Below are 72,089 nucleotides of genomic sequence, written 5' to 3' on the forward strand. Positions count from 1 at the left end.
GAGACGGCTGCATTCACTCTAAATAGGACACCATCGAAATCCGTTGAGACGACGCCTTATGAACTATGGTTTGGCAAGAAACCAAAGTTGTCGTATCTTAAAGTTTGGGGTTGCGATGCTTATGTGAAGAAACTTCAACCTGATAAGCTCGAACCTAAATCAGAGAAATGTGTCTTCATAGGATACCCAAAGGAGACTGTTGGGTACACCTTCTATCACAGATCCGAAGGCAAGATATTTGTTGCTAAGAATGGATCCTTTCTAGAGAAGGAGTTTCTCTCGAAAGAAGTGAGTGGGAGGAAAGTAGAACTTGATGAGGTAACTGTACCTGCTCCCTTATTGGAAAGTAGATCATCACAGAAATCAGTTTCTGCGACACCTACACCAATTAGTGAGGAAGTTAATGATAATGATCATGAAACTTCAGATCAAGTTATTACTGAACCTCGTAGGTCAACTAGATCAAGATCCGCACCAGAGTGGTACGGTAATCCTGTTCTGGAGGTTATGTTACTGGACCATGACGAACCTACGAACTATGAAGAAGCGATGGTGAGCCCAGATTCCGCAAAATGGCTTGAAGCCATGAAATCCGAGATGGGATCCATGTATGAGAACAAAGTATGGACTTTGGTTGACTTGCCCGATGGTCGGCAAGCCATTGAAAATAAATGGATCTTCAAGAAGAAGACTGACGCTGATGGTAATGTTACTGTCTATAAAGCTCGACTTGTTGCGAAAGGTTTTCGCCAAGTTCAAGGGATTGACTACGATGAGACCTTCTCACCCGTAGCGATGCTTAAGTCTGTCCGAATCATGTTAGCAATTGCCGCATTTTATGATTATGAAATTTGGCAAATGGATGTCAAAACTGCATTCCTGAATGGATTTCTGGAAGAAGAGTTGTATATGATGCAACCGGAAGGTTTTGTCGATCCAAAGGGAGCTAACAAAGTGTGCAAGCTCCAGCGATCCATTTATGGACTGGTGCAAGCCTTTCAGAGTTGGAATAAACGCTTTGATAGTGTGATCAAAGCATTTGGTTTTATACAGACTTTTGGAGAAGCCTGTATTTACAAGAAAGTGAGTGGGAGCTCAGTAGCATTTCTGATATTATATGTGGATGACATATTGCTGATTGGAAATGATATAGAATTTCTGGATAGCATAAAGGGATACTTGAATAAGAGTTTTTCAATGAAAGACCTCGGTGAAGCTGCATATATATTAGGCATTAAGATCTATAGAGATAGATCAAGACGCTTAATTGGACTTTCACAAAGCACATACCTTGACAAAGTTTTGAAGAAGTTCAAAATGGATCAAGCAAAGAAAGGGTTCTTGCCTGTACTACAAGGTGTGAGATTGAGTAAGACTCAATGCCCGACCACTGCAGAAGATAGAGAGAAGATTAAAGATGTTCCCTATGCTTCAGCCATAGGCTCTATCATGTATGCAATGCTGTGTACCAGACCTGATGTGTGCCTTGCTATAAGTTTAGCAGGGAGGTACCAAAGTAATCCAGGAGTGGATCACTGGACAGTGGTCAAGAACATCTTGAAATACCTGAAAAGGACTAAGGATATGTTTCTCGTTTATGGAGGTGACAAAGAGCTCATCGTAAGTGGTTACGTTGATGCAAGCTTTGACACTGATCCGGACGATTCTAAATCGCAAACCGGATACGTATTTACATTGAACGGTGGAGCTGTCAGTTGGTGCAGTTCTAAGCAAAGTGTCGTGGCGGGATCTACGTGTGAAGCGGAGTACATAGCTGCTTCGGAAGCAGCAAATGAAGGAGTCTGGATGAAGGAGTTCATATCCGATCTAGGTGTCATACCTAGTGCATCGGGACCAATGAAAATCTTTTGTGACAATACTGGTGCAGTTGCCTTAGCAAAGGAATCCAGATTTCACAAGAGAACCAAGCACATCAAAAGACGCTTCAATTCCATCCGGGATTTAGTCCAGGTGGGAGACATAGAAATTTGCAAGATACATACGGATCTGAATGTTGCAGACCCGTTGACTAAGCCTCTTCCACGAGCAAAACATGATCAACACCAAGACTCCATGGGTGTAAGAATCATTACTGTGTAATCTAGATTATTGTCTCTAGTGCAAGTGGGAGACTGAAGGAAATATGACCTAGAGGCAATAATAAAGTATTATTTATTTCCTTATATCATGATAAATGTTTATTATTCATGTTAGAATTGTATTAACCGGAAACATAATACATGTGTAAATACATAGACAAACAGTGTGTCACTAGTATGCCTCTACTTGACTAGCTCATTAATCAGAGATGGTTATGTTTCCTAGCCATAGACATGAGTTGTCATTTGATTAACGGGATCACCTCATTAGGAGAATGACTTGATTGACTTGACCCATTCCGTTAGCTTAGCACTCGATCGTTTAGTATGTTGCTATTGCTTTCTTCGTGACATATACATGTTCCTATGACTATGAGATTATGCAACTCCCGTTTACCGGAGGAACACTTTGTGTGCTACCAAATGTCACAACATAACTGGGTGATTATAAAGGTGATCTACAGGTGTCTCCAAAGGTACTTGTTGGGTTGGCGTATTTCGAGATTAGGATTTGTCACTCCGATTGTCGGAGAGGTATCTCTAGGCCCACTCGGTAATGCACATCACTATAAGCCTTGCAAGCATTGTGACTAATGAGTTAGTTGCAGGATGATGTATTACGGAACGAGTAAAGAGACTTGCCGGTAACGAGATTGAACTAGGTATCGAGATACCGACGATCGAATCTCGGTCAAGTAACATACCGATGACAAAGGGAACAACATATGTTGTTATGCGGTCTGACCGATAAAGATCTTCGTAGAATATGTAGGAACCAATATGAGCATCCAGGTTCCGCTATTGGTTATTGACCGGAGAGGTGTCTCGGTCATGTCTACATAGTTCTCGAACCCGTAGGGTCCGCACGCTTAACGTTACGATGACAGTTATATTATGAGTTTATATGTTTTGATGTAACGATGGTTGTTCAGAGTCACGGATGTGATCACGGACATGACGAGGAGTCTCGAAATGGTCGAGACATAAAGATTGATATATTGGACGACTATATTCGGACACCGGAAGTGTTCCGGAGAAGTTTCGGATAAAACCGGAGTGCCGGAGGGGTTACCGGAACCCCCCGGGGAAGTATTGGGCCTTAGTGGGCCTGAGGGGAGAGAGAGGGCTGCAGCCCAGGAGGTGGCATGCCCCCTCCCATGAGTAGTCCGAATTGGACTAGGGGAGGGGGGCGCGGCCCCTCTTTCCCTCTCCCTCTCCCTCTCTTTCCTTCCCCCTTCTCTCTTCCTAGTTGGACTAGGAAAGGGGAGTCCTACTCCTACTAGTAGGAGGACTCCCCCCTCCTTGGCGCGCCCAAGGGCCAGCCGGCCTCCCCCCTTGCTCCTTTATATACGGGGGCAAGGGGGCACCTCTGAACACACAATTGATCTATGATTTTTTAGCCGTGTGCGGTGCCCCCTCCACCATATTACACCTCGATAATATCGTTGCGGAGCTTAGGCGAAGCCCTGCGTCGGTAGAACATCATCATCGTCACCACGCCGTCGTGCTGACGAAACTCTCCCTCAACACTCGGCTGGATCGGAGTTCGAGGGACGTCATCGAGCTGAACGTGTGCTGAACTCGGAGGTGCCGTGCGTTCGGTACTTGATCGGTCGGATCGTGAAGACGTGCGACTACATCAACCGCGTTGTGATAACGCTTCCGCTTTCGGTCTACGAGGGTACGTGGACAACACTCTCCCCTCTCGTTGCTATGCATCACCATGATCTTGCGTGTGCGTAGGAATTTTTTTGAAATTACTACGTTCCCGAACAAAGGTTTCATAATACAAAGACAGAAAGTAAAGAAGTGCAAGGATAGAACCAGTTGCTTGATTGAAGGTAAATGATTTGTTTGACTAGTTCCAGCTGCTATGACAACTGTATGTCTGGTTAGGGAGGTTGAGATTGAACCCAGAAGACCATGTCTTCACCTTATTCCCCTTGATCTAAAGTCACTTAGACCTTGCCCAATCACTTTGGTAAGTTCTCAAGGTAGACTTCCAAACCTTCACAAACTCGTTCACCAACAATCCACAGTGGCTCTTGGATGCTCAGAACATGAAGGCTAACCGTCTGGAAGATCACAATCTTCAAGTGGTAATAAGTCTTCAGTTCACTCAAAAAAGAATGTCTTCAGTGATGTGCAATCACTTTGGCTCTGGGTGTTTGAGTTTTTCCTCGCAGGATATTTCTCTCAAAGCCTTCAGATGTGGGTTGCTCTCAAACGACAAAAGTCGTACTCTAACTCTGAGTAGCCAACCAACTTATGGTGGAGGGGGTGTTTCGGGGATATACCCAGTGGTATGACCCGGCCGGAAGTATGACCCGACTGGACTTGGCGATTCACTAGTAATCCGGCCTAACTTGGCGACTCACGAAGTGACCCGCCCGGATCTCTCCACTCACTGATGACCCGGCTGGGCCTGGTGATTCATTGGTAACCCGGCAGGCGGGTCAGAGGAGCGACAAGACCCGGTGGACCAATGGGCGGTTCATGGAAGGCCGGCTCGTATTATGGTGGGCCGGCTTAGGAGAAAAGGCATAAGGAATATTCCCTTACAAAGGAAGCAAGACTAGGACTTCACTTGTAATAGATTAATCCTAATCCTACTAGGACTAGTCATGTAACCCGCCCCTTCAACATATATAAGGAGGGGCAGGGCACCCCAAGGGGGACAAGAAATAATCGTTAAGGCTAGACACAACTAGAGGAGAGCCGGTTTAGGTGACTCCCTCATGAGCATAATGAGACCTAGCCACAAACAGCATGTAGGGCTATTACCGGATGATGTTTCCCGGGGCCTGAAGCTGTCTAAACCCTTGTCTTGTGTTGCGTCTCTCGATTCCGATCAACCCCTCTCAAGCTATCACATAGATGCGTTGGTCTCACGACTAAGTCCTCACACTAGGACATCTGCCGTGACAATTCCACGACAGTTGGCGCCCACCGTGAGGCTCGCGCACGGTGGTGTTGAGTTCTTGGAGGGATCTTTCCTAGGGTTTGAGAAGTTCGCAATTTCCGGATAAAGAAGAACCGGGTTTGAAGGATCTACGTCGCCTCCGTAGCAAGTAGACAGAACGACTTATACGAGATAAAGATGAAGAGAAATTAGCACATTCGATCTGTACAGCAGCCAAAAGCCGAGACAAGCCCTGCGTGCAAGTCGCTGATGGTGGCGACTGCTCCTGAGAAGAAGAAAAATCATAGCAGCCCATGCGTGATTGATCTGCTGAGACCGATTTTTAGCCGGGCCTCACATCGACTCCGAGTTCATCAGATGAGATTGAAAAGAAGGAAAAATCCAGCGACAACAACAAGTTGTCTTTCCAAATTCGTCGCTTCAGATAGAAAAAATCTACGGAGAGACAAATCAGATCAGGGAAAAGTAATTTCATAGTCAAGACACGCGACCTAGGCAATCCAGGATGGGATCCGCTGTCGGTGCTGCTGCCACGTGTCGCTTAGTCCAACAGGAATTCAACTACAGCCGCCATATGCCACGCACGTCATACCAATCCGTGTCAACCCGCGCGTGAGTGGGCTGGAATCAAGTCCCGAGGGCATCAACTGGTAACTGCTGCTACTTTTTGCCGTAAAGCATCTGTGATCGGTCGCTACTATTTTCTATCATGAAGACTAGAACAAGTTGAGATAATCATCAAGTAGTACATCTATTACTACTGTAAGCCGGAGTACCCCTTCCAGCGAAGCTACCAAGTACTACTAGTTCTTTGCAAAACCAATCAGTGAGCAGTACGAAGTTGGATCAGAGAAGGTAATCAAAGAAAGGAAAATCCCGGACGAACGATTTGTCAAAAAAAAAGCAACCACGACCTGGATTGGATGGGTTTGTGGGCGTGGCCATCGCTGTACCTCGAGCCCGCTTCCGAGACGCCCTCTGCCGGCGCGGTGGCCATGGCCGCACCCCGGACCGGACGCGCCTGGCCGGCCTGCCTCTACTGCAAACCGCCTTAGTGGCTGGCTCTGCTTCTGACTCGTCCTCGCACCGCTCTGCCCGGGGTCAAGTTCCTCCGCTTGCTGCTCGCCTTCGCTTATATTATTGTGACCCGCCGAAGCGCACGCCCGTTCCTTGAGCCGGCCGCTCCATCTCCGCTGTGGGTGATCCGCCCCTCCCTCTGCGCACACTTATGCCAAAAAGACTGCAACTGGGGTGATGAGGGACAGTGGCTACAAACACTACTGTGGCTAGTGCGTTGCATAGTGCTATCAGTACTAATTCCTACGTGAAGATCCCGACGCCATCATCAACTTGGCGGCTGAGTATCATCCAAACGAATCAGGTGATATCTATCTAAGCTTGTTTCATCAACACTTATTATTTTTTGTTAAAGAACAATTACTTTGCCCTGTAATATTTTTACACAAGGTAAAATTTTTATGCCATCATACCGCGGATACGGAGTGCATGCACTAGCATTCGTCCATGCCACGCTGCTCGACAGACATGCGTGCAAGCCGCCGTTCCCGCGGTCCAGTCTGCATCAACTCGTCAGGACCGCGCGAATTGCCCAATAAGCGCGCACAAGCCGCCGTCCCCCGCAGTCCGGTCTACATCAACATACGGCTGACTCGCCCGTCCGTGCAGCTTACAACGCCGGTGCCGACTCTCCCCGTCCGCCGCCGGCTTACAACGCCGCAGCCGGTTCATTCGTCTACTCCTGCGGCCGACTCGCCCGTGGTGGTCATCAACTCCGCGGTGGATAATTTCTGGCCTAACATATCAAGGTGGAATCTGTCCAAGCAATTTTTATTGATACATTTTTTATTCTTTAAAAGAACAAATTACTCCGGCTTGCGATATTATTTATGCAGGAGCAATTGTTCATCGCAAAAGCTATGGCCGTGTCATGGATGTATAGCTTGCACCACCATTATAATGCGCTAGCATCTGACCACACCATCAAGCTCGGTGAATATTCTGCAAGCCACCATTCTGCAGACCAGTTTACATCAACATGATGTGGTTAACTCGCCCGTCGCACCGGCTTACAATGCCGCGGCCGACTCATCTGTCCGAGCCGCCTCTGATGCTGCGGTCGTCTTTATCGTCCGTCTCTCACGGCCTGGTCTACATTAACACACCGGGCCACCTGTCTGCATGAGCTTTTTATTGAGTATAAAGCCAGTCACTGCTCGGGTAGCCCGGTTTTCTTTCAAATTGGAGGCAAATTATCATCAACCGCCGTCTGCACTGGATGGCTCAATGGGCAGGCACGAAAGTCGCCACCACTACAGTTTGGTTAACTTCAAATAGCCAGTTGGAAGGAACTATTGGCCGAGTTGCTGAGACGGCTCATACAGATCATTTATAACCCGTCGCAGTCACCTCAACCTTCTGTGGGTTCACATCGCGCTATTAACACCAATGATATACACCTTCTGGTATGGTCAAATACGGTGAATCTCAAGACAACTCCTCGAGTCGTCTTAAGACTCGGGGGCTACGATGACATGACTCAGCAAATCTTGCCAGTTTCAGCAAATTTAAGAACCCCAGGACGATGGAGGGAAAGATAACCCGGTCCCGGAGGCTACTGCTATATTGATGAAAATTTAAAGGCCGTCAGAAAATTTTCGGCTTAAAAAGTATATGGCAATTACAAAATCCCGGCTCAATGAAGAAGTTTCCGGGTCATCAGAAAGGATTCCGGTTCAAAATCCGGTTCAAGAGACATCTCTCTCCCATAAAGCATTGAAGCTCTCGAATATCCGGTTTAAAATCCGGCTCAAGGGACGTTAGTCTTACTGAAGCTCTCAAATATCCGGTTTACAATCCGGTTCAAGGGAAATCTGTCTCCTACAAAGATCTGAAGCTCTCAAATATCCGGGTTAAAATTCCGGCTCAAGAAGAATATTATCTCTCGCAAAAGTTTGAGTTCTCAGAAAAATTAAAGGGACCAAAGAGAGTCTGTTGCAAAGGCACAATTCAAACATAGGTACCCGCTACGAACAACTCAAAAATATTGCTTGGGGGCTCTGTCGTGGTTTTGTCACGGCAGATGTCCTAATGAAAGGACTTAGTCGTGGAGCCATCGCGACGGGTTAGCTTAAAGGGGTTAAAGCAGAACAAAGGACACAAGGAGTTTATACTGGTTCGGCCCTTGCGGTGAAGGTAAAGGCCTAATCCAGTTGATGTGGAATTGCTAGGGTTTCGATGACCAGGGAGCGAATTCGCTATGCCTGGCTCACGAGTTGTTGTTTCTTGTCCCTAAACCGCCGCCGGGTCGTCCCTTTATATACATAGGTTGACGCCCGCCGGTTTACAGAATCCCGAGGCCGGCTCATAAACGTGTCCGGCTCGGTTTCCACCCTTTCCTATCATACAACACAAGTTACATATCAACGGCGATTTATGTCTACAGGCCTTAATCCGCCCTTGGGCCCTGGGCCTTCATGTTAAATCTCCTCCGTAAAGCACCATATTCCTTGTCTTCATGGGCTTCAATATGAATAACTCTTTATGGATATAACCCGGCCCCTCCTGGCCGGTTTATACTCAATAGTAATATCCCCAACATTAGGCCCTAGATTGATTTGAACCTGTTCATGTTAATCTTCAACACTTAGGAAAATTCCCCTTTTAGTGCCTTCCTATAACCTTGTAATCCGCCATGACGTCATCTTCCAAGATTGTAATAAACCGCCATGATGTCACCTGTTATTAAAAATTGTATATATCTCACCTTCATTAATGAGCCTCCGACAATCGAGGCAATAGCTCTGTCACATATCCAACTTTTGGGCTCCTCGATTTTCGCGCCTGTCACTTATCCCTTCGCCTTATAAATAAGACCGGGGGGTCCTTTTCATTCCCCCCCCCGTGCGTTCTCACTTCTTCTTCTTCCTTGTGCCGACCTAACCCTCACGTGCGGCCGCCGTCGTCAAGCTCCGCCCTCGACCTCAACTCCGCCCGCTGCATCAACCTGAACGCACCAGAGAAACGCGGCGCTCTCCCACTGTTCCGTCAGCATCAGTAAGTTTCCCTTTTCCTTGCCCTAGATCCGCCATTAGGGTTTTGGTGTTCATTGAAGCTCGAAGCTATTCTTCCCTATTCATATCTGCGCCACAGTTCTTGATCTAAACTTTGATGCTTATCTTGTATAAAGATGGCCATGATCCTTCATTTCCGCTAATGCATCTCTCTTTAAGTAGAAATTCCCATCTGAATCCTCGACTGTTCAAGTATCAGAATATTTAACCCTGAATATTTTTCCATTTTCTGTCACACGGTAGATCCAAATTTGCAACGCCAAATTATGAAACCTGTTTTTCCATCACATAGTTATTTTAGATCTGTACCTTCCGTACCTGCATAGGCGGTTTAAATTTTATAAAATGATAATCCGGCAAGTACCATTAGCCCTCTTTTAAACCGCCGATTCCTTTAACTTTTTAATATCAGACTCCGGTTTAACAATGTGTATACATCTCATGTTTTCTCCTTCTGATCTTGCGTCGCTTTATACTTGTCAGTCATGAATCTTAACCGGCATAATCTTCCAGCTTTTCATTGAAATGGCCAAGCAATTTTCTGCTTGTAACTGGGTCCCTCCCGGGTTACTGAAGAAAAACTGAATGGATGCGTTGCAACCGGCGCCTTAGCAAAGAAAGATGTCATACACTGGAGGGCCCCCGGTCCAGAAAATCCTCCTGAACCCAAGGATGGAGAAGTGATTGTATTCATTGATCGCCTGGGTCGTGGGTTCAGTCCCCCCGAATCAAAATTTTTCCGTGATGTGCTTGCTAGCTTCCAACTCCACCCTCAAGATATTGGGCCCAACTCTGTGTCCAATATCTGCAACTTTCAAGTGTTCTGCGAAGCTTATCTGCAGGAAGAACCCACGGTTGAACTGTTCAGAGATTTCTTCTATCTGAACCGCCGTACTGAATTTACAGATGGGCCCAATACTGAACTTGGTGGGGTTTCAATTCAAAAAAGGAAAGATGTCAGTTTTTCTCACGCTAAACATCATACTCATCCCAAAGATTGGAACCAGACTTGGTTCTATTGCCGAGATACGTCTCCCATTGAAGAAAATCCTCTGCCGGGTTATCGTGCTCACCGGCTTACCAATACACATCCATTCCCTCAACGGCTGACTGCAAAGGAACGGTCCAACTATGCACCTCAACTCTCCAAGCTCAGAGCCTTTGTTGCGAACGGTTTAACAGGCGTTGACTTTGTTCGCTGCTGGATATCTTGGAGCATTCTGTCCTTAAGCCGTCGCCCCAGTTTAATGTGCGAATATACAGGAACTTACAAGATCCTCAACGGCATATCAACATTCAGCTAACTGATGCTGAAATTACAGAAGCTGTGAAAAAGATATTGGATGAACCGGTGGCTGTCTGCAGCAAAACAGGGCTTAGTCCCTTCTGTGTTTTCAATAAACCGCCAACTGTAAGAATTGCATAACTCTTACTTTTAATCCGACCCTTATAATCTCCCCTTATATCTTTCAACAATTTTTGACAGGACGATGATCTGTTCTGGAAAAAGAAATCGCAAGATAAACCGGCGAAGACACCTCGCCCCAAAACAAAGGTTATCAAAAAACCTGCCAAGAAGAAAAATGCTGAACCATCTGACGCAAACGTTGATGATGATCTGGATAATACGGATTCAGAGGTAGAACTTGACTCTCTTGGTTCATTTTTCATACACCTCATTGACAATGACTATTATCAGGATGATGCTGAAGGCAGCCATGCTGATGATGTAGAGGTAATTATCCTTTCCTCCGATTCAAATCCTCTGCCAACACAGAAAATCCATCAAGCAAACCGGAAAGTAAGATTTTCTCACCCCCTAGCTCACTTGGACCCAAACTTTCTTTTGAAGAAGCAGCAACAAGAAGCTCGCCGCACAACCCGACACAGCGGCCAGGTAGTTACCTCCGCCGGTTTACCGAATACTCCAGTCCGGAAACGTCGATTAGAGGTCTCTTAATTCCTGATACTTTTTACCCCAAGGCGGGTTGTTTCCGACAGCCTCTTAATCCGTCTGATTCGAATTATCAGGGAACACCTCATTCATCCTCTGGCGAGTCAACGGCCACACAAATTCCACCCCTCAAGACGGTTCCTGGGTGAGTTATGTTTTAATTTTATCCTTAATATATTATAGTCGCCTGATGTATTGACCTTTATGTTTGTTCTCCTCAGTGCCAAGCCTAGACCCAGCAAGAAGGCCCGGTTAAATAAACCGGCTGACAATAACGTGGCTATTGAACTGGAAAAAACTCCAGACCCGGAAGGAACAAATGCTGACGTCATGCTTAATGATCCGCCACCGCAAGATTATGACATTGTTGTTGAACAAGTGGAAGTTGATCCAATGGGCCATGCTGATAAAACGACAAGCCCGGTCCGAGCCACTGATAAACCGTCAAGCCCAGTGCGCGCCGCTGATAAACCGTCAAGCCCAGTCAAGGCTATGGATGACAAGGCAGATGATGTTATGATTACTGGCTTTGGCCACACCGCCCCTGGTAATCCTGTTGCTTTATCAAAGCATAGTGCCAAGGAAGAGCTTTCTGCTATGAGCAAAGGCAAGTGGAATGCAGAATTATCAAGATACGCCCATCTCAATGCCCAAGACATTCATTCTGGCTTCTTGAACCGTCTGTACACAAGTCGCGACTATGAAGCCGGCTTAGTGAACTTGATGAAAGAACGATATGAGGTAACTACTGCTTAACTCTGCATACCTGTTTTTCTCTTGTATCCAAATATCAACTCCAGTAGCCCCCAAGGGCCGGTTTATGATATCAATCTAAATCGGGACTTTAGAATACCTCAATGTTGTTTGTGTAGCCCCCAAGGGCCGGTTTAACTTATTAAGATGAACCGGGACTTTAAAATAATAACCTTGTCACTTTCGACTGTGTAGTCCCCAAGGGCCGGTTTATCTTTTCAAGCTGAACCGGGACTTTTACCAATGTTTACTCCAAGCAAATATACATTAGCCCCCAAGTGCCAAGAATAATACTTGTATTGTGCTTGGTACTTGAAAAAATTTCTGATAACGAGCAAATAGGCATTAGCCCCCAAGTACCAAGTGTATAACTTGTTATGTGCTTGGTACTTCAAATATGCACTGCCAACTCCTGATATGTCTGTCTCTTATAGGCTGAGCTGAGCAAAAAGGAAGCCCAAAACGATGATCTTCAAGAAAACATCAAGTCCCAGCAGGCAGAAACCTCCAAAGCCAAAGAGGAACTGACCAGTGCCTTAGCAGCCATGGAGAAGCTGAAGGAAGATTTCAAGAAGGAACGGGCAGATTGGGACATAGAGATAATCACGTTGCAAAAGAGAGCTGAGGATGCAGAAGTAGCCCTTAAACCGGTGGCAGAAGAGCTGACTGGTTTAAAGTGGCAGATAAATGCCATGACCACTGCTGTGTTTGGTTAATATCCTCGCTTTAAGTCTTCAACATACATTATCCCAGCAGTTGCCGGTTTACTGATGCTCGTAATGATGTAGGAACTCGCATTACCCATCTGGGCTCTGACATGCAGAAGAAATTGAAGGCTACCTATATTCTTATAGAGCAATTATATACTAGCGCACAACGGATCATATGCACTGCTTCTCATAACAAGCCGCCCCCAACCTTAATCAAGGAAACTTTAGAAAGGTTGTCAATGCTGCCTGCCCGGTTTGAAGAGTTAAAAAGATCAGCTGCAAGGGCAGATGCTCTGACCGCGCTAACCCAGGCTAAAGCATGGGTGCCTGATCTTGATCCGGTGGATGTCGGTTAAGGCTATCCAAGCTTAAGGGAAGACGGATCAGATTTTGGCAATGATGACCTCCGAGCCATAACCAGGGAAATGCGTCCACTGTCTTGCCAATTGGCTGAAGAAACTGATCTTTCACACTATCATGTGATTTATGACATCAACAACAAACGGGTTGCTGCACCAACTCCTGTCGCTCAGAATCTTATCCCGCCAATCCGTAAGCATACTTATGCCCCTGACGTTGAACCGTCCACACTTATAAGCGATGAAGCTGTATTCCAAGCCCTAACTAGGATCGATTGGGCAACCATTGACTTCCAGCCACTGGGTAGAGAGGAGGAGGATGAACTGGGGCAAGATGATCCACAGCCGTCAAGTCAGCCTGGTGACGAGTCATGATCCGGAGGCCAGTTTAGCCTTCTGCGTACTGCAACACTTGCCGAAAACAATTATTCTTTTGGGCATTAAAGCACCTTGTAATAGGCTAGTTCGAACACTTGGTCTGCTATGCCATCGTGCATATTTATTTTGCTTGACACTGTTAACCTGCCATGCTTAGGATATATTATGTTCATAATCCATAGCGGTTCATTCAAGCTGTTCCTGCATACAAGAAGTTGAAAGTGTCCTGGCGGTTTACCGCCGGACGGGTCATGATGCCCAAATATATAACCAGGGTTTATAACCAAGGCTGTATTTGAAAATAATCAAATATGAAAATAGATGATACCTGTGACATTGAATCACATCGTTGGTTTACCAACTATTTGTAGTAAGGGTGATAACCCCAATATTGAGTACTGATAACTCCTTCCATATTGTGCCGGTTCATGATAAAACCGTACTGGGTTGTAATAAACACCAGATTATCCATATAGCACTGGCGACTTGTAGTCGAAACCAGACCGGGTCAATAATGCCGGATTATAACTGATCATGTACTGACAACTTGTAGTTGAAAGCCAAGCCGGGTTAATAAACGCCAGATTATCATAAAATATTACAAATCTCATCAAAGGAGAAAATACTTGGCAAATAAAAGTATGAAAGAACACGCGAGGCTTTTCATGGGCTACCAGGCCCAAAATCGAGGCTTTTCATGGGCTGCCAGGCCACTGAGTTAAACCATTTTACAAAGCCTTTTAAGATGGACCTCACATTAACCAATCATCGTTTTAACTTTGACAAGTTTAGGGTCTATGAGATTGACTTGTCAAACGTTCGGCGGGTCATACCAGGATTACCTGGACGGAGTGGCTTACTTAAAGAAGGCAGGATAACCCGGGGTTTTAGGTGAATACATGTAACGCCCACGATGCGGCTATATCTCCCACGTGTCGAGGCACGACTTAGAGGCATAACCGCATTGTGGTTTGTCGCAAGAAGGGTCATCTTCACACAATCCCATGTAATGAACAAGAATGGGATAAAGTGTTGGCTTACAATCGTCACTTCACACAATACATAAATAAAACATACATCATTCAGAGTACACACATAGACCGACTACGGTCAAAACCAAAAGAAAAGAAGATAACCCAACTGCTAGATCCCTGATCGTCCCAACTGGGCACCACTGCTAATCAAAATGAAAAGAAACAACACAACGAACAAGATCTTCATCGAGCTCCCACTTGAGCTCGGTTGCGTCACCTGCACTGGTATCATCGGCACCTGCAACTGTTTTGGAAGTATCTGTGAGTCACGAGGACTCAGCAATCTCACACCCGCGAGATCAAGACTATTTAAGCTTAAAGGAAAGGATGGGGTAATGAGGTGGAGCTGGAGCAAGCACTAAGCTTATATGGTGGCTAACATACGCAAATGAGAGCGAGAAGAGAAGCAACGGAACGGTCGTGAACTAGCAATGATCAAGAAGTGATCCTGAACTCCTACTTACGTCAAACATAACCCAGAAACCGTGTTCACTTCCCGGACTCCGCTGAGAAGAGACCATCACGGCTACACACGCGGTTGATGCGTTTTAATTAAGTCAAGTGTCAAGTTCTCTACAACCGGATATTAACAAATTCCCATCTGCCACATAACCGCGGGCACGGCTCTCGAAAGTTTATACCCTGCAGGGGTGTCCCAACTTAGCCCATTATAAGCTCTCACGGTCAACGAAGGATAAACCTTCTCCCGGGAAGACCCGATCAGTCTCGGAATCCCGGTTTACAAGACATTTCGACAATGGTAAAACAAGACCAGCAAAGCCACCCGAATGTGCCGACAAATCCTGATAGGAGCTGCACATATCTCGTTCTCAGGGCACACCGGATGAGCCAGACGACGGGTTGGCATAGACCCTGGTTGCCCAGGGGGCGCCGGACATCGCTCGGTTTGGACCAGCACTCGAAGGAGAACTGGCCCGGGGGTTAAATAAAGATGACCCTTGAGTCTGCATAACCCAAGGGAAAAAAGGCTTAGGTGGAAAATGTTAAAACCAAGGTTGGGCCTTGCTAGAGGAGTTTTATTCAAAGCGAACTGTCATGGGGGTCCCATAAATCACCCAACCGCGTAAGGAACGCAAAATCAAGGAACATAACACCGGTATGACGGAAACTAGGGCGGCAAGAGTGGAACAAAACACCAGGCATAAGGCCGAGCCTTCCACCCTTTACCAAGTATATAGATGCATTAATTAAAATAAGATATATTGTGATATCCCAACATAAACATAATCCAGCATGGAGCAATCTTCATCTTCTCCTGCAACTAGCAACGCTATAAGAGGGGCTGAGCAAAAGCGGTAACATAGCCAAACAATGGTTTGCTAGGAAGGGTGACAACGGTTAGAGGTTCATGGCAATTTGGGAGGCTTGATAAGCAAGTGGTAGGTAGCGCGACATAGCAATAGAGCGAACAACTAGCAAGCAAAGATAGAAGTGATTTCGAGGGTATGGTCATCTTGCCTGAAATCCCGCTAGGAAGAAGAACGAGTCCATGAAGAAGACAAACGGATGTAGTCGAACGAATCCTCACAACTCCGGAACGAAACCGAAGCTAACGAGGGAAGCAACCCGGAAAGAAGCAAACAACACGGTAAACACACAATCATAAACATGGCATGATGCACAATCAAGTATGATGCATGTCCGGTTTAAATATGCATGGCATGGCAGAGTGCACAAACAAAACTACAAGTTAAGTGGAGCTCAATATGCAACGAGTTGCATATTGACAAAACACCACATCAATTATTTAGTTCTCCCTCGGTTATGTACCCAACAATATTAAATGTTGATTAACATGGCAAGAGGTGAGGCATAAGTAAACTAACTATTTAGGCAAGTTTAAATGAGGCCGAAACAACAAATAACAATTCCGGAAATCCTCATGTGCATATTTTAGATTTGGTACTGTTCTGCCATAAACACAATTTTAATGTTGTTAAACAGCAAAATAAAGTGCACCAAGTTAAACTAGGCATTTTTCTACCCCATTTACATATAAAATTTATTAAATTCCGAGTTACGGTTAATTAGTTTTGAAATAAATCATTTTAACATGGCATTTATGCAAATTTAAATAAACAGCATTTTAACCATTTTAAACATGCATGAAAGTTTGAAATTATGAAACTAGATGAAATTCTAAGCATCTTTCATATATAAATTATTTACAAAAGATGCACGGTTAATTAATCATTAATGCATGAACATGAGGGGTTTTTCTGTAAAACTGCAATACTCTGGATAATGGACAAAATCGCAGATCTGGGAAAAAACTACACGGGCCGAAACTGGCTGGGCCAGCGGTGCACAGGAGGGGTTTAGGCGGCTGCTCACATCGGGCCACTGGGCTGGAAGCAAAGAAGCGGCTAGGCTTCGGGAGGCTGGGCCGGTTACTGGATCCTGGGCCGCGGCAAGCGAGACAGCGGCTCGGGCGGAGTCAACGGGCACGCAGAGGCGCAGCACCGCGATGCAGAGGATGCAGGCACGCGCTCGTCTCCCTTGCTTGAACAGAAGGAGGGGCCGCGCTACTCCTGCAGCTGACGACGAGGGGATGGCGGCGCTTGCAGGCAGGGAGGCCAGAGAGCGACGGAGATAGCGGGCCCCGATGCTAGGGCTTCGAATCTGCACGGGGTCGGAGGGGAACGGCGCCACAGTGGCTGCTCCAAGGTGCGTCGGAGGAGCTGCAAGGACATGGCCGGGGAACAAATTCAGAGAAGTAGCGGTGAGGGAGGAAGGAGATACGAGAAGGAAAAGGGACGGGAAGAGGGAGGCGGACCAGGATCCGGTCGCAGGAGGTCGCCGATGTGCCCGTTCCCTGCTGGATCAAAGCGGCAGCGGGCTGGCGGAGGAGCTGCAAGCTTCGAAGGGGCACGGCCATGGCGTTCGGGGATGGAGCTCCTGTCGTTGCTGGTCAGAGGGAAAAGAGGTTAGGAGGGAGACAAAGAAAGGAAGGGAGGATGAGGGACGGTGGTGCTCATCTGCGGCAGCGCCGATGGTCACCGCCGAGGTCGAGGCGGGGCATGCTCTGGCGGACGGGCGTCGGGGCTCCGCTCGTTGCCTAGCAGAGAAGCAAACGAACAAGGGGGATTAAAGCAGGGGAGGAAGAAGAAGGCACGGATAAAGAGAGATGCAGGGAGTCGCACGGGCCTGGATCCGGACGCTGCTAGCTTTCTGCCGGCGACGATGACTCCAGCAGGTTGGGGCGGCTCGGCGGGAAAGAAGCAGAGGCTTGGGGCTGCAGCTGCTAGCTCCTGTAGGCGCGGACGACGACGGCTGCGGGCGGCCGGACGCGTCCAGGCCCAAGGGAGGAGGAGGCACAAGGCGCTGTGGTTGGTGGATCGAGAGGAGTGGCTGGTTGGTTCGGCCGGGTGGGGTGGATGGATTGGATCGGGGATCCCGAGGAAGGGGGTGACCAGGTGGAGCTAGTGGCGGCGGAGAGGAGGATGGATGGGACAGCTCCCTAGAAGTTAGGGTTCGGTCTGATTATATAGGCAGGGACTGGGTAGGGCTAAGCCGGTCCGTCCGATTATAATCGGGCGGTCGTAAATTAATAGGCTAGAGCGTCCAACAAAGAAAAGGGTGATGTTTTGTAGATGTTAGGGGATGATCCGGACCCAACGGTCACAACAGTCCGGGTCGGTTTCGGGGAAGTTTCGGACGCACGCCAGAGGGGGGTCGGTGGTTGTGCAGAGAGGGTCAAACGGTCAGACAAGAGAGAATCAAAATCCGGTTAGACTCAGAACGGTCAACGAACGCAAGGGGGGACGCGGCCACTACAAGCGGATGCAAGTTTTAAAAACATGCGGATGCAAAGCGATGATGCAATGATGAATGCAAAAAAATAAATAAAACAACACAACTGACTCGCAAAACAAGGAAGGCATCTGGAGCGTCGGTCTCGGGGCGTTACAACACTCCACCACCACAAGAGGATCTCGTCCCGAGATCTACGATGGCACCGGAGAAAAACGGAAGGGGAAGAGGTAAAATAAATTGCTTCTTGACAAACGAGTGAAACCAAAGAACCTTGGAAGTTGAACAATTTCGAGAAAATAATACAACAAAGAGGAACAAAGTTGAAAACAATCCGTTAGGAAAGAGGAACAAGGAACAATACAAGAACCTTGTAGGTTGAAAGACAAACAAAAATGGTTACGATGGACAAGAAGTACATGCAAGCACTCCGGTTGAAACGAGATGTATAAGGAACGATAAAGATCAATTACGATAACGCTCCGGTTGGAAAATGGAAGGGATAGAATATGAACTTGGCAAAATGAAAGCACTTGGATGAGACTCTAATTAAAAGAGGAATGATAGCCACAACACTCCGGTTAAAACAAGATAAAAAAAGAATAAGAATGATATAATTTCGACAGCACTCCGACTGTAAATGGAAGGAATTGAACATGAACTTAACAAGATGAGAGGATACTTAATGAAATCAACAGCACACTGCCTCCGGAACTATTGAAAGAATGGCACAATGGGTCAGAAAGATTTCAGACAGCACTCTGGTTGAGAAGGTAGGAAAGACTTGACAGAATGGGAAGAACTTGAAAAGAGGGCACGACACTCCGGTTGGAAATGGATAAGCACGGAAAGAACACGATCTTCACAATTCGAGATGATGAGCGAAGAGAGCAACATCACATTGCCTCCGGAAGAAATAAATAATAGAAGATAGATCCTTGGAATAAAGAATGGAGAAGAAAATGCCAACTTCTTCCACCAATGATCTTGGAAAGCACCCTTCCAAGAAGGTTAGAACAGAATTGTTGGAAAAAAAAAAACAACAACGAAACGAATAAGCTTGTAGTGGGCTTATAGAAAACTTCTCAAGATAGAGGCGAAATTCTGCCACTACGGAAACAGTTGCTTGGATTGAGATCAACAAGGAGAAGAAAACTTCTTCACCAATATGAGAAGGAGAAAATTTGATCATTGATAACCACCACAAATAGCTACATTCCTTAGGGAAGGCTATAGGTGAAATATAACCCAACACAACTCCAACAAAAAGATTGATTGGTTGAAAAGATCTCTTGAACGAAGATAAAATGATGGATTTAAATATGTCACTCTTGAAAACTTTGTGAATCATGAACCCGAAGGGAAATTATCCAGAATGACATAGCACCACCTCAAAAGATAAGGTAGAAAGAATTGCACTTCGGAATGCGAGATGAAGAATGCTTGAACTCGTCAAGACAAACATGTGTTGAGCACCATGTTTATTTTAGAGTATAGCATAGCGGATCTTAACTCCGAGAGAATTCTTGACGAACAATTGAAGAATGAAAAGAATCCTTGACGAAGCACCATGTAGAGCCTCCATGAAGAACTCCGGTAATAAAAGAATGATCAAACGAAAGGGAAAATTGAAAAGAACTCCGGGAGAAGCCTTGCAATGATTAGATGAAGCTTTGAAATGATATAATTGAAATAACTTGGAGCTCCGGAAAGAAAAGATGAACAACTTGGAACCGAAAATTTGATATCATGAACGAACTTCGGAAGAAGGAATTAATCACTTGGAGGAAACAAGAATAAGAATTACATTACGCGTATCCTTCACCAATTTAGATTGATGACAAGCAACGGATTTGGCATACTACTTATTCTCGTAGAAAGGATTAAGATAGATATAGCGCAAACTTGAGAAAAGTCTTCAACGAACCACCGGTAGGATTGAAACAACGAATAAATTTATATGATAACCAAGGAAGAGAACTCTTGAACGAACCACCGTAAGAATTGGAAAATGAAAGTAGCAAAGGTGCAATTCATCGGGAAGAATTAGAAAACGAATAAAGATACTTGACAGAATTTAGACACATGAGAACGAAAAGATCATGAACTGATTAGAGGATATTTGAATGATGCACCGGAAGAATATGGAGATGAACGAAGAGACATCAATTTAGAATAATTGGAGAACGAGGCTGAAAACTTAGAACAAAGAAATCTTCTGAAATGATGGCCTTCGGAGAATCAAACTGAAAAGACTCCTGAAATGCTCCGGATGGGTGAAAAGAATTCTCACAATCAAAAACAATTATGAGAGGATGGCATCAAGCTAGAACCATGAATCTTGAAGAGAATGGAGCAAGATTTAAGAGAAACTCTTCTTCAGTCTTCAAATGTTGAGAATGATGACGAGAAACACCACCATGAATTGTTGAGGCACTCCGGAATGAAAATTAGAAAGGTTGAATCAACGATGAAAAGAATTTGAAAGATCTTGAAGAAAGACATTTGACTGATGATAATTCATTCTTACGTCAAACTTTGCAATGAATTTGAGAATAACTCCGGAAAGAATTAGAAGAGTCAGGTAAGATCCTGGAAAAAAAACCTGTGGGTTAGGGCCCACTCAGAAGATACACCGTTGAAATGATTACTTGAAATGGAGATTGCACCAGTTGAATTAAATGGCTTGAATGAGGTAACAACCTCGAAATAGTTAGAATTGATGCGGAGTGGAAATGCGAATCTTCTGAGATACCTTCAACACTTCGGAACACATGGAAAGCGAGAGGTGAATGATTAAGAGATACACCGACATGAGAAAACATTTGAAACGAGGAAAAGAATACGATCAACACTGAAAACTTGACTTGAGTCCACCGGAGAAGAAAAAGAATGAAGAATGATAAACTTGAAGAACATCTTCCTGAGAATCACCGGATAAGAACATTGACGGAAAAGGATGGAGAGGCTTCCCATCAATAAAATGATACTTGATTAAGAAATCTGAATCCTTGAAGAAAAAGGGTGGGAGGGCGGGAAAAGAAAGGCAACTTGGGGCAGATGAAACAAACAACGTTGAGAAAACTCATTATTGATCTTCCAAATGGGGAGAATGATGGGATCATCTCGAAGAGAAACGCACCGGTTGGAAATAGAATTAAGATGGCAAACTCGATGATCAAGAAGGATTAGTATCCACATAGCAATATGAGAACACCGTTTAGGAAAAATATGGATTCAACATTTGACTTCGAAGCAACTCGAATACCACAAATAAAACAAAACAAAGGATTTGGCTTGCAGAATAAGCCGGAACAAACATATGATAGAGATTTCGTCCGAAGTTTTCGTGGTGGGGTCCACACGGGCTCGATCGTACAGCACCATCATGTACAAGGCAGTGCACATGACATACGAAGCGTCCCCGAGTCGGCATAGCCAAGGACTCTTTAAGACACTACGAGACCACTGTAAAACCAACCGTGGAAAGGCGGACCACTAGACGTTGAACCCCAATCTCAAATCATGCATCTGTCGGAAAGATATCCTAGGAGCTACTTGAATTCCCACTTATAAACTCCCAAAACTTTCTGGTTATGCAATCAGGTGTTGGGGATACAGGGGACACAAAATATATCACCCAAACTAACAATACCTAGATCCAGCTGTATCCATCCTTCAACACATAACCAAGAAACCTTCGGAAATCATTTACCTCAACCTTTGAAAAGCATCCGTTATACGAGTTATGGTAATACTCCCGAACTCCCGCCCCAGTACTGGGTGGCATCGAGGTGATCTCACCAACAACTGCATAAAAGAGCTTTCGATGTCGGCGAAACTCAGGTATTCCAGAACTGCAACGATAAAATTGTGACGACAACACCTCGGAGCTCAACTCCCTGGGACACTGCCACAACCCCTAAATGTCAGGAGGCACCAAGAACAATGTTCTCGTCACAAAACCATCGGAACGATTCTAAGATACCCGCGTGATCCTAATTTTTTTTTAGTGAAATTTGAGGAGAGGAAAGTCAAAACATCTACGTCAGGAGGACCTCACCAGAGCAACGAAGGGACTGAGGAGTAAAAAGAATCCTACTCCCCGATATATATAATCCTAAGACTCAAAACATTTTTTGTTCTAGACTCAACAACGCCAGCGATTCGATCAAGCAGGGGGCTCCTAAGTCGGGGATGGCTCTGATACCAACTTGTAACGCCCACGATGCGGCTATATCTCCCACGTGTCGAGGCACGACTTAGAGGCATAACCGCATTGTGGTTTGTCGCAAGAAGGGTCATCTTCATACAATCCCATGTAATGAACAAGAATGGGATAAAGAGTTGGCTTACAATCGCCACTTCACACAATACACAAATAAAACATACATCATTCAGAGTACACACATAGACCGACTACGGTCAAAACCAAAAGAAAAGAAGATAACCCAACTGCTAGATCCCTGATCGTCCCAACTGGGCACCACTGCTGATCAAAATGAAAAGAAACAACACAACGAACAAGATCTTCATCGAGCTCCCACTTGAGCTCGGTTGCGTCACCTGCACTGGTATCATCGGCACCTGCAACTGTTTTGGAAGTATCTGTGAGTCACGAGGACTCAGCAATCTCACACCCGCGAGATCAAGACTATTTAAGCTTAAAGGAAAGGATGGGGTAATGAGGTGGAGCTATAGCAAGCACTAAGCTTATATGGTGGCTAACATACGCAAATGAGAGCGAGAAGAGAAGCAACGGAACGGTCATGAACTAGCAATGATCAAGAAGTGATCCTGAACTCCTACTTACGTCAAACATAACCCAGAAACCGTGTTCACTTCCCGGACTCCGCTGAGAAGAGACCATCACGGCTACACACACTGTTGATGCGTTTTAATTAAGTCAAGTGTCAAGTTCTCTACAACCGGATATTAACAAATTCCCATCTGCCACATAACCGCGGGCACGGCTCTCGAAAGTTTATACCCTGCAGGGGTGTCCCAACTTAGCCCGTTATAAGCTCTCACAGTCAACGAAGGATAAACCTTCTCCCGGGAAGACCCGATCAGTCTCGGAATCCCGGTTTACAAGACATTTCGACAATGGTAAAACAAGACCAGCAAAGCCGCCCGAATGTGCCGACAAATCCCGATAGGAGCTGCACATATCTCGTTCTCAGGGCACACCGGATGAGCCAGACGTCGGGTTGGCATAGACCCTGGTTGCCCAGGGGGCGCCGGACATCGCTCAGTTTGGACCAGCACTCGAAGGAGAACTGGCCCGGGGGTTAAATAAAGATGACCCTTGAGTCTGCAGAACCCAAGGGAAAAAAGGCTTAGGTGGCAAATGTTAAAACCAAGGTTGGGCCTTGCTGGAGGAGTTTTATTCAAAGCGAACTGTCAAGGGGGTCCCATAAATCACCCAACCACGTAAGGAACGCAAAATCAAGGAACATAACACCGGTATGACGGAAACTGGGGCGGCAAGAGTGGAACAAAACACCAGGCATAAGGCCGAGCCTTCCACCTTTACCAAGTATATAGATGCGTTAATTAAAATAAGATATATTGTGATATCCCAACATAAACATAATCCAACATGGAGCAATCTTCATCTTCTCCTGCAACTAGCAACGCTATAAGAGGGGCTGAGCAAAAGCGGTAACATAGCCAAACAATGGTTTGCTAGGAAGGGTGACAACGGTTAGAGGTTCATGGCAATTTGGGAGGCTTGATAAGCAAGTGGTAGGTAGTGCGACATAGCAATAGAGCGAACAACTAGCAAGCAAAGATAGAAGTGATTTCGAGGGTATGGTCATCTTGCCTAAAATCCCGCTAGGAAGAAGAACGAGTCCATGAAGAAGACAAATGGATGTAGTCGAACGAATCCTCACAACTCCGGAACGAAACCGAAGCTAACCAGAGAAGCAACCCGGAAAGAAGCAAACAACACGGTAAACACACAATCATAAACATGGCATGATGCACAATCAAGTATGATGCATGTCCGGTTTAAATATGCATGGCATGGCAAAGTGCACAAACAAAACTACAAGTTAAGTGGAGCTCAATATGCAACGAGTTGCATATTGACGAAACACCACATCAATTATTTAGTTCTCCCTTGGTTATGTACCCAACAATATTAAATGTTGATTAACATGGCAAGAGGTGAGGCATAAGTAAACTAACTATTTAGGCAAGTTTAAATGAGGCCGGAACAACAAACAACAATTCCGGAAATCCTCATGTGCATATTTTAGATTTGGTACTGTTCTGCCATAAACACAATTTTAATGTTGTTAAACAGCAAAATAAAGTGCACCAAGTTAAACTAGGCATTTTTCTACCCCATTTACATATAAAGTTTATTAAATTCCGAGTTACGGTTAATTAGTTTTGAAATAAATCATTTTAACATGGCATTTATGCAAATTTAAACAAACAGCATTTTAACCATTTTAAACATGCATGAAAGTTTGAAATTATGAAACTAGATGAAATTCTAAGCATCTTTCATATATAAATTATTTACAAAAGATGCACGGTTAATTAATTATTAATGCATGAACATGAGGGGTTTTCTTTTAAACTGCAATACTCTGGATAATGGACAAAATCGCAGATCTGGGAAAAAACGACACGGGCCGAAACTGGCTGGGCCAGCGGTGCACAGGAGGGGTTTAGGCGGCTGCTCACATCGGGCCACTGGGCTGGAAGCAAAGAAGCGGCTAGGCTTCGGGAGGCTGGGCCGGTTACTGGATCCTGGGCCGCGGCAAGCGAGACAGCGGCTCGGGCGGAGTCAACGGGCACGCAGAGGCGCAGCACCGCGATGCAGAGGATGCAGGCACGCGCTCGTCTCCCTTGCTTGAACAGAAGGAGGGGCCGCGCTACTCCTGCAGCTGACGACGAGGGGATGGCGGCGCTTGCAGGCAGGGAGGCCAGAGAGCGACGGAGATAGCGGGCCCCGATGCTAGGGCTTCGAATCTGCACGGGGTCGGAGGGGAACGGCGCCACAGTGGCTGCTCCAAGGTGCGTCGGAGGAGCTGCAAGGACATGGCCGGGGAACAAATTCAGAGAAGTAGCGGTGAGGGAGGAAGGAGATACGAGAAGGAAAAGGGACGGGCAGAGGGAGGCGGACCAGGATCCGGTCGCAGGAGGTCGCCGATGTGCCCGTTCCCTGCTGGATCAAAGCGGCGGCGGGCTGGCGGAGGAGCTGCAAGCTTCGAAGGGGCACGACCATGGCGTTCGGGGATGGAGCTCCTGTCGTTGCTGGTCAGAGGGAAAAGAGGTTAGGAGGGAGACAAAGAAAGGAAGGGAGGATGAGGGACGGTGGTGCTCATCTGCGGCAGCGCCGATGGTCACCGCCGAGGTCGAGGTGGGGCACACTCTAGCGGACGGGCGTCGGGGCTCCGCTCGTTGCCTAGCAGAGAAGCAAACGGACAGGGGGGGATTAAAGCAGGGGAGGAAGAAGAAGGCACGGAGAAAGAGAGATGCAGGGAGTCGCACGGGCCTGGATCCGGGCGCTGCTAGCTTTCTGCCGGTAAAGACGACTCCAGCAGGTTGGGGCGGCTCGGCGGGAAAGAAGCAGAGGCTCGGGGCTGCAGCTGCTAGCTCCTGTAGGCGCGGACGACGACGGCTGCGGGCGGCCGGACGCGTCCAGGCCCAAGGGAGGAGGAGGCACGAGGCGCTGTGGTTGGTGGATCGAGAGGAGTGGCTGGTTGGTTCGGCCGGGTGGGGTGGATGGATTGGATCAGGGATCCCGAGGAAGGGGGAGACCAGGTGGAGCTAGTGGCGGCGGAGAGGAGGATGAATGGGACAGCTCCCTAGAAGTTAGGGTTCGGTCTGATTATATAGGCAGGGACTGGGTAGGGCTAATCCGGTCCGTCCTATTATAATCGGGCGGTCGTAAATAAATAGGCTAGAGCGTCCAACAAAGAAAACGGTGATGTTTTGTAGATGTTAGGGGATGATCCGGACCCAACGGTCACAACAGTCCGGGTCGGGTTCGGGGAAGTTTTCGGACGCACGCCAGAGGGGGGTCGGTGGTTGTGCAGAGAGGGTCAAACGGTCAGACAAGAGAGAATCAAAATCCGGTTAGACTCAGAACGGTCAACGAACGCAAGGGGGGACGCGGCCACTACGAGCGGATGCAAGTTTTAAAAACATGTGGATGCAAAGCGATGATGCAATGATGAATGCAAAAAAATAAATAAAACAACACAACTGACTCGCAAAACAAGGAAGGCATCTGGAGCGTTGGTCTCGGGGCGTTACAATACACCTGGCTTCCAAGCCTGGCTTGATAGCCTATTACAAGGGTGTAGACTCTTTGTTCTTTGAGAAGCAAAGAGCCCCCAAGCAATATTTTGAGCTGTGCTCAGTGGGTGCCTATGTTTGAGTTGTGCCTTTGCAACACTCTCTTTGGACCCTAAGTTATTTCCTTTTGGCTTTAAGCCGATAAAGAGGTGTAGCTATGGTTCAAATACGACCAAGCCCCCAAGTGATTTCCCTGGTGGCCTTACGCCGATCAAGAGGTGTAGCTATGGTTCGAATACGACCAAGCCCCCAAGTGATTTCCCTGGTGGCCTTACGCCAATCAAGAGGTGTAGCTTATGGTTCGGATACGACCAAGCCCCCAAGTGATTTTTTATATATGTGGCTGTATAAGCCGGATCAATGGGCAAACAAGATTCCGCTTTATAAACAGAAGCCCCCATGTCACCACACATGATTGAAGAAAAACAACAGAAACCCCGCTTTAGCTGAGGCTCCGGTTTATTAACTTGACTATAATATATACATTGTCGTAACTATGTACATAAGAAGAGCATGTGGCTCAAGTATAGTAAGGCCGAAGATGAGCGATATTCCATGGCCGGTTGGTCTCCTCCTCCGATTTACATGAGCCTTTGTGCTCTCGAACATCGATAAGGTAGTATGACCCGTTATGCAGATTCTTGCTGACCACAAAGGGCCCTTCCCAAGGCGGGGATAACTTGTGCATATCAGTCTGATCCTGGATGAGTCGGAGCACCAGATCGCCTTCTTGAAAAGTTCTGGTTCTAACCCGGCGGCTGTGATAGCGACGCATATCTTGCTGGTAAATCTCCGAACGAGCTGCTGCCATGTCACGCTCCTCATCTAACAGGTCAAGTGCTTCCTGTCGTGCCTTCTCATTGTCAGCTTCAACATAAGCCGCCACACGAGGCGAGTCATGACGGATGTCACTAGGGAGAACCGCCTCTGCTCCGTAAACCATGAAAAAAGGCGTGTAACCCGTAGATCTGTTGGGTGTGGTATTGATGCTCCATAACATAGAAGGTAATTCGTCCACCCAACAACCCGGCGTCGGCTGTAAAGGAACCATGAGCCGGGGCTTGATGCCTCTCAGGATTTCTTGATTGGCTCTCTCCGCTTGACCATTGGACTGGGGGTGAGCCACCGATGAGACGTCAAGCCGGATGTGCTCACGTTGACAAAATTCTTTCATAGCACCCTTGGACAAATTAGTGCCATTATCAGTTATAATGCTGTGTGGAAAGCCAAACCGGAAATCACCTTCTTGATGAATTGAACTGCCGTAGCTGCATCACACTTACTGACTAGCTCTGCCTCCACCCACTTAGTAAACTTATCAACCACCACCAGAAGGTGGGTCTTCTTATCCTTAGATCTCTTAAAGGGCCCAACCATATCCAGCCCCCAAGTTGCAAACGGCCAAGTGATTGGAATCATCCTCAACTCTTGAGCCGGTACATGAGCACGCCGTGAGAATTTCTGACAGCCATCACACTTTTTGACCAAGTCCTCAGCATCAGCATGAGCCGTCAGCCAATAGAAACCGTGACGAAAAGCCTTGGCTACCAGAGATTTTGAATCGGCATGGTGACCACAATCTCCTTCGTGGATTTCACGCAAAATCTCACGGCCTTCTTCAGGAGACACACAACGCTGAAACGCCCCTGTCACACTGCAATGATGTAATTCTCCATGGATAATGATCATTGACTTGGACCGCCGGATTATCTGCCTGGCCAAAGTTTCATCCTCCGGTAACTCGCCCCGGTTCATATACGCCAAATATGGGACCGTCCAATCTGGGATGACATGGAGAGCCGCCACCAGCTGAGCCTCCGGATCAGGAACAACCAAATCCTCCTATGTAGGCAGCTTGACCGACGGGTTATGTAAAACATCCTGGAAAACATTGGGTGGAACAGGTTTACGTTGGGAACCCAAACGGCTTAAAGCGTCCGCTGCTTCGTTCTTTCATCGGTCCACATGGTCAACCTGATGACCTTTGAAGTTACCAGCAACCATATCCACCTCTCGACGATATGCTGCCATGAGCGGGTCCTTGGAATCCCAAGTACCAGACACTTGTTGAGCCACCAGGTCCGAGTCACCAAAGCACTTAACCCGGCTTAAATTCATCTCCTTAGCCATTCGAAGACCGTAAAGTAAAGCCTCATACTCAGCTGCATTGTTAGTGCAAGGGAACATTAAACGGAGAACATAACAAAACTTATCACCTCGTGGGGAAGTTAATACGACTCCAGCCCCCGAGCCCTCCAATTTCCTGGACCCATCAAAATGAATAGTCCAATAAGTATGATCCGGCTTCTCTTCTGGCGCTTGTAACTCTGTCCAGTCATTGATGAAATCCACAAGTGCCTGAGATTTGATTGCCGTCCGAGGCATATACTTTAACCCATGAGGTCCGAGCTCAATAGCCGACTTGGCAACCCGGCCAGTTGCTTCCCTGTTTTGGATTATATCCCCCAAAGGGGCAGAGCTGACCACAGTGATAGGATGACCCTGGAAATACTGTTTAAGCTTCTGGCTTGCCATGAAAACTCCATACACCAGCTTCTGCCAATGTGGATACCTCTGTTTGGACTCAATAAGCACCTCACGGATATAATAAACCGACCGTTGAACTGGATACTCCTTTCCAGCCTCCTTGCGCTCCACCACAATAGCCACACTAACAGCCCGGGCATTAGCAGCCACATATAATAACTAGGGTTCTTTATCAACGGGAGCAGCAAGGATAGGCGGCTCAGCTAGCTGCCGCTTTAGATCCTCAAATGCTTCGTTGGCGGCATCACTCCAGACGAAGTCATCCGTCTTCTTCAGCATCTGATACAAAGGGATGGCTTTCTCCCCAAGGTGACTGATAAACCGGCTTAAGGCGGCAATCCGGCCTGCCAAGCGTTGAACATCATTGATACACTTCGGTTTAGCCAGCGAAGTAATAGCCTTGATCTTCTCCGGATTAGCTTCAATGCCCCTGTTAGACACCAGGAAACCCAAGAGCTTGCCCGCCGGTACACCAAAGACACACTTGGTCGGATTAAGCATCATCTTATAAACCCAGAGGCTATCAAAAGTCTCCTTCAAATCATCTATCAATGTCTCCTCTTTTCTGGAATTCACCACAATATCATCCACATAGGCGTGAACATTGCGCCCAATCTGATCACGAAGACAATTCTGCACACAGCGTTGGTAAGTCGCCTGGGAACTCTTAAGCCCAAAAGGCATAGACACATAGCAGAAGGCTGCAAAGGGAGTTATAAAAGCTGTCTTCTCCTGGTCCTTAACTGCCATTTTGATCTGATGATAACCAGAATAAGCATCCAGAAAGCTCAAACGCTCACAACCCGCCGTAGCATCAATGATTTGATCAATACGAGGGAGAGCAAAAGGATCTGCCGGACAAGCCTTGTTCAAATCTGTATAGTCCACACACATACGCCAAGTGCCGTTCTTCTTAAGTACTAGCACCGGATTAGCCAACCACTCAGGATGAAACACTTCAATGATAAACCCAGCCACCAAGAGCCTGGCTACCTCCTCACCAATGGCCTTGCGTCTTTCTTCATTGAAGCGGTGGAGAAACTGCTTGACCGGTTTAAACTTGGGATCAATATTAAGAGTGTGCTCAGCGAGTTCCCTCGGTACACCTGGCATGTTAGAAGGTTTCCATGCAAAGATGTCCCGGTTCTCACGGATGAACTCGATGAGCACGCTTTCTTATTTCGGATCCAAGTTAGCGCTGATGCTAAACTGATGGGATGAATCGCCAGGAACAAAATCAACCAGCTTAGTCTCATCAGCCGATTTAAACTTCAAGGCCGGATCATGCTCTGTAGTTGGCTTCTTCAAAGAAGTCATATCCGCTGGATCAACATTGTATTTGTAGAACTTCAACTCCTCTGTTGCACAAACCGACTCAGCATAGGCCGCATCACCTTCTTCACATTCCAAAGAGATTTTACGGCTCCCATGTACTGTGATGGTCCCCTTATGACCTGGCATCTTGAGCTGAAGATAAACATAATAGGGCCTTGCCATGAACTTAGCATAAGCCAGCCGTCCAAACAAGGCATGATAAGGGCTCTTGATTTTTACCACTTCAAAGGTCAAGGTCTCTGATCTTGAATCATGCTCATCTCCAAAAGCAACCTCCAGAGCTATCTTTCCTACTGGATACGCCGATTTACCAGGCACCACACCATGGAAAACAGTGTTTGATGGTTTAAGATTTTTATCTGTCAACCCCATGCGACGAAAGGTTTCATAGTAGAGGATATTGATACTACTCCCTCCATCCATGAGCACCTTGGTAAACTTATACTCTCCAACTTGAGGCGCCACCACCAATGCCAGATGACCCAGATTATCAACCCGGGGCGGATGATCCTCTCGACTCCACACAATGGGCTGTTCAGACCAGCGCAAGTAACGGGGCACTGCCGGTTCAATGGAGTTCACGACCCTTTTATGAAGCTTTTGTTCGCGTTTGTACAAGCTAGTGGTGAAGACATGATATTGCCCACTGTTCAACTGCTTTGGGTTGCTCTGGTAACCCGACTGCTGCTGCTGACTCCCCTGGTGATTATAACCACCCTGGTTGTCCTGACTGCCTTGATTGCCATGTCCACTTTTATTACCTTGAAATCCTGAGCCAGAACTGCCTCCACTGTAACCCGGCCCATGAGAACCGGGCCCTGAACCACCGAACGGTCCATGATCATATCGGAAAAGATCCGAATTTTTGAACTCCCGCATGATAAAGCAATCCTTCCAGAGGTGCGTGGCTGGCCTTTCTCGCAACCCGTGCTTTGGGCAAGGCTGGTTTAACAGGCGCTCAAGATTGGGACCTGATCCTCCACCCCGCGGGGGCGGTTTACCCTTACGACGCTGACTATTATCCTGCGTGTTGGTGTTAGCCACAAAATCTAAGCTGTTATCCGCTTTACGCTTACCACTGTTTCCATGATCCGCCGGGTTATGCTGCTGCCCCTTGGTACTGCCGCTCTTCTTTCCCTTTCCCGGCTTCTCATCGTCAGACTCAGGGTCCTTGGTACTATCAGAGTCGGCATACTTAACCAGAGCTGCCATAAGCGTCCCCATGTCATTGCAGTGACGTTTGAGCCGTCCCAACTTCAATTTTAAAGGTGTGAACCGACAATTGCCTTCCAATGTTAAAACTGCTGTATCAGCGTTGATGCGGTCTGATGAATTCAAAATTTCTGAAACCCGGCGCACCCAATGGGTTGTTGATTCTCCTTCCTCTTGCACACAGGCAGCTAGATCCATGATTGACATGGGTGCTTGCATGTGTCCTTGAAATTCTGGATAAACCGGGCTCTTAACTCGGCCCATGACCCAATGGAGTTAGCGGGCAAGTTTTTCAACCAAGTGCGAGCAGTTCCCTCCAACATCATGGTGAAATATTTAGCACATGCCGCATCATCCACATCCAGCATCTCCATCGCCATCTCATAGCTTTCAACCCATGACTCAGGGGATAAGTCGGTAGTGTAATTGGGCACCTTACGTGGACCCTTGAAATCCTTGGGCAGCCGTACATTACGTAAGGCCGGGACGAGGCACGACACCCCCAAAGAACTGGAAGTAACTCCTGGTTCCACCGAAGTTGTTGGACAAACTGGAGTAAGCTGACGGGCCGCGTACTGCGCCGCTAACTCGGCTTCTCAACGTGCCCTACCATGATCCACCATGTTCTGAGCATCAACACCGCCACCCGCCGGGTTATGGCCACGAGGCAGATTACGATTCCGCGCACTGCTCGACATGGCCGGTTCATCCATATGCAAGCACACATGAACGTACGTTGAGGCAAGCACACATGAACGTACGTTGACATAGGCAGGTACGGCGGCCAACAGCTGCAAAGAAAAAAAAAACAAGGCAGCCAACAGCTAAACAAAAGGGAAACAAGCTTTTTAGAGGAAGGCACGGCTGCCAGCAATAAAGGAGTCCGAGCGCTCATAAAATAGGCAAACAAGCCATCACGTTCATCCACATATATTAAATGATCTCGATCGTCAATTTTGTAGATTAATGGTTCAGATTTAAAGGTGCAACGTTACATACAAATATAGTCATGTACAAACAATTTGACATATCATGTAAAAATAGTTTGACACGTCTCTCATCCAAGTATATACGTTTTCTATTAATAAAGAGGTCTGTCCACGGCAAGCACACATGAACGTACGTTGACATAGGCAAGTACGGCGGCCAACAGCTGCAAAGAAAAAAAAAACAAGGCAGCCAACAGCTAAACAAAAGGGAAACACAGCTTTTTAGAGGAAGGCACGGCTGCCAGCAATAAAGGAATCCGAGCGCTCATAAAAAAGACGTGTCCGATCACAATACGACTTGCCTGAACCCCCGCCAAACCAGTTCTAGCCAATAATTAGGCCCGGCCTTATGCATAACTACGGATACATGTTGTGTTGGACCAGGAGATACATTATGAGCTGCCTATTGGCATAGCAACTATATGCGTTCTCTTTGTCTCAAAAAAATAAATTCTATATGCGTTCTCTTGGCCATTTGAGTGAGCCAGGGAAACTAAAAACAAATTGAGTATACGGAGGTATGTCACAAGAAATTTACGAAAATTAAATATTTTAAATCTACAGAAGGCGATTGATCCATTTAATTTTAGTGGATTGTAATAAGATCGAACGAAGCACAAATATTATAGAGCATTGATTTAGATAGCCAGATTGGTCAAGTAAAACTAATACCATTTTATTCATGAAAGCTTTTTCAAATTATACTAGCATTTATAATTTTATATATGAAAACATATGTATTAACAATTGCCAAAGTTATCCATTAAGATCGTGTCAAAATAAAAAACAATAGTATGATATATAGGAAATCTAGAACTCATATTACCTCCACATATATTAGGTAAATACAAATCCTACTCGCGACATGAGCCGCAATTATCCATCCACATATATTTATGGCGACTGCTAGGCGCCGGCGGACCGGCGCAAGTGTTCGGCCGGTCCCACGCAGACCGTCAGATTAGGCATCCCGTAGCCGCCCGATCCCGCTACTCCACGTCATCTTATCTTCTTCCCCTAACCGCTTCGTCCCGGTTCAGAAACATACCTGCGCGAGTCCTTCTTCCGCGTCGCTGGCCGCATTCGCCTCACGCGCTCGGCGCTCCCCACAACCCGCCGCAGCTACCGCTGCCCTGTAGTCGTCGGCCCCAACCAACACCGCAAGCAGGCCCGTCAGCTTCCGCAGCCGGTGGCAATTGAAACACATCCTTCCTGGGTTTGCAGAAAAAGCTTTTGCTGCCTAGGTTGTAACTCTGCTGCCGCTTGGTTCCAGCATACGGGAATCATGATAGCAGCGGCATTGGTCGTAAAGCTCCCACGCACTGATGGTCGTCGCCGGCACCGTGCCTCGCCATGCGCCGCGGCTCCGGCAACACGGCTATGGCGTCGCCACAAAACGCTTGCAGCTCTGGTGCACATGGATGTAGATACTTCAGTACACGGTTGAAGCATTTTTGCAATGACAGCGTCGCTGGTTATAGCTCCCGCGACATGATTGCAGGAACGCCATAATGGTTGCAGCTTTGACGCACGTGGATGTAGCTTGTGCGGGACACGGTTGAAGCATTTTGCCGACAACAGCGTCGCCGGTTGTAGCTCCCATGTGCACCGTTGTAGCTCCCAACATGGCTGCTCATACCGTTGTTAGCAAACAACGCCAGTTTTTGAAGCTTTTCACGATGGAAGCTTTTTTCTGCACCGTTTGAAGCTTTTTACACAACGGTTGAAGCCTTTTTTGCCATGGTTGAAGCTTTTCGCTGTTCCGGTCGAAGCTTTTATTCACACTGGTTGAAGCTTTTTTTTCAAGTTTGAATTTCCTCCAGGCAGGTTGTAGCATTTTTTATCATGGTTGAAGCTTTTTCCTTTGCCGGTTGAAGCTTTTTCCTTTGCCGGTTGAATCTTTTTCCCATGCCAGTTGAAGCACCCTTGACTAGCCGTCGTAGGAACAACACCTCGCTCCAGAATCGTTTGGTGACGGTCGCAACACCTGTGGCTGTCTTCTCCAGCTCCGGCTGGTGCTGGTTGCAACTCCGTCATCCGGTGGCGCTGTTGTAGCAGTAGGGTTGGGAGAGTGCATCCATGAGCTGACGCCCTGCGTGCGACAAGCGACGAAGAGGCAGAGAACACCATGGCTGATGGAAGGAGGAGGAGGCGGCCATGGCTGATGGGAGGGAGAAAAGAGCATGTGAAGAAAGGAGAGGAGAAGAAGATGCAATCGATCAGAGGAGGAAGATAAGGGAGTGTCAGAGATAAGGTGGGCCCGCCCAAGCACATGGCCAGCAGTTTCTCACGAAGGGATATGCACGTTGTCGCGAGGTGACCGGCCCAACGCTTAGCCGGTCGGCCGGATACAAGCGTTTCCCTATATTTATTACCTCCACCATTAATTATATGGTGGATCCTAATTATAGAAATTTATATTTAATAATATGACACGCGATAGTTGCATCAGTGTCCAATAGTAAGGACAACAAACTGTTCAGGCACACATGTTAGAAAAAACTGGAAAGCGTAACAGTCACACACGACTCTTATAACGCTGACACCACCGTTGACGCCGGCACCTAAACATGAGTGAGACGTACGTGGCGCTTGAAATGTAATTTTTTTTTTGCAATTCAAACCATAGTAATGTAAAAAATGAATAGATGATCACTCCGATGGAAGATGATATATTTGTACACACACATATGTGGCATGCAAATTCTCATGGAAAAAAAATATGTAATTAGTACTTGGGAACCTATATTAAAAATATATATAAAAATAATTGACACGAAAACATGAAGGACACGATCAAGATGAATAAGCTTTGAAGGCAACTAGGAATGCGACCAGTGATATATGTGGGCGGAACAAGAGAACATTTGGTATATCTAGAAGCTATTCATGTTTAGATATAGTTATTGGAGGGGAATTGCATAACAAGGGATAGGGAATTGCATAACAAGATATATTGGTACAAAGTTGCATAACAAGGGATGGGGAGTTGGTCGTAGAGGGGAAATATGAAAATCGGTAGAGAAGTCTATGTATGGCTTTGCATCCGTCTTCTGGCCTCACATAACAAGGTATTTTATCAAGAAACTACGGTGCACTCAATAGTCCGGCCATATTTCCTTGAGACTTGCTTTTGACTACAGTATATTTGTATGCCATATAATTTGTGTCAAAATGAAAAGGATAGAGAAAAATAATCCAGGATACAACAATATACAGTGTGAATCTAGCCATAAAAATGCGAGGGTCACTCCTCTAGAAAGTAATAAATGCGTCAAATCTCGGTGACAAGTACTACACTTTATACTACATGAACTATTATCTTGCCTGCCTGATGCACGATCACATTTGGGACGTTTACAATAAAAAATGACAATTACATAAATTCTGTTGTTTTTCTGTTGGAAATGCACAATACCATATGTATGGTCTACAAAATATTGAGATCCTTTTACATGTTTCAAAATCAGGCACAATCCTTCAAGGCAATAGTTCATCAGCAAGCTCGGTATCAACTGAACAACAATAGTAGGAAGGCTTTCAGCGCAGCTCACCATCCTATTGGAATAGGTCAGTAATCACACATGTTTGAGAAGTACATGAAAACATGTTTAGTGTAGTAGAAGTCATAATGAGCTGCACACAAAAAAAAAATCATTGCTCGAGAAAATAAGTATGTATAACTTATTAAATGGCTTTCTATATCCATGCTCAGTTTGTGGTTCTTAAACTTTATGATGTGCTTAATTTAGAATCTTCTAAATATAATTGCTACAAAAGTAGAGGTAAAATAGACACTAAAAAGGATAAAATGGATTGTGTAAGTACATTATTATGTTCAACAACAATGCTAAACATATTCTTTACTTAACCATAAAAGGAGAACATCCTCTAAACTGCCTTTAAAATCAATATGGTGCACAATAAACATGAAAATATCGACTTATAAAAAACCTAGCCGCGCAAATGCGCGGGTGACCCTGCTAGTTCAAATGAATCCATAAACATGAAAATAAGATATCAAAATGTTCAGAAAAACGATACCTTTATGTGCATGCCATTTGTGTGAAGGAAAAAAGTAAAGTTTAAACAACCCGAGGTCGTTAATGTAATTAACATTATTAATAATAAAGGTATAAACAATACTTTTTATGAATACAAATTAATTACAAATGTAGGTTATGTTTTCTGAACATCCTGATATCTTATTTGCCTTTTTCTAAGTTCATGTCAACTTGTTATGAATTTTCAAACAAATTTGACCATTATTTTGAAACTTCATAACAAGTTGATCTAATCTCACAAAAATGCAAATAAGATATCAGAATGGTCACAAAACATCACCTTATTTGCCTGTAATTTTTATTCATGCAAAAAGTATTTTGTATACCTTTTTATTTTTAATAATGTTAATAACCTTGGGTTGTTTAAACAACACTTTTTTCCTTCACGCAAATGGCAAGCACATAAAGGTATTGTTTTTGTGAACATTTCGATGTCTTATTTGCATTTTTATGAGTTCGTATGAATTTGTTATGAATTTTCAAAGTATTGGTCAAACGGTCAAAGGGCACTTAGACGACCTCAGAGACAAATCTAAGTGCAAAACTGAGCAGAGCCAAAAAGTAAGGGCAAAACCCACGGGCTGGCACAACTAAGGGCAAAAGTGTAATCGTCCCAATCTAAATCTAGTTAATTAAACTACTGGGCCGACCTTTCAGTGACTAGTTAATTTAAAAGATTAAGTTAACAGTTTAATTATTTATCAAAAATAGATTAATTAACGTGTGGGGGCCACATGTCAGCGACTGGGGGTTGCCCACTCAGCACCGTTGATCGAAGTCAACTAGTCAAAGGGCCAATGGGGGCCACTCACCAGTGACCCATGGGGGGGGGGCAGGTCGGCCACGTCGGCGGGCAGCACCGGAGCACCTCCGGCGACCATAGGCGCGGCGGATCTCTGCCGGAGATGACCAGGACGACACTGCAGGGGGCCTCCGGACCCGTGGCTTGGTCCGTTCGAACATGGAGGCCAAGCCGCGTCGAGTGGGGGTGGTGGCATGGAGGACTTGGCCGGAGACGACGCCGGCGGCGAGCAGGGGCGGAGGCCGGAGTCGGGTGCTCATCGGAACCGCGCTACGAGGCCCCAAAGGGCGTGTGTGGTGGTGCATTTGGACACGCAAGTCGAGCTACGACGACTGGTGGTGGTGACGGCCGCCGAGGGGCACTATGGCGACGACGGCGAGCTCGCGAGCGGCGGGCGACATCAGGGCTCGTCGGGGCAGCGCTAGGGGCACGTGAGGGGCGTGCGTGTGTGCGTTGTGCTCATGGGAGCACCAGGAGCACGATGGTGGCCTCGGGCGCAGGCTGCGGCAGCGGTAGCCACGGCGGCGACAGAGCGGGGCGGCGGCGAGCCACGACTACGTCGGCAGTTAGCTACGGGGCACGAAGAGCTAATGGAGAGGGGGGAGGAGGAGCGGGGCTCACTGGCATTGCAGAGAAGGCCCGGGGACGGCTCGAGGTGGTCGGAGTCGCCGAGGCGGATTGACGACGAGATGGTGGCCGAGGCGGATGGGATCGGCGAAGGCGACGGTGTGGCAACATTCCAGTGGCTCCGGTCCGTGTGGCTTGCCGAAGAAGAAGAGGAGGACGTCAGGGAGGCAAGGGCGTCGGGTGGCCATGACGAGGCGGGGCGGGGCGCGTCGGGCACGACAGGCCCTGGCGAGGCGGAGCCATGTCTACAAGGGAGAGGAGAGGGGCGAGGTGGAGAGGCCGAGGGGGAAGTGGGAGTGGCGGTAGGTGAGGGGGATTCGAGGTGTCGTGGAGGCTTATCCACCTCGACGCCGACGAGACGGTCCGAGGCAACCACGCCCCTGTACCGACGGGGTCGGTCAAACAGGGAAGACGACCCGGGGGGTAGGGCCAGCTGGGGTGGGTCGAAGCCCAGGTGAGGCAGGGGGCCTCTCTCTCATTTCTCCCTTTTCTTTTCTTTTGCTTTTTTCTTATTACAGAAAATGCTTTGCAATATTTGAGCTGCCAAAAGGATTCTGTAAAATGTGGGATTTGGCCTCATAATTACATTGCAGTAATTGGCACTGCCACAAAAAAATTGTGAGGCTTTTGAAATAGTTTGCAACTTTTATAATTTAAAAAGGCATTTAATCTATTGTTTTAGCCACTATATTAAATAGTTTAGTGCACTTAAACACTTTGCAAAAATGTTAGTTCACTACCAATATTAGTTATGGATTATTTGGCACATGATGAACATTTTAGTTTTTATGTTTGAGCAATTTTGAATTTAACTCAGAATTTGAAATTGAATACAACTGGAATTTGAAAGAGATAGGAGACAATGATGATCAAACACTTGTTTAGAAAAATGATTAAATTAACCCCAGGGGTTACTGTAGCATCATTACACATGGGTGTTACAGTTAGGCGTCGCGTTCTGAGGATCCCAGAGTCATTGTGGATCGCCGGTGAACGAGATCTGTGAAGGTTTGGAAGTCTATCTTGAAGACTTACCAGAGTAATTGGGCGAGGACTAAGTGTCCTTAATTAGCTCAAGGGTAATAAGGTGAAGACACGGTCTTCCGAGTTCAATCTCAGCCTCCCTAACCACACGTACATTTGTCACAGCAACTGGAATTGGTCTACCAAATCCTTGTCTTCGTCAAGCAACTGGTTCTATCACTTCACCCCTTCTAGTCGATAACTAGCACTTTTAATTGGTATCAGTGCAAGGTGCTCCCTTTTTCCGTGTGATTCGGTTTAACCATCTGGAGTTTAGCTACGTCGACTACAGGGATAATCAAGGTCACCGCTGCGTGCCCCGTCTTCGATGGCATTGATTACTGTTGGGGAACGTAGCAATAATTCAAAATTTTCCTACGTGTCACCAAGATCAGTCTAGGAGATGCTAGCAACGAGAGAGAGGGAGTGCATCTTCATACCCTTGAAGATCGCTAAGCGGAAGCGTTACAAGAACGCGGTTGATGGAGTCGTACTCGCGGCGATTCAAATCGCGGAAGATCCGATCTAGCGCCGAACGGACGGCGCCTCGGCGTTCAACACACGTACAGCCCGGGGACATCTCCTCCTTCTTGATCCAGCAAGGGGAGAGGAGAAGTTGAGGGAGAACTCCAGAAGCACGACGGCGTGGTGGCAATGGAGCTCGTGGTTCTCCGGCAGAGCTTCGCTAAGCACTACGGAGGAGGAGGAGATGTATGAGGAGGAAGGGGCTGGGCCAAGGGAAGGGTGTGGCTGCCCTCCCACCCCCTCACTATATATAGGGGGAAGGGGAGAGGGGGCCGGCCCCTCTAGATGGATCTAGAGGAGGAGGCGGCGGCCAGGGGAAACCCTAGATGGGTTTGGGCGCCCCCACCCCCTAGGAAACTTGCCCCCCAAGCCGGGAGGGGCGGCTGCCCTAGGGGTGGCGCCCCCACCTCTCCTGGTTACATGAGAGGGGTTGGGAGGGGCGCACAGCCCCTTAGTGGGCTGGTTTGCCCCTTCCCTTGGCCCATAAGGCCCCCCTAACGCTTGCCGGGGCCTCCGAAACCCCTTTCGGACATGCTGGGCATAGCCTGGTACCCCCGAAACAATTCCGGACTCCAATACCCTTCGTCCAATATACCGATCTTCACCTCCGGACCATTCCGGAGCTCATCGTCATGTCCGGGATCTCATCCGGGACTCCGAACAACCTTCGGTAACCACATACTATTTACCATAACAACTCTAGCGTCACCGAACCTTAAGTGTGTAGACCCTACGGGTTCGGGAACCATGCAAACATGACCGAGACGTTCTCCGGCCAATAACCAACAGCGGGATCTGGATACCCATGTTGGCTCCCACATGTTCCACGATGATCTCATCAGATGAACCACGATGTCGGGGATTCAATCAATCCCGTATACAATTCCCTTTGTCTATCGGTATGTTACTTGCCCGAGATTCGATCGTCGGTATCCCTATACCTTGTTCAATCTCGTTACCGGCAAGTCTCTTTACTCGTTCCGTAATGCATGATCCCGTGACTAACTACTTAGTCACATTGAGCTCATTATGATGATGCATTACCGAGTGGGCCCAGAGATACCTCTCCGTCATACGGAGTGACAAATCCCAGTCTCGATTCGTGCCAACCCAACAGACACTTTCGGAGATACCTGTAATGCACCTTTATAGCCACCCAGTTACGTTGTGAAGTTTGGTACACCCGAAGCATTCCTACGGTATCCGGGAGTTGCACAATCTCATGGTCTAAGGAAATGATACATGACATTAGAAAAGCTCTTAGCAAACGAACTACACGATCTTGTGCTATGCTTAGGATTGGGTCTTGTCCATCACATCATTCTCCTAATGATGTGATCCCGTTATCAATGACAACCAATGTCCATGGTCAGGAAACCTTAACCATCTATTGATCAATGAGCTAGTCAACTGGAGGCTTACTAGGGACATGTTGTGGTCTATGTATTCACACATGTATTACAGTTTCCAGTTAATACAATTATAGCATGAACAATAGACAATTATCATGAACAAGGAAATACAATAATAACCATTTTATTATTGCCTCTAGGGCATATTTCCAACAGTCTCCCACTTGCACTAGAGTCAATAATCTAGTTCACATCACTATGTGATTGTAATGAATCCAACACCCATGGGGTTTGTTCATATCTCGCTTGTGAGAGAGTTTTTTTCAGTCAACGGGTCTGAACCTTCCAGATCCGTGTGTGCTTTACAAATCTCTATGTCATCTTGTAGATGCAGCTACCACGCGCTACTTGGAGCTATTTCAAATAACTGCTCTACTGTACGAATCCGGTTTACTACTCAGAGTCATCCGGATTAGTGTCAAAGTTTGTATCGACGTAACCCTTTACGACAAACTCTTTTATCACCTCCATAATCGAGAAAATTCCTTAGTCCACTAGTTACTAAGGATAAGTTCGACCGCTGTCATGTGATCCATTCCTGGATCACTATGTACCCCTTGACTAACTCATGGCAAGGCACACTTCAGGTGCGGTACACAGCATAGCATACTGTAGAGCCTATGTCTAAAGCATAGGGGACGACCTTCGTCCTTTCTCTCTCTTCTGCCGTGGTCAGGTCTTGAGTCTTACTCAATACTCACACCTTGTAACACAGCCAAGAACTCCTTCTTTGCTGATCTATTTTGAACTCCTTCAAAATCTTGTCACGGTATGTATTCATTTGAAAGTACTATTAAGCATTTTTGATCTATCCTTATAGATCTTGATGCTCAATGTTCAAGTAGCTTAATCCAGGTTTTCCATTGAAAAACACTTTTCAAAGGAACCCTGTATGCTTTCCAGAAATTCTACATCATTTCTGATCAACAATATGTTAACAACATATACTTATCAAAAAATTCTATAGTGCTCCCACTCACTTCTTTGGAAATACAAGTTTCTCATAAACTTTGTAAAAACCCAAAATCTTTGATCATCTCATGAAAGCTTACATTCCAACTCCGAGATGCTTACTCAAGTCCTTAGAAGGATTGCTGGAGCTTTGCATACTTGTTAGCATCTTTCAGGATTGACAAAACCTTCTGGTTGTATCACATACAACCTTTCCTCAAGAAAAACGTCGAGGAAACAATGTTTTTGACATCCTATCTGCAAGATTTCATAAATAATGCAGTAACTGGTAATATAATTCCAACAGACTCTTAGCATCGCAACGAGTGAGAAAATCTCATCGTAGTCAACTCCTTGAACTTGTCGGAAAACATCTTAACGACAAGTCGAGCTTTCTTAATGGTGACACTTACCATCATTGTCCGTCTTCCTTTTAAAATCCATCTGCACCCAACAGCCTTACGACCATCAAGTAGTTCTTCCAAAGTCTATACTTTATTTTTATACATGGATCCTCTCTCGGATTTTATGGCCTCGAGCCATTCGTTGGAATCTGGGCCCACCATCGCTTCTCCATAGCTCATAGGTTCATTGTTGTCTAGCAACATGACTTCCAAGACAGGATTACGTACCACTCTGAAGTAGTACGCATCCTTGTCGACCTACGAGGTTTGGTAGTGACTTGATCCGAAGTTTCATGATCACTATCATAAGCTTCCACTTCAATTGGTGTAGGTGCCACAGGAACAACTTCCCGTGCCCTGCTACACACTAGTTGAAGTGACGGTTCAATAACCTCATCAAGTCTCCACCATCCTCCCACTCAATTCTTTCGAGAGAAACTTTTCCTCGAGAAAGGACCCGTTTCTAGAAACAATCACTTTTGCTTCCAGTTCTGAAATAGGAGGTATACCCAACTGTTTTGGGTATTCTATGAAGATGCATTTATCTGCTTTGGGTTCGAGCTTATCAGCCTGAAACTTTTTCACATAAGCGTCGCAGCCACAAACTTTTAAGAAACGGCAGCTTAGGTTTCTCTAAACCATAGTTCATACGGTGTCGTCTCAACAGAATTGCGTGGTGCCCTATTTAAAGTGAATGCGGTTGTCTCTAATGCCTAACCCATCAACGATAGTGGTAATTCGATAAGAGACATCATGGTATGCACCATATCCAATAGGGTGAAGTTATGATGTTCGGACACACCATCACACTATGGTGTTCCAGGCGGTATTAGTTGTGAAACAATTTCCACAATGTCTTAATTGTGTGCCAAACTCGTAACTCAGATATTCATCTCTATGATCATATCATAGACATTTTATCCTCTTGTCACGACGATCTTCAACTTCACTCTGAAATTACTTGAACCTTTCAATAATGCATACTTGTGTTTCATCAGGTAAATATATTCAGCATCTACTCAAATAATCTGTGAAGTAAGAACATAACGATATCCACTGCGTGCCTCAGCACTCATTGGACTGCATACATCAAAATTTATTACTTCCAACAAGTTGCTTTCTTGTTCCATCTTACTGAAAACGAGGCCTTTCAGTCATCTTGCCCATGTGTTATGATTTGCAGGTCTCAAATGATTCAAAATCAAGTGAGTCCAAACGATCCATCTGTATGGAGTTTCTTCATGCATATCTACCAATAGACATGGTTCGCATGTCTCAATCTTTTCAAAAATGAGTGAGTCCAAAGATCCATCAACATGGAGCTTCTTCATGCGTTTTATACCAATATGACTGAAATGGCAGTGCCACAAGTATGTGGTACTATCATTACTATCTTATATCTTTTGGCATGAACATGTGTATCACTACGATCGAGATTCAATAAACCATTCATTTTAGGTGCAAGACCATTGAAGGTATTATTCAAATAAACAGAGTAACCATTATTCTCCTTAAATGAACAACCGTATTGCGATAAATATAATCCAATGATGTCTATGCTCAACGCAAACACCAAATAACAATTATTTAGGTTTAATACCAATCCCGATGGTAGAGGGAGCGTACGATGTTTGATTACATCAACCTTGGAAACACTTCCAACACATATCGTCATCTCACCTTTAGCTAGTCTCCATTTATTCCGTAGCCTTTTATTTCGAGTTACCAACACTTAGCAACCGAACCGGTATCTAATACCCTGGTGCTACTAGGAGTAGTAGTAAAGTACACATCAATATAATGTATATCCAATATACTTCTGTCGACCTTGCCTGCCTTCTCATCTACTAAGTATCTAGGGTAGTTCTGCTTCAGTGACCGTTCCCCTCATTACAGAAGCACTTAGTCTCGGGTTTGGGTTCAACCTTGGGTTTCTTCACTAGAGCAGCAACTGATTTGCCGTTTCATGAAGTATCCCTTCTTTCCCTTGCCCTTCTTGAAACTAGTGGTTTTACTAACCATCAACAATTGATGCTCCTACTTGATTTCTACTTTCGCGGTGTCAAACATCGCGAGTTGCTCAAGGATCATCATGTCTATCCTTGATATGTTATAGTTCATCACGAAGCTCTAATAGCTTGGTGGCAGTGACTATGGAGAACCATCACTATCTCGTCTGGAAGATTAACTCCCACTCGATTCAAGCGATTGTAGTACTCGGACAACTTGAGCACATGCTCAACGATTGAGCTTTTCTCCCTTAGTTTGCAGGCTTAAGAAACTTGTCAGAGGTCTCATACCTCTTGACGTGGGCACTAGTCTGAAATCCCAATTTCAGTCTTTGGAACATCTCATATGTTCTGCGACGTTTCAAAAACGTCTTTGGCGCCTCAATTCTAAACCGTTAGCATTACGCACTGAACTATCACGTAGTCATCAAAACGTGTATGTCAGATGTTCGCAACATCCACAGACGACGCTCGACGTTCACACACCGAGCGGTGCATTAAGGACATAAGCCTTCTGTGCAGCAGTGAGGATAATCCTCAGTTTACGGACCCAGTCCGCATAATTTCTACTATCAACTTTCAACTAAATTTTCTCTAGGAACATATCTTAAACAGTAGAACCAAAGCGTAAGCTATGACATAATTTGCAAAGACCTTTTGACTATGTTCATGATAATTAAGTTCATCTGATTATTTAATGAACTCCCACTTAGATAGACATCCCTCTAGTCATCTAAGTGATACATGATCCGAATCGACTAGACCGTGTCCGATCATCACGTGAGACGGATTAGTCATCAACGGTGAACATCTCCATGTTGATCGTATCTACTATACGACTCATGTTCGACCTTTCGGTCTCTTGTGTTCCGAGGCCATGTCTATACATGGTAGGCTCGTCAAGTCAACCTAAGTGTTTCGCATGTGTAAATCTGGCTTACACCCATTGTATGCGAACGTTAGAATCTATCACACCCGATCACACCTGGTGCTTCGAAACAACAAACCTTCGCAACGGTGCATTGTTAGGGGGAACACATCTCTTGAAATTTTAGTGAGGGATCATCTTATTTATGCTATCGTCGTTCTAAGCAAATAAGATGTAAACATGACAAACATCACATGCAAATCATGAAGTGACATGATATGGCCAATATCATCTTGCGCCTTTGATCTCCATCTTCGAGGCGCGGCATGATCGCCTTCGTCACCGGCATGACACCATGATCTCCATCATCGTGTCTTCATGAAGTTGTCTCGCCAACTATTACTTCTACTACTATGGCTAACGGTTAGCAATAAAGTAAAGTAATTACATGGCGTTTTTCAATGACACGCAGGTCATACAATAAATTATGACAACTCCTATGGCTCCTGCCGGTTGTCATACTCATCGACATGCAAGTCGTGATTCCTATTACAAGAACATGATCATTCTCATATATCACATATATATAATTCATCACATCCTTTTGGCCAAATCACATCACATAGCATACCCTGCAAAAACAAGTTAGACGTCCTCTAATTGTTGTTGCATGTTTTACGTGGCTGCTATGGGTTTCTAGCAAGAACGTTTCTTACCTACGCAAAAGCCACAACGGTGATATGATAATTGCTATTTACCCTTCATAAGGACCCTCTTCATCGAATCCGATCCGACTAAAGTGGGAGAGACAGACACCCGCTAGCCACCTTATGCATCAAGTGCATGTCAGTCGGTGGAACCTGTCTCACGTAAGAGTACATGTAAGGTCGGTCCGGGCCGCTTCATCCCACAATGCCGCCAAATCAAGGTAAGACTAGTAACGGTAAGCAAATTGAACAAATCATCGCCCACAACTACTTTGTGTTCTACGCGTGCATAGAATCTACACATAGACCTAGCTCATGATGCCACTGTTGGGGAACGTAGCAATAATTCAAACTTTTCCTACGTGTCACCAAGATCAATCTAGGAGATGCTAGCAACGAGAGAGAGGGAGTGCATCTTCATACCCTTGAAGATCGCTAAGCGGAAGCGTTACAAGAACGCGGTTGATGGAGTCGTACTCGCGGCGATTCAAATCGCGGAAGATCCGATTTAGCACCGAATGGACGTCTCCTCCTTCTTGATCCAGCAAGGGAAGAGGAGAAGTTGAGGGAGAACTCCAGCAGCACGACGGCGTGGTGGCAATGGAGCTCGTGGTTCTCCGGCAGAGCTTCGCTAAGCACCACGAAGGAGGAGGAGATGTATGAGGAGGAAGGGGCTGCGCCAAGGGAAGGGTGTGGCTGCCCTCCCACCCCCTCACTATATATAGGGGGAAGGGGAGAGGGGGCCGGCCCCTCTAGATATATCTAGAGGAGGAGGCGGCGGCCAGGGGAAACGCTAGATGGGTTTGGGCACCCCCACCCCCTAGGAAACTTGCCCCCAAGCCGGGAGGGGCGGCTGCCCTAGGGGTGGCGCCCCCACCTCTCCTGGTTACATGAGAGGGGTTGGGAGGGGCGCACAGCCCCTTAGTGGGCTGGTTTGCCCCTTCCCCTTGGCCCATAAGGCCCCCCAACGCTTGCCGGGGCCTCCGAAACCCCTTTCGGACATGCTGGCCATAGCCGGGTACCCCCCCGAAAAATTCCGGACTCCAATACCCTTCGTCCAATATACCGATCTTCACCTCCGGACCATTCCGGAGCTCCTCATCATGTCCGGGATCTCATCCGGGACTCCGAACAACCTTCGGTAACCACATACTATTTCCCATAACAACTCTAGCGTCACCGAACCTTAAGTGTGTAGACCCAACGGGTTCGGGAACCATGCAGACATGACCGAGACGTTCTCCGGCCAATAACCAACAGCGGGATCTAGATACCCATGTTGGCTCCCACATGTTCCACGATGATCTCATCGGATGAACCACGATGTCAGGGATTCAATCAATCCCGTATACAATTCCCTTTGTCTATCGGTATGTTACTTGCCCGAGATTCGATCGTCGGTATCCCTATACCTTGTTCAATCTGGTTACCGGCAAGTCTCTTTACTCGTTCCGTAATGCATGATCCCATGACTAACTACTTAGTCACATTGAGCTCATTATGATGATGCATTACCGAGTGGGCCCAGAGATACCTCTCCGTCATACGGAGTGACAAATCCCAGTCTCGATTCGTGCCAACCCAACAGACACTTTCGGAGATACCTGTAATGCACCTTTATAGCCACCCAGTTACGTTGTGACGTTTGGTACACCCAAAGCATTCCTACGGTATCCGGGAGTTGCACAATCTCATGGTCTAAGGAAATGATACATGACATTAGAAAAGCTCTTAGCAAACGAACTAACACGATCTTGTGCTATGCTTAGGATTGGGTCTTGTCCATCACATCATTCTCCTAATGATGTGATCCCGTTATCAATGACATCCAATGTCCATGGTCAGGAAACCATAACCATCTATTGATCAACGAGCTAGTCAACTAGAGGCTTACTAGGGACATGTTGTGGTGTATGTATTCACACATGTATTACGGTTTCCAGTTAATACAATTATAGCATGAACAATAGAAAATTATCATGAACAAGGAAATACAATAATAATCATTTTATTATTGCCTCTAGGGCATATTTCCAAGAATTACCCCTAACAGAAGAATAAGATGCGCATGCATCTTGAAGCCATTGACAACGACCTCTGGTATGTTGTCAAGACTGGCGTTCCCAAAGTTGGTGAAGGTGTCACCGCTGCTGACGTCAAGAGGTTCGCGCAACTGGACTTAACTACCAAGAACATAATCTATGGTCACCTGACCAAAGGGCAGTATGGTCATGTCAGTGCACTGGAGTCTGCGAAGCTGGTCTGGGACATGCTATCCAAGGTTAACGAAGGCGTCTCAACTCAAAAAGACTCAAGAATCGATGTGCTTCGCAATCTCTTGTCACGACCGGTTTTTTAATAAAATAATTATTGAGAGACCGATCCCTTTTACGGACCAGCGAGGAAGAATTCCTTCTCACTGGTAGACAATATCTTGGTCACAGAAGAAAAATACCAGGAGTACTAAATATAATACAAGGTTGAGCAGAGACTGCCCAACAATTTATTACAAGCACGCCGCTAAAACAAAACGGCGGATAGGGTGGCAACTACTAACTCACGATAACAACGGTGGTGGAAATATCACCGCGAAGCGAGTGATATGATTCTAGAAGACTACACTCATCGAGCGTCGGAGTGAGGCTCGAGAAGGCTTATTGTGGGTGGCGGAAGCGTATACAATACAAGTGACCAATAACCGGGATCGCGCAGGACTGACTGGGACTCCTCTAGGCGTCGGACGCGCTATCAAACTCTTCATCCAAGAGATCGCCTTCGTCAACATCTGGCCAAATCAACAAGCCAGGTGAGTACTATGAAAGTACTCGCAAGACAGTTCGGACATAAGGTATAACAAATGTAAACATGAAGCATATGAACAAGTTAACCAGTGCGATCAGACATAGAGATAATAAATACTGGGTGCCAAGCGAGGGTCTGAATGACGCCTCGAGCGGAAACTGCAGAATAGTAATACTGGTGCCAAACGAGTGTCTGAAAGACTCCTCAAGAGGAAAATGCAGAATAATAATGCGGGTGCCAAACGAGTGTGTGAAAGACTCCTCGAGCGGAAAATGCGGAATAATAATACAGGTGCCAAACGAGTGTCTGAAAGACTCCTCGAGCGGAAAATGCGGAATAATAATACAGGTGCCAAACGAGTGTCTGAAAGACTCCTCGAGCGGAAAATGCGGAATAATAATACAGGTGCCAAACGAGTGTCTGAAAGACTCCTCGAGAGGAAAATGCAGAATAATAATGCCACAGTCGGGCGTCGGGGCGACACCACATAAAGGGCTTATTACAGAAAATAAAGGCAGTGCATGCCGCAGTCGGACGTCTGAGCGACATCACATAAAGGGCTTATATTGTAGCTCAATAATACAATAGCTCGGGAACATAATTTATCACAAGCATGAGACAAATATAAAGTTAGTCCATCCACAGGAATAACAATAAATCTGAATTTACCACTTGAGCTTGTTCACCGGGGACAAGATTTTCACACGGATAGATATGGATATAATGTTTACACTACTGATCATGGATACGATGATTTGGAAAGAATTGACTCTGCAGAGTTTGTACTTAACCACAGCCAACGGATTTCAGTAGTCACGGGGACTAGTTCCGTCTACGGTATTTTGGAAGAAACACGTCTAACCAGTACACACCCAATTCAACCATCCGAAGCCAGGGATAACCCTCGGCGACGTTCAAGAAAAACCTTGAGACAGGGAGGCTACAACCTCGCATAGCATGGGATCAAATTTCTATACGCGCGCTCTAAGGGGGTGCCCCCCCTCTCGGTCCCAACCGGAAACACCCATGCCCCCTGACCGGATGACTGGCTTTAATCCTGGGCCAAGGTACCATCATCCCGGCCTCTCTGTTTGGTGTGTACACGGAAAGAGGTTACCAACTTACTAAACCGCATCCTGGCAATGAGGCATGTGGTAGCACGGAAGGGGAAAGAACGGTAACGTGGCTCCAACCACGTTAACGTCGGAGGAAGTCGGATGACGCAAGGCTGGTATGCTACAACAGTACCACCTTACTGCCCTTCATGTCACCACATGATTAGGCCACCTCTCATCAGAGGTCATCGCAACTTTGGAACATGCGGGAAAAGAACGATAACGTAGCTCCAACCACGTTAACGTCGAAAAAAAGTCGGATGACGCAAGGCTGGTATGCTACAACAGTACCACCTTACTGCCCTTCATGTCACCACATGATTAGGCCACCTCTCATCAGAGGTCATCGCAACTTTGGAACAACCGGGTCGTTGCCTTACAAGCAACGAGGTTTTTACCGACACTCATATGCCACGCACAACTTTCACGCAAACATGCAAAACACCTGTCATATCAAATGTTCAAAACATGCTTGCCTGGTTCGGAGAAGTCGGAGTCTAGCTCGGCTAAGTTCGCGGCTCCGTCACCTCTCCCGGAACCTACGGCAATCACGAAACGGGTGCTAACGTGAAAACCAACACATACACAGAAACTTTTTCCAAATATTTTTCAAATAAATCCCATAAAAAACTAGACAAAATTTGAAGATCGTCAGAAAAAGAATCACTCAAAAATACCTTTTTATTAAAAAGTTATAAAGGTTTCTGTCCAGGGACTTATCTGTAATGAAACAGAAAAGTTCCAGGGTTTTAACTGAGAAAACAGAAAACGCTTCGGCTGGGAATGCGCAAGCGCAAAGGAGAAGACGTATTTTGCCCGAAGGCGCCAACAGAAAACGGTTCGCGAATAAAAGAACAGAGGCTGACACGCGGGGTCCACATGTCAGGTTTGAAAAGCTCGCCGGCGCCCGAAGACTGCGGTGGACGCCGGCGTCGAACCACGGCGAGTTAGGAGAAACGGAGGGTACCAAGAGCTTCAGCGTCTTCTTCCGCGTCGGTGGGTGGTGGACTCGTCCAACGGGGAGCACCACGTCGACGACAACACTTTCTCCAGCGGACGGCGGCTCGGGTGAGGATGGGGAACTCCGGTGGAGGGCTGCAAACTACGAATTGAGGCGCGGGTCAGAACGAGTGATGCAAGGTGAAGCTACTGGCAAGAGAATGGAGGCGGAGGAGCACACACGGGGGCGAATCGGGCTGGATCCCGTGGCGGGTCGCGGCGGCCGGAGTCGAGGAAGGAGACCTCCTCGGGGCTCTTCCAGTGGCTAGGCGTGCTCTAGGGGGAGTGCAGGGCTGGTGGGTGCTCGAGTTGAAGCTCGGGGCCTCTATTTATAGGCAGATCGATGGGGTGGCCGTGAACGGAGAATCTCCGGCGAGCGATTACGGCGGAGCAGTGGATTGGCAGGTGGTTTGAGCGGCCAGGCAGCATCAGTGGAGGTTACTGGAGTCGTTTTACAGCTAAACGGAGATGGACTTGGCGTAATGGCGTCGGTCCACGGTGAGGTGACCGCACGGGCTCAACGGCGGCAGAGAGCGCGCTCCGCGCCCTGCGGTTCACGACGAGAGCGGCAGCGCGTTCGGGGGAGTGGAAGGCCACGCAGCGAGCTCCGGTGGTTTGGGCGGCGCTGGGTGGCGTCGTCGGCGCCGTGTCTCCCGCTGGCGTCCGCAAAGCCGCCGCCGGCGTCGGTCACGGGGCGGCGCACCTTCTGCTGCTCGTCGCCGACGCCCGCAAGGCGCCAGGCGTTCGTGCGGTGCAGGAACAAGAGGGCGGGGACGAGGAGCAAGGCGACGCGGTGGCACTGGCGAGATCGACGTCCATCTCTGAAGAAAACGACAGTGAGCACTGAACTGAATCTCTGAAACTCTGAACTTGACAATGACCATGCACTGCAGGTGTTCGACAGAGAGATTTTGCAATGAGATGAATTTTTCTGGAGCTGTAACTTGGTGAGATGACCACTCAAAGCACCCAGGGGCTGCCTGATTTTACTTGGAATTTTTGGAGAAGGTTTTGAATGAATTTCACCAAATTTGACAAATCTGGTCCAAACTTGCAGCAGGTGTAGTTTGAAAATTTTGATCTGAAGACCAGTGGATCTTCATGGTTCTAGGTTGAGGGTTCAAAGGACTAGGAGGGGAAAAAGGTTTGGGGCCAAAACTCAAGACAGAAAGTGGAGTTCCTTTGCAAATCTCCAAGTGCTAGAAAAGAAGGCAGGAATTTATTTGAATAGAATTTGAATGGAAATAGATACATGGGGAGGTTCAACTTGCTGGATTTGGTGTAAAACATGATCCAAAGGTGAGGGAAGGGTTAGGAGAGAGCATTTGCACTAAGGCCGTGGCAAGAAGGAATTGTTGAAAGTGGCAAAGGACTTTTCCAAAAGCCATAGTGCAAATTTCAAGGAGATTTTCAAAAGTCATTTTCCCAAATGAAAAACATTTTGTCTTGGGTCCAAGTGAAAAGAAAGAACCTCCAAGACCAAAGGCAGATCTTGGGTGAATCCAAACAAAACTTTTGCCATAAAGAAAAGTATATGAGAGGGAGAGTTCTCTTGAAGAAAAATTTAAATCACTCCCCTCAAGTCAAATAAAAAATCTTTTGAAAAATCCAAATAAAAACTTGGGTGTCACAACACCTACCCCCTTAGGAAAAATCTCGTCCTCGAGATTTCTGCTGATCCTCAAATAAATATGGATACTCTGCTCGAAGGAAATCCTCCCTTTCCCATGTAGCTTCATCCTCAGTGTGGTTGCTCCACTGAACCCTGAAAAACTTGGTCGTTTTCTGACGGGTCCTCCGTTCAGACTCTTCTAAAATCTTTACTGGTCTTTCTCTGTAGGTGAGATCTGGTTGCATATCAATGTCCTCATGAGGTACATGCTTTTCTGGGTTGCTCACACATTTTCTTAACTGTGAGACGTGGAACACGTCATGGACGTCTGACAGCTCCTTGGGGAGGTCTAGTTGGTAGGCTACCGTGCCTCTCCGTGCCTTTACACAAAATGGTCCAATAAATCTTGGGGCTAGCTTCCCCTTAATTTTGAATCGTTGCAGACCCCTCATAGGAGATACTCGGAGGTATACGGAATCACCGGGTTCAAAGCTGACCTCTCGATGCTTCTGATCATAGTAGCTCTTTTGTCGGCTCTGTGCTGTCTTGAGTCTGTCCCTGATTTGTTTAACTTTCTCCTCGGCCTCTTTAAGCATATCTGGGCCAAAGATACGGCTGTCACCTGTTTCTGACCAATTCAGTGGGGTACGACACCTTCGTCCATACAACGCTTCAAAGGGTGCCATTTGCAAGCTGGCTTGGTAACTGTTGTTGTAAGCAAATTCGGCATACGGCAAACTTTCTTCCCAACTGGATCCATAGGTGAGCACACAGGCCCTTAGCATATCCTCTAGGATTTGGTTTACACGTTCTGTTTGTCCATCAGTCTGAGGGTGGTATGCTGTACTGAAAGCTAGCTGCGTGCCCAGAGCTTGTTGTAGGTGATCCCAAAATTTGGAGACGAATTGGGTGCCTCGGTCTGATATTATAGTCTTTGGGACTCCGTGCAAGCAAACTATACGGGAGAGATAAAGTTTTGCCAGTCTTTGTGTGGAGTAGGTAGTCTTCACGGGAATGAAATGAGCAACCTTGGTTAGCCGGTCTGTGATGACCCATATGGCATCATTTCCGCGTTGTGATCGGGGTAATCCGACAATGAAGTCCATTCCTATTTCATCCCATTTCCACTCTGGTATCCTGTTAGGCTGGAGTAGTCCTGATGGCTTTTGGTGCTCGGCCTTGATGCGCTGACATGAATCGCAACAAGAGATGAATGTGGCTATATCTCTTTTCATACCGTGCCACCAAAATCTTTCCTGGATGTCCTTGTACATTTTGGTTCCTCCAGGATGGATCGAGTATGGGGCGGTGTGGCTTTCCGTCAAGATCTGTTGCTTGAGTTCCTCAATGTTAGGTACGCAAAGTCTGTCTCGGTACCATAATGTTCCTTCACTGTCTGTGACGAACTCTGAAGTCTTACTAAGATTCATTTTCTTCTTTATGCCTTCGATGCTGGGATGTCCCTGTTGAGCCTTCTTAATTTGTTCCACCAGGGTGGGTTGTATCTCCAGGTTCGATACGGTGCCCTCAGAGACTAACATCATGTTGAGCCTAGTGAACTCTCGCTGAAACTCAGGCCTCAAATTTTGCTGACCGTCACTGTCCGGGCTGGGGTTTCGACTAAGGGCATCGGCCACTACATTTGCTTTCCCTGGGTGGTAGTGAATACCGACGTCATAGTCTTTGACTAGTTCCAACCAGCGTCGTTGGCGTAAATTCAGCTCTGGCTGTGTGAAAATATATTTGAGGCTCTTATGGTCCGTATATATTTCACAGCGATTTCCCAACAGAAAGTGCCTCCACTCCTTGAGTGCATGTATAACTGCTGCTAGCTCCAAGTCATGTGTTGGGTAATTTTCCACATGTTTTCGCAGCTGCCTGGAGGCATATGCGACAACTTTGCCATCCTGCATTAGCACACATCCGAGACCTTTTCGGGACGCGTCACAATACACTTCAAAGCTCTTGTGTATGTCTGGCACAGTTAAGACCGGTGCGGTTGTCAGCTTCTTCTTGAGTTCTTGGAAGCTCTGCTCACATGCTTCTGTCCATACGAATTTCTTGTCCTTCTTGAGTAATTGTGTCATAGGTTTTGCCACAGTGGAGAATCCTTCAATAAATCTCCTGTAATATCCGGCCATTCCTAGGAAACTCCGCACATCTGTGACATTGGCGGGTGGCTTCCAGTCCAGTATGGCCTTGACTTTTTCTGGGTCTACGGCCACGCCTTCTTGGTTCAGTATATGGCCCAAGAAACCAACTTGTCTTAGCCAAAATTCGCACTTGCTAAATTTGGCGTACAACTGATGTTTCCTCAATTCTCCCAAAACAATTCTGAGGTGTTCAGCATGCTCTTCCGGTGTCCTCGAGTAAACCAGAATGTCGTCAATGAATACCACCACAAATTTGTCCATGAATTTCATGAATACTTTGTTCATGAGGTGGACGAAATATGCGGGGGCGTTCGTTAGTCCAAAAGGCATCACTGTAAACTCGTATAACCCATATCTGGAAGTGAAAGCTGTCTTGGGGATATCTTCCGTCCGTACCTTCAGTTGATGGTATCCCGATCTCAAATCAATCTTTGAAAATACCTTGGCTTGTGCGAGCTGGTCAAACAAATCATTGATCCGTGGCATCGGATATTTGTTTTTGATGGTGACCATGTTGAGGGCTCGATAGTCTATACACAGCCTCAGTGTCCCATCCTTCTTCTTGGCGAATAACACGGGCGAACCCCATGGTGAGGAGCTGGCTCGTATAAATCCTTTGTCCAATAATTCCTTTATCTGCTTCTTCAACTCCACCAATTCTGAGGGTGCCATTCTATATGGCTTCTTATAGATGGGAGCGGTGCCAGGCGCTAGTTCAATGCTGAATTCGATCTCTCGGTCTGGTGGCATGCCTGGTAGTTCTTCAGGGAACACATCAGGAAACTCGCATACCACTGGAACTTTCCTCAGTTCTGCAATGTCCATTTTGTTCAGTTTTGGTTTCTGTGATCGTGGCCTTTCTTGAGCGGAAACTCTTATAGTCTTGCCGTGATGGTGAGTGAGAATCACTGTTCGATTGAAACAGTCGATGAATCCTTTGTTGGTGGTCAACCAGTCCATCCCTAAAATGACATCCAGTCCTTTACTTTCCAACACGATGAGATTCGCGTGGAATTGTAGTCCTTCGAACTCAATGACCACTCCTTGGCAGTAACCCTGAGCGATTTGCTTATTCCCGGGGGACTTGATGATCATAGATTTTTCCAAGGGAGTATCGGAAAACCATGTTGCGAAACAAAACTCTTCGAAACGAACGAATGGGAAGCTCCAGAATCAAACAAAACCGTGGCGGGTACTGTGTTGACAGGGAACGTACCGAGCACGATGTCTGGGGCATTCTGCGCTTCTTCCCTGGTCACATGGTTCAGGTGACCCTTCCTGTGGTTGTTGCTGGGATTGAAGTTGTTGCGCTTGGGGGCTGGATTGTTTCCACCATTGTTCGGCTTGGGTGCCGAGTCTCTTGGCTTCGGGCACTGTTTAGCATAATGCCCTTGTTGACCACAAGCATAGCAGGTGACCCCTGGACGGTATGTGAACTCCTTGTCCCTGGCATGAAATTGTCCGACGGGCCTTGGCTCAGTAGTCGTGGATCTCCTTGTGTCTGTCCTTGGGACCTCAGTCTTGCCTCGGTTGCTGCGGGCAAGAGTCGTCTTGTCCCTCTTTCGCTTGCGGATATCTTCCAGACTACGGCGCTCATTCTCCAGGGTGATGGCCTTGTCCACCAGCATCTTAAAATCCGGAAAGGTGTGCACGATCAGTTGGCATCTTAACGCTAGTGCCAGGCCGTCCAGGAATTTTTCCATCTTCTTGCTTTCTGTCATGTGCTCGTCGTAGGCATAACGAGACAGCTGGGTGAACTGACCATTGTACTCGGTCACTGACATGCCTCTTTGCTTCAGGTCATCGAACTCTCTCTTCTTGATCTTTAGGATGCTCCTGGGGATGTGTGCCCCACGGAAGCCTTCCTTGAACTCTTCCCAGGTGATGTTGTGTTCCCGAGGATGCATGTGTAGGAAGTTTTCCCACCATGCTGCGGCTGCTCCAGTAAGGTAGTGTGGTGCATAGAGCACCTTCTCATGATCTGAGCACTGAGCAATAATCAGTTTCCTTTCAATCTCACGAAGCCAATCATCAGCTTCCAGCGGTCTGTCGGTGTGAGCAAAAGTTGAGGGGCGAGTCTTCTGTAATTTGGAATGGGGTTGATAGGGTTCACGGTGGTTTCCCATGTTGATGACATGGTTCATCATCTCTTGGTGCTGTTGCTGGCTTTGCTCGAAGAGACGGCATACTTGAGACAGTGCTGCTTCGCTGTCTTGTTGGCTGGACTGACCCTGAGTGAAATTGTTGCTGGTCTGTGTCCCGTAAACCTCTTCTGGCTGATTGGGCATGGAGCGAGTCCACGGGCGAGACATTTTTCCAGTCTGGGGTATTATTTGCAAAACCCATGAGAAAAATTGTGTAGCACAAAAATCTCGCAAAGGCAAAAATAAAAAGGCTTCAAGGTTTTCAAAGAAACACAAATGATTTTTCATGGAGAAGAAGTGCTTAACATAAATCTTACATGCGAAAAGCAAACACAAGATACAGCACTCAGGATGCGCGTACACAATCCTGACATGTTATTAAAAACTAGCGTACTACTCCGGAAGGCAGCAAACACACCAATACAAACTAGCGTACAGATAAAACAACACATCATACAAGCAGGTATAACACGCGGCTACTCGGTGCTCTCAGTCGGAGATGGTGAAGATCTCCTTCCCCTTGCCGATGGCAAGGCTCAGCGCTCCAGGAGAATCAACCTCCTCCTCTCTAGCTGGCTCCTGGCGCGGGACGCTGCGCTGCGGTGATGGTGCAGGGGCGACTGGTGGTAGAGCGTGTGCGGCAGGCGGTGCGGCTCTGACTGGAGTAGGAGCGATGACTCGGTCGAACTCCTCAGTGGTAGGCAGACGGCGAGCAGTGGCCAAAACGGCCGGTGCGTACGAGGCTGAAGACGAGACGAATGTCAAAGGCGGCGCCGTGTGGAGAAGCTCCTTCCTGCTGGCAGGACCGCCCCGGACTAAGTCCATGCGGGCAGCCACAAGATCATCTACGAGGTTGTCGAAAGACTCCTCCAGAGCCTTGAGATACTCCACAACCATCTCGATGGCTTCATCTCGTTCTCCCCGATGGCAGGCGAACGGATAGTGGCTGGTGTAGGGCACATGGCATGGGAGGTAGCGGTAGAGACGAGTCTTCATCGTAGGAAGGATGTCCCGAAGGCGAGCTATCGCCTCACGGGCAGCCATCTGCATGGCATGCCTCTCCGTAGGCATGGCCCTTCCCACAAAACGGAAGTGGCGTGCAGCAGAACGTCCTCCCTTGAATTGCATAGACACGTCGTCACTGAGCTTGTGCTGATAGAGTGTGAACTCCGGGCGAGCTGCTGGCCCGATCGCGAGCTTGGTGATGGAGACGAGGAGCTTGACAAACCCCTCGGGCACGTTGGTGAACACTCGATTCTCACAACTGCTGCCAGCCATCTACAAAAGTAGGCAAAAATTCTGAGTAGTCATGTCATAAATTTATGATGACCAACAGAAAATAGCTACAATTGCAAAATGCTGAAAAAGCACAAAAGACGCTAATAACCGATTAGCGATCGCACCTAGTGGCTTCCTACAGTCAGCCTGGCTCTGGTACCAAGCTTGTCACGACCGGTTTTTCAATAAAATAATTATTGAGAGACTGATCCCTTTTACGGACCAGCGAGGAAGAATTCCTTCTCACTGGTAGACAATATCTTGGTCACAGAAGAAAAATACCAGGAGTACTAAATATAATACAAGGTTGAGCAGAGACTGCCCAACAATTTATTACAAGCACGCCGCTAAAACAAAACGGCGGATAGGGTGGCAACTACTAACTCACGATAACAACGGTGGTGGAAATATCACCGCGAAGCGAGTGATATGATTCCAGAAGACTACACTCATCGAGCGTCGGAGTGAGGCTCGAGAAGGCTTATTGTGGGTGGCGGAAGCGTATACAATACAAGTGACCAATAACCGGGATCGCGCAGGACTGACTGGGACTCCTCTAGGCGTCGGACGCGCTATCAAACTCTTCATCCAAGAGATCGCCTTCGTCAACATCTGGCCAAATCAACAAGCCAGGTGAGTACTATGAAAGTACTCGCAAGACAGTTCGGACATAAGGTATAACAAATGTAAACATGAAGCATATGAACAAGTTAACCAGTGCGATCAGACATAGAGATAATAAATACTGGGTGCCAAGCGAGGGTCTGAATGACGCCTCGAGCGGAAACTGCAGAATAGTAATACTGGTGCCAAACGAGTGTCTGAAAGACTCCTCGAGAGGAAAATGCAGAATAATAATGCGGGTGCCAAACGAGTGTCTGAAAGACTCCTCGAGTGGAAAATGCGGAATAATAATATAGGTGCCAAACGAGTGTCTGAAAGACTCCTCGAGCGGAAAATGCGGAATAATAATACAGGTGCCAAACGAGTGTCTGAAAGACTCCTCGAGCGGAAAATGCGGAATAATAATACAGGTGCCAAACGAGTGTCTGAAAGACTCCTCGAGAGGAAAATGCAGAAAACGAGGTGGCACTGGCGAGATCGACGTCCATCTCTGAAGAAAACGACAGCGAGCACTGAACTGAATCTCTGAAACTCTGAACTTGACAATGACCATGCACTGCAGGTGTTCGACAGAGAGATTTTGCAATGAGATGAATTTTTCTGGAACTGTAACTTGGTGAGATGACCACTCAAAGCACCCAGGGGCTGCCTGATTTTACTTGGAATTTTTGGAGAAGGTTTTGAATGAATTTCACCAAATTTGACAAATCTGGTCCAAACTTGCAGCAGGTGTAGTTTGAAAATTTTGAACTGAGGACCAGTGGATCTTCATGGTTCTAGGTTGAGGGTTCAAAGGACTAGGAGGGGAAAAAGGTTTGGGGCCAAAAATCAAGACAGAAAGTGGAGTTCCTTTGCAAATCTCCAAGTGCTAGAAAAGAAGGCAGAAATTTATTTGAATAGAATTTGAATGGAAATAGATACATGGGGAGGTTCAACTTGCTGGATTTGGTGTAAAACATGATCCAAAGGTGAGGGAAGGGTTAGGAGAGAGCATTTGCACTAAGGCCATGGCAAGAAGGAATTGTTGAAAGTGGCAAAGGACTTTTCCAAAAGCCATAGTGCAAATTTCAAGGAGATTTTCAAAAGTCATTTTCCCAAATGAAAAACATTTTGTCTTGGGTCCAAGTGAAAAGCAAGAACCTCCAAGACCAAAGGCAGATCTTGGGGGAATCCAAACAAAACTTTTGCCATAAAGAAAAGTATATGAGAGGGAGAGTTCTCTTGAAGAAAAATTTAAATCACTCCCCTCAAGTCAAATAAAAAATCTTTTGAAAAATCCAAATAAAAACTTGGGTGTCACATCTCTTCAACCGATTCAAGAGGAATGATAATGAGAATGTCCAGCTCACCTTCGACCGGCTCACTGATATCACAAATGAACTTCGCGCACTTGGCGCCACTGAGATTACCAAGCACAAAGTCGTGAAGAAGCTATTGAGATCACTAGACAACTCATTTGACACCCTATCACTAAGATCCAAGAACGTCCTGACTTCAAAGATCTCGATCCACCTGACATACTTGAGGGGCTCAACACACATGAGTTCCAGCTATCTGAGAAGAGAGCTATCTATGGTCCCAACTATGGCCGATCTCGTGCCTTGAAGGCAAATGATGTATCCTCATCTAAAGAATCTGACTGCAGTTCTAATGATACTGAAGACATAGGCAAAGAGCTACAAATGCTTGTGCGAAAGTTCCAAAAGTTCTCCGAGAAGAATCACTTCGGAAAGTCGTCAAACTCCAGCTCCAAGAATGCTGAGGCTTCCACTCGTGACTACAAGAAGAGAACCTGCCACAAATGCAAGAAGACATGTCACTACATATCTGAATGTCCTCAATGGGAAAAGGAAGCCAAGAAAAAGAAGAAGATCAAGGAATATGACTCTGACGATAAGAAGAAGAATCTTCAATGTCTTCTTCAAAGTCTTCAACTCACAAGAAGAGCTCATCTGGCAAGGCACGTGCTTTCATTGGCAAGGAAATGGATTCTGAGGATGAGTATGCTTCTGAGGAGGCAGAGGTAGAGTCTGAGAAGGACACTAATTCTAGAGTTGCTAGTCTAGCTCTAGCTTCGGCATTCGTCGCCAAGTCCATCTTCAACACTGAAGACAATGGCCACGTCGCTGACGCTGAAGCTAATGATGACAACGAATCTACTCCTCCTACTGCTTCATGGCAAGAGGTGCTAAGGTAAAATTGAATGATGCTTACTTTCAGACCTCTAGTGAAGATGACTCTGATGTGAATCCAAACCTAGCTATAAAACTCTTGCTAAAATTGCACAACAAACATCAATGGAAAAGATTCAAAAATTGCTAGACAAAAGCGAGGTCCTGATGGACGAGGAAATGAATCAAACTCAGTCCTTGACCGAAGACATAAAAAATCTTCGTGTTAAGTGTGAGGAACTTGAAAGTCGTCATGAAACCCTCTTAGCTACTCATGAGAAGCTATTCTATGATTATCTTCTAAGGAAACAAGATCTAGAGAAACTGAGAGCGTCTCATGAAGATCTTCAAAAGGAAAACGATTTTCTACTCGCTCAACAGATCAGTTCCGCTCAGGAAGATTTTGTGCCACCTTGCTTAAAATGTCTTGAGCGTGACAATACTATCTCTATTGTTGAATGCTCTACTGCTTCTGAAGTTGCAATATCTTCAACTATTGATGTGGTAAATAACCCCTCTTCCGAGGATGCCACTCACTACCAAAAAAGACACATCCATGACATTTTGGGCCGAACGAATTTTTTTCCTGTCATACTTATGACACTTCTATGACGATAATTGTGACAAAACCCGGTATCATCATAGATGTGGTGGGGTCCTACTTCTATGACAAAAAATCATGACAGAAAATGGGCTTTTCATCCTGGGCGGGCCGGAGACGCATCTGCATTACATTCTTTAGGCCGTCCATGACGGAAAAAACCGTGGTAGAAGTGAGGGCGAGGAAAATATCGGGGAGTTCCCGGTTACGGTGGGTGGTCGGGCGCCGAGCGATGCGCGTATCTCTCATACGTACGCGTGTGTGTGTGTGAGGCATTGCGCTCTAACTGAACCCGAGCGAGGCATTGGGCTCTAACTGAACCCAAGCGATTGCACTATAGGCTACGCGTTACTGAACCCGAGCGATCGATCGATCCCTTGCTGTTAACTGAACCTGAGTGATTCCTTTGCTACTGCTGCTAACTGAAGCCGATCGATGCTGCCTCTGGATGGACAGTGAGCGTTATGGGGGGGGGGGGTTGGATGAACAGTTCCCGGTGGGGGGTTGGATGAACAGGACCCCGTGGTAGTTGAGGCCGTTGCAGCTGGATGAACAGGACCCCCGATCGATCGAGCCGGTTGGGGGGTGGATGAACAGGACCCCGTGGAGGGCTGGATGAACAGGACCCTGTGGAGGGCTGGTTGAACAGTAGCCGGTGGAGGGCTGGATGAACAGTAGCCCGTGGAGGGGTGGTTGAACATGACCCCATGGAGAGGGCTGGTTGAATAGTAGCCGGTGGAGGAGCACGCGGTGGAGGCTGGATGAAGAGGAGCCCGTGGATGAACAGTCGCAGGTGGAGGCTGGAGGAGGTCCACGGTGGATGAACAGTAGCTCGTTGAGGCAGTCGACGGTGGATGAACAGTAGCCCGTGGAGGCAGTCGACGATGGTGGAGATGAACAGTATCCCGTGGAGTCCTGTCTTGCGGTACGCCACACCCCTCCCGATGAACATGACCCCCATTTCGATCGTAGCACTCCAAGACAAGTCCGTTTCCTCCGTTTTGCAGTATGCCACACCCCTCCCGATCAACAGGACCCCGTTTCAACCGTAGGAGGTCCGTTTCCTCTGTTTTGCGGTACGCCAGACCCCTCCCAATGAACAGGATCCCGTTTCGACTGTGGCCGGTCGAACACAAGGCCGTTTCCTCCGTTCTGCGGTACGCCAGGCCTCGTTTCCATCGGCTGTTCCGTCCAAGCCGGTTGGCTCCCGATGAACAACACGCGTTTCGTTGCCTCCCGATGAACACGACGCGTTCCATTGCCTCCCCATGAACACGACGATGATGCAGTTTCTCCGTTCCGACCCAGCCATGTACACAAGCACTGGTCGTAGATATGCGCGAGTAGGTGTTCGAGACCCCGCCCGTATGTACGTACGTGGCCGTATTTACTACGACACATGCACACCTCTACTACGACACGTGCGTGCCTCTACTACGACATGTGCGCGCCTCTACATCAACCAGTATGTACGTACACGTTCGCGACCAGAATGACAATGCTACGTACGCTACGACGAGGTGGGTCCCGACTGTCAGGCACTTCCTTGCGTGCGAAGATGTAGCTGGTGGGTCCTAGCAGTCAGGCGGGAAACGTTTTTTTCATGAAATACGATGGCCTGTCCAGTGGGTCCCTGCTGTCAGGTGGAAGAATCATTATTTTCCGCGTAATAAGGAGGCACTTCCTTGATATGGCCGTGGACCCAGCTGTCAGCCTCTCCACGTACAATACTCTTCCGATGGAAGTCAGTCGTTAACCACATTGACCACGCCGCGCCGAGAGCACCAAGGCGGTGGACGACGGCGAGGCCTGGGAAGGGGACGACGCGGAGCCGGGGAAGATGCGGCAGTGGAAGCCCACGCGGACAGGAGTATGAGGGTTCACTGGTTCGGCAGCGGTGTGATCCTGCCGTCACCGCAGAATAACAGGGGGTGTGGGTGAGTAGAGGGATGGCCTGGCCAACGGCGGGAGTAGTAGTGGGCGGTGAGGCCTCTGTGGCAGCATAGCCGGCCACGGGAGGCAAGAGCACGCGGTGGTTTGGACGGCTGGAGCAAGAAAATCAGAGGTTGAAGAAGCAGGACGACCGTTGGATGTTAACAATCCAACGGTCACTAGTGATAGGATCGTTGTTGACTAAGTTGACAAAGCCCTCCGATCGCCTCAACTTAGTAGGCCCACAAGTCAGGCTCCCACTATGGTGGGTCCCAGCTAGCAGGGGGAGTATTCATTTTTTTGTGCGTAATAAGGAGGCACTTCCTTGTGTGCGAAGATATAGCTGGTGGGTCCGAGCTGTCAGCAGGAGTATTCATTCTTTTTGGCGTAATAAGGAGGTACTTGCTTGCGTGTGGCCATGGACCATGTGGGTCCCAACTGTCAGCCTCTCCATGTACATCCCTCTTCCGATGTTGTCGTTTGTTGACAACGTTGACCACGCCGCGCCGAGAACACCAGCGCGATGGACGATGGCGATACCCAGGAAGGGAATGACCCGGAGGCGGCGAAGCCACAACAGTGGAGGGATGCGGGTGAGTAGAGCGATGGCCCGGCCAGTGGTGGGAGTAGTAGGGGGTGTGAGGCCTGCGCTGCAGCACAGCCGGCCACGAGAGGCGGGAGCAGGCGGTCTTGCCGGCACTGGATTTGGCAGCTAGAGCAAGAAGATCAGAGATTGAAGAAACACGATGGCCGTTGGATTGACATCCAACGGTTACGTCTGCTAGAATCGTTTGTTGACGTATATAATAAGTAAAAAAATCTTGTACGCGTCAACTTAATAGGCCCACAAGTCAGACCATTCCCTATTTTTTTTAATAATTTATATATAGCTCATTGCAACTTCTTATGCAATTTATTGCAGTCCGTTTTTTTGTTGGCCAGGGCCAGGGTTAAAAATTTAAACGAAATATCGCATATTTATATGGGTTCCAAACTATTTTAATACCGAAATGTCGAGCCAGATTTAAAGTACCTTGAAGATATATTTAAATTAGGTTAAAGCCCAATGAAATAGGAATCTGAAAATGTGAAAAAATTCAGAAATTATAAAGTAGTTGCCAATTTGTCATCTGTTTTTATATTTACAACCCATTTCATATTACTTTCAAGATTTGCAGGCATCTTGAAAGAGTTGCAGCCCGTCAGGGCGTAGAAAAATAAGTAGGCCTGGATTGGGTATTCTTAAAAAAAACAAACTGGGCTCATTTTCACAAAGAAAAAATAGCTGGGCTGGTCATATGGTGAACATAATATATAAGCCTGGGCTAGACGGGCCACAACCCAGTTGAAACCCTGCTCCATCTCAACAATAACAAAAAAATGCTGCTCGAGCAGCTACGTCCCAGGTGTTAGCCGATCTTGTGGTGCTGTTCTCTTGTCTATTGACTATATACGCTGACAATGTCGTGGGTCCGAGATGTCAGGAAACCACTCGGAGGAAGCATTTTCTTTTTCCATACGCTGACAATGGAGTATATATAACAAAAAATGAGGAACTTCCTTGCGTCCAGCCATGGACATGGTGGGCCCCTACTGTCATCCTCTCCATGTACAGTTTGCCAATTCCTGTTGTTTGTTGACCATGTTGACAACACAAGAGGGCGGCGCTGCGGCGAGCGCACCAAAGCACTCGGAGGACGACGGCGAGGCCTCGGATGTCGGCGTTAACGATTTAGGAGACGGTGGGGCGGTGATGCGTGCGCTGAGGTGCAGCCAGCCGTGGGAGGCGGAAGCAGGCGGCCCCGCCGGCCTGGTTTGGTTTTGGAGGCTGGAGGAAGACAAGACTGAAGAAACACGAGAGACTGTAAAAGCAGCAAGAGTACTTAACAACCTTAACTGAAACCAGCAGGGGCACTTAACAACCATAGATGAAAGCAGTATGAGTACTTATACAGGTTCAACCGTACAAAACACGCCTCGAACAATGCTACTTTGCCTACAGTTAACCAAGGGTGAGGCCGCCAAGCTCCAGGACAAGGCCCAGGCGCCACCCCGCGCATCCACAACCTTTTGAAAGCGGCTTCATCTCACAATGTGGTCAATAAACAGTATATTCGTTTAGAGCCATGGAAAAGCAGGAACATAATCTTCTGTCCTATTCTCCAAGATGGACGGGCCTTCATTATTTGAGACCACCCATGAATAAGTATCTTTTCACCTCCAAGGGGAATGGAGTAGGTCGACATAAACATCATGTTGTGACCAAGCACAAGTCTGACCCGACCATGGTCATGTTAGGAACAATAAAACTGGGCAGTTTCTGTTTCAAGAAGATCACAGCTGTAAAACTGTGTATAAGCAAGAGTTTATGAACAACATATATAACAGAAAACAGCTCGTACCATAAGTTTCTTGACACAGTTGGACCTGTTCAACGAGTGCAGCAGTGGCACACATATCCCACGTGGCCTTCCACCATTGAAATGCCCCACAAGGACCTCAAGACGATCAATAAAGTGTAGGAACTTGTGGATGTCGTCCTAGTCAACTTCAGTGCCATCAGTAACAGCTGAGTTCTTACAAAATAACAAACGAGTAGCCTGCTTAACTCTAAAAAAACCTACACGTGCCACCAATTATAAGAAAATATTCGTTAGAAGTAGCATCTTCGTGAGAGATCCGTTGCTACTTCTAAAGTTAAATTGTGATTAGTTAGACAGAATAGGTGGATTAAGAAGTAATCGAGGCAACAAGCAAGAACCAGATATAAAACTAACATGGATGAACAATTGGAACGACGTCGGGGTGGAAGATCACAGTGAAGATGAGACCAGGTTCTGCTATTTCCATCAACATTCATGTGCCAACTTTCAGTCCATAACACTTGAGAAAGTTTATCCAAGTTCGACCATAAAAAAACAGTGATCTTCTTGGTTCATGAACCCAATTCGGAACTTATATCCATGGCCTATCTTCACTGTGAACATTAAACTGGTGTATTCAGTTATGGCAAGGCCGAGCATCTTGAGTACATGTGTTCTGGCAGAGCAAGGAATGCACTGTAGGAAAAATAATATGAGAACACAATGTATTCTCTATCCAAATCTAGAAATAATTTCCTCCTTCACGTCAGTGTTGACCATGGTACTAGTACCTTTTATCCAAATATAGCAATCCAAATTTCCAAATTAGTCGACGTCATGTTCAAAAAACCCCACCCTCCCCGATAGAAAAGAGGATTCTAAGAACATACTGTGCGCGTTTTAAAATCCTGTGTTAGGATGAGAAGGAACAAGTGTGGCGTCTCGCCTAGGGCACATAAACCTGTAGTGTCCTCGCACTTTGGGCACTGCAAATGAAACACACTAGATTCAGTAGGAAGAAAAATGCATCAACGGCGGCGGCTGCCATCCTAGGATTACCCGCGACCAAGGGACTTGGATTTATCGGGGATGGATGAAGAATTCGTACCAGGTTCTCCATGAGAAAACCCTTTGCAATCGCCGAGCGGGGTTTTTCTCTGAACAAGCAGACGAGAGAGAAGGGGATTCAGGCCCAGTGAAGTATTGCCGCTTTGTCCGTCCAGCTTACTGCTAAAGCTGGAAAGGTTGGGGTTTCTGTGATTTGACGGCTCATTGGGCATTACTGCGGTGCTACGACCGGGGTGTGTCTACCGTGCAGTTGTGCACTCTAATTTGGTGCATATGGCACGTGGACCCCGTTGCTGGATGCCCCACATATCAGCAAAAGGAAGTAGAAAGACAGGAGTAACTAGTTACACATAAATATATTTTTGACAGAGAGATACTCCCTCTGTAAAGAAATATAAACATATTTTATATCACAACTTTATACATAATAAAAATCAAGTGGGATATATATAACATATATAATTATAAAAAACAAAGTTTTTTTAACACAGTATAGACGAGTTGGTGATGATGGTGTGCCTGCCATCCTGCAATATAGGTCGTCCGATTTATATCTGGCGGATAGGAAGGAAACTATGACAATTTTGCAAAAAGGTACCCACACACCTCTCCACACTTGCAAATAAGGCCTTCCCTCATTCATCCTTTTCTCTCACAAGATAAAATACTCATACAAATGCATCTTGATGTTACGTGCAACGCACGGGCACTATGGGGGTTTAGCTGAGAATATAATACTCAGACAGGCTCACGGTTCTAGACTTTGGGCCATAGGCCGGTGGGCCTGCATGTTTGGGGGCCCATGTGTTCTACCTCAGCGCTTTTCATATTGCAAGCGATCGGTACAGCGCTGGTTTTAGATGCGGTCGCAGGGAGAATACACAAAATTGAGTAAAGCACGACAACTGTTAGAATGAAATCGAACGATAGTTCCTAACCAGCAATCAGTGTTGCAATTCTATCAATGATATACCATGTGATAAATAATACTATCATACTACTTATACACACAGGACACTTGTTTCACCATGCCAGATTATTACATCAAAATCTCTCGGAGGATAGATCAGTTCGGCAGTTGCGTGCTGCTACTGAAGAATTTCAAAGTTGATTTGGACCAGCTCTCCTTGCCGAGAAAGTTCGATTCTGACATCATCCCCTACCGCAAGATATGATTTAGATTTAAACCTTGACCATCCTTTAGCATCAATCATCATGTGACCATACTTTGTACTTATGGTATATTGAGCAGGTTCATTCACACCAAGGCTGCGCATGGTAAGAGAAACTTGGCCACGGTCGCCTGGATTGTTGAACAACTCCCTCGTATCTCTAGGAATTCTCTGTTTGCAAACAAGAAGACATACACAAATAGTTAGATCAACACAGTGAATCATGTGAAACAACATGGAAAGAAAAAAGAACGAAGCACTTGGGCGGCCAATGCTTACCAAGAAGGTGGACATGTCGGTTTTTGTAAGGACTTTGGTATATGAAGTGCGAACTGCAGCCCAGTCTGTTGCCGGTGCAACTGCTGGTTCCGTTGCCGCTGCACGGGCCGGAGCAGATGCAAGTGCAAGTGTTGGTGCAGGTGCCGAAGCCGTTGCTGGTGCCCGTGCCGGTGCGACTGGTAGTGCCGCTGCTACTATCGGAGATGGTCATCCTTGTAGAGCTGGTGCCGGTGTCGGAGCAGGTGCCAGTGTCGATGCCCGATCCTCCGGTAGATCAGCCTGATCCGCTGACGCGGTCAGTGCCCAATCCTCAGCTGGATCAGACTGAGCTGCTGCTACTGTCAGTGCTAGAGCAACTGCCGGTGCTTGATCCGTTGCTGAAGGTGGTACCGATGTGCGAGACAACGGCGATCGTGTCTGGTATGCTATGATCATCTTTCTAACTTGAGTAGGCTCTATGACCGTGATCCAGTCTTTTTCTTCATTTGTTTCAAATGCAAGAAGGACTAATTGTGGCATGTTTGTTAAACCAAACTGCAGTTCATCATAGGGATTCAGCTTGTACTCAGACAACAGACCGATCCAATTTTTTCCAGTAATATAAGTGATGGACAGTGCCCTCGTTACTGACACACCATAAGAAGTGAAACCTGCAAAAATATCCATAGTAGAGCAAACCAAACGGTTTATTCTGTGATGAATGTCACATGGAAAAACCTGCATCGTAAAATTGTAGCAAAAGAAAGAAAACATGACACTAAATCAATAAGATTTAGACAGTAAATCAATAAGATTTACTTGATGTGACACGAGTGAATCCTTACCAGGAAACCACTATGTTGAAGAACTAAACGGAAGATTGATCGTCCAACTACGCATGGCATGCAGGGCCCCCGCCTACTCCCACAAGCAGGACAGTCCAAAGGTCGTGACAAATCGTATGGACCGAACATCCATGGGACTGGAAATCCTGGTGGGTGCGATAAACCCTGCAATGCATACAGATATTGGAGTGTAACCATAACTGATAAACCGTCCTCACAAAAAAGATGATCTGGATACTTCAAAATATACAGACTGAATTGAGTGGACAGACATTAACATAGACTGTTCTCAGGACTCACCACACACCAAAAGCGGTAGTACTAAACAATACAGGGTTCACAAACACAAATAAAGTACTGAACAATAGTACTTACTACATACAAGCAAAGTTGCACTAATTAAACTCTGCAGACTATTTCTTGCCACCGACCTACGGGATGAACCCCGCATAACTGACTAGGCCATGGACTTTGTGAAAGATGTCTAACGGCACCATCACCATCTCGTCAACCTTGGAGAATCTAACAGAGTGGTCTTTCCACTCATAAACATGACGATGAAGATAGGCCGCATCAGATTTGTCGGGAAGCTTTACAAGAACCACACCCTTCGTAATCGAAGGCACAACCAGGAAATTGTTGTGGTCAAGTACAGCCTCGAGAACACGCCTGACAACAATGCTACAGGAAAACACTAGTTCATGACACGTGGCGACAAGGACACAACAACTGGATAGTTTAGCAGTAGAACTCATTCTTAGGTCTTCCAGTTCACACGTCATGACTTTGAGAACTCCATCTCCACCGCGGACCTGGTTCTAATTCAAACAGAAACCAGATATTTTATTACTACCTCCGTTCAGAAATATAAGATGATTTTCGATATTTTACTCCATATATGACTACATATACGCATAGAAATGAGTGAACAAAGACACTAGAACATGTCTTCAAAGGCATGCGAGCAGAGGGATTACTTGCAATATCCATAACACAAGTTACTGAGGCAAATATACCCTCTTCAAAGGTAGCATTGATGTTCATAAAGTAATTGAAAGTAATCTATAAGAAATCAGTGTCAACCTCTCGCATGTTTTGGTCAAAAGAGGAATTTAGAACCGTCATTTGGCACACAAAAATCGCATGCAAGATCACCCAGAAAGTTTTACTACTAGTACTAGTACTACGTGTTAGATGAAAAAACATGATCAAGATCGAGAAAAAGATCGTCAAGAGGAGATATTACCTGGACTTGCTTAATGAGGGATCCAGGAGAGGGGGGTTTGGACAGGGTGATGGCTTTGAGCTTGTCTGCGGTAGTCTCGGCGGGATGCTTGCGCTTCTTCGTACCATGAGCCTCGACGATTTTGGCGAGAGCCATAGACTTCACTTCGGCCGGTGCTCCAGCGCCCATCAAGAAACTGTCAAATAGAAATAAAAGAAAAGAAACCCTAATCACAAACCCAAAAGACGAATCGAGAGGGGGTTATAGGATCAGTCTCGGGGTTGCAAGACCGGGCCTTGCCAGAATCAACACCATTGATGCGCTCACCTTTCCTTCTTTGGGAGAGAAGAACAATGGCAGAAGCAGGTCGGGGTTTTCTTGAAGAAATGAGGAACAAGATGAGGGAGAAGCGAGTGGGGGTTTTCTTCAAGAGAGGAAGCTGAGAGAGAAGAGTGAAATGATGGTTGCTTCGTCCGTCCAACTTACTGCTGGAAAGGAGGGGGTTTTGTGATTTGACGGCTCATTGGGCATTACTGCGATGCTTCGATCGGGGTAGTCTACCGTGCAGTTGGGCACTCTACTACAGAGTAATTTAGTGCATGGCTGGTGGACCCTGATGCTGGCTGTCCCACACGTCGGCGAAAGTGAGTGGCAAGGTTCCCGACGTCCGTCGAGGAGGATCTGCACGGTAGAGCGTGTCCACTATTTTTCTGAAGAAAAAAATGATTACAACAAGCGTTTCCACTCTTACGACGGAGGAGTGCGAAACACGACAGCCACTTGAACATACACAGTGCTCCTACTACTAGGCATGTGAAGTGGTTCATACGTCAGTACTAGATAATCTTGTTGCTAGCGTAGTAAGATATGACGACAACAAATGATGTTGTGCGTATGTCAACTATATGAACAGTAATGTAACATAGTACCGCTTTTTCGATTGGCCGGTTGAGAATGAATGGTGAGATCAATGTTAAAAGAACTAGGTCTACAGTGCACAGAGAGTATGGTGCTACAGTACTCCATGAAACATGAACCATATGAAGCACGAATCGGTGTTAGGCAGGGTGTATGAACGGTGCACGGGATGGGAGCAAAAGTTCACTTCTTGACCCACTTTTGGGTGTTTGGCAGAGTGCATGAAGGGTGCATGAGTCCACACTAGTAGGTTAACACAAATACACGAAGAGGGAACACCTATATTGAGATAAGAATGCAACCAAACACACCCACACGCTTTGTGCTACAGTGACCGATCTGCACCGTCTGAGTTTGATCCAACGGTCATGTTGCACCGAGACATGGACATGCCCATGCCCATGCAGAGGACGCCTAAACACCACCGAAGTCCCTCTGCTTCTCGAGGCGCACGACGTTGGTGATGCAGGGTGCAACCGCCCGTAGAGCCCGCTCCCGGTCGACAGGAGCCAGCTCGTCAAAGACGGCGTCTAATGGCACGAATGGATTCCGGTGACGGAGCCCTGGGAGGATTCGCCCGGCAACGGCGACGGCAGCCCGCAACCCCTCCTTGTCCAGCTCTGCCCCCACCATCGCACGGAGACGGCTCAACTCCTCGAAGATATAGGTGAAGAAGGAGACCAGGTCAGGAAGCCACAGCTCGTTGAAGTCAACAGGGTGGTCGAACGGGTTTAACCTGATGGCCTGCATGGTCCCGCTGGCACGACGGTAGGCATCGCGCAGCCGCAACACGTGCGTGGCAACTTGGTCCACCAAGTGGCTGAGCCAATCCTGGACCTCGTCATGATCGGTCGCTCGCGCTCCAGCCGGCTCCCCTAACGGCCTATCGTATCTCCCGCTTTCTGCAGCAATGCCGCCGACGCCTCGAGCATCTCTG

The 72,089-nt window shown here is 46.8% G+C and overlaps 2 long non-coding RNA genes across 5 annotated transcripts; both read right to left on the reverse strand.

The window, feature by feature from the left end:
- Nucleotides 1–14,258: 14,258 nt before the first annotated feature.
- On the reverse strand, nucleotides 14,259–17,781 carry LOC120964115 (uncharacterized). 3 transcript variants are annotated; one of them, XR_012183215.1, is made up of 5 exons: nucleotides 17,470–17,781; nucleotides 17,099–17,380; nucleotides 16,657–17,003; nucleotides 15,781–15,871; nucleotides 14,259–14,545 (listed from the first exon to the last, which is right to left on the reverse strand). It is a non-coding gene; the product is annotated as an uncharacterized lncRNA (long non-coding RNA). The 3 variants fall into 3 exon arrangements; XR_012183214.1 differs by having other exon boundaries at nucleotides 17,466–17,781; XR_005755768.3 differs by having other exon boundaries at nucleotides 17,099–17,779.
- A 4,634-nt stretch (nucleotides 17,782–22,415) lies between these two features.
- LOC120964116 (uncharacterized) lies at nucleotides 22,416–25,905 on the reverse strand. 2 transcript variants are annotated; one of them, XR_012183216.1, is made up of 5 exons: nucleotides 25,588–25,905; nucleotides 25,220–25,501; nucleotides 24,778–25,124; nucleotides 23,903–23,993; nucleotides 22,416–22,668 (listed from the first exon to the last, which is right to left on the reverse strand). It is a non-coding gene; the product is annotated as an uncharacterized lncRNA (long non-coding RNA). The 2 variants fall into 2 exon arrangements; XR_005755770.3 differs by having other exon boundaries at nucleotides 25,220–25,902.
- Nucleotides 25,906–72,089: the final 46,184 nt, after the last annotated feature.

The sequence above is a fragment of the Aegilops tauschii genome, chromosome 5 (assembly GCF_002575655.3).
Source record: "Aegilops tauschii subsp. strangulata cultivar AL8/78 chromosome 5, Aet v6.0, whole genome shotgun sequence".
Classification (NCBI taxonomy): Eukaryota; Viridiplantae; Streptophyta; class Magnoliopsida; order Poales; family Poaceae; genus Aegilops; species Aegilops tauschii.